At 45.6% G+C, this 72,089-nt stretch overlaps 1 protein-coding gene across 1 annotated transcript; it reads left to right on the forward strand.

Moving 5' to 3' along the window:
• Positions 1-26,547: 26,547 nt before the first annotated feature.
• LOC149355967 (uncharacterized) lies at positions 26,548-54,399 on the forward strand. The gene is made up of 5 exons (XM_089576229.1): positions 26,548-26,554; positions 38,722-38,933; positions 40,523-40,583; positions 40,647-40,812; positions 54,279-54,399. The coding sequence occupies exons 1-5, from the start codon at positions 26,548-26,550 to the stop codon at positions 54,397-54,399; spliced, it is 567 nt and encodes a 188-aa protein (XP_089432355.1).
• The last annotated feature ends 17,690 nt before the right edge of the window (positions 54,400-72,089 follow it).

Below are 72,089 nucleotides of genomic sequence, written 5' to 3' on the forward strand. Positions count from 1 at the left end.
TTTGTGAAAGTTAGCCCTGTTGTAGCATCTTATCTTTTTTAGAACAGTTTTCCTTTCGCTGAACAGATAGTTGATGTGCCCGGTGATAATGTCGTGATCGGAAAGGCCTTCATGATGACTGACATCTCAACAAATATTAGGGTCACTGGCTAAGAAGAGGTCCAGAATGTTTGAAGAATGCACCGATGACCGAGTAGGTTGAGAGATAATTTGAGATAACGAAAAGTCGAGACACGTCTGTATGAAGGCATGGGCTTCTTTGTCACTAGGAGGGGCAGACAACATATCCCACCTGATGTTAGGAAAATTAAAGTCACCGAGTATGAGCAAAATAGAATTCGGGAAACGCGCACACACTTCACCTAATAGGCGATGCAATTCCTCAGCAAAACCGTCACACATGTCAGGAGGACGGTAAAACACTCCAATTATAAGGTTAGCAATGCCGCATTTCAAAAAACAAACACACATTCAATGAAAGAGGTGACTATTACAGGTATAGCTACAATTTCTTTCTTAATTGCAATGAGGACACCGCCCCCTCTCCGGAACTTCCTATCGCAACGAAAAATATTAAAGCAGGATTCAGTCAGCAGAACACTACTGTCTGGGATAACATCGTGCAACCATGTTTCCGTTAAGGCAACAATCGTGGCAAAATTAGAGTCAATGAAGGAAGAGAGAGCAGCGGCTTTAGGAACAACGCTTCTGATGTTAGTGTAAAGAAAAGAAGTGAACTTAACTGAACGCTCGGAACAGGGTGGAAACGAAGATGAAGGACCGCTTAAACGACTTCATGTACGTGTGGAACGGGAGATACGAACTGCACACCTGGTGTTGTGATCCCACTGATATACATCTTTATCGATGTGAAGTTTGTCAAACACAAGCTTAGTTTTGTCCCCCTCTTTCTTTACTTCTTTACAAAAATTCAGCAAGTTCCTGCGCTTTTCGCGAACGGCAGCAGAATAATCACGAGAAACACTAAAGCCCGAATCTTTTAACTTGTGCCCATTGCTGAGAACGTTTTCAATTTCTTTACTGCTGTTAAATTTAGCGATGATGGGCCGCGTCTTATCTGAGGAATGACGCCCTAGGCGATGAGCACGCTGAATTGAACCAACAGTGATTTCGAGTTCGCGACTGCAGAAATCAGTGACGAGCTGTTCAGAAGATTCCCAAGATTCAGATTTATCAGTATCCTTGATGCCATAGAATAGCAAATTAGACCGCCGGGAATTGTTTTCAAGATAATCAATTTTTTGCTCCAATTTCGACAAATTACCATTACCGTCGCTTGGAGGCTGCTGCGAAGAAAGAGACACAACCTTTGCTTCAAGGTCATGAACGCGTTTGCTCAATTGATCTATATCAGTTTTTAGGCTGATATGAATGAGAAGAACCTTATTTACAGCTTCAAGAATATGTTCTTAAAATATGTTCATAAAATATGTTCTTAAAATTTGCCATAAATATCTAACATAAAGCATACCTCGACCACGTTTGATACATGTTTCATATATGTATGTGGTTTTAGCATCATGTCGATGTATTAAAAGTGTATTTTCGTAAATATGAAATTAATTCGTCCGAAGTATACTTCAATCCTAACAAACGGGCAGTCCTTTTTCAGCACACTTCTAGCTACCGTGGAACGGCAATCTAGGGGTCGAAACGACGTTTCAGGGAACAGTGAAAACTCCTTTTCGTTTCACCCTTTCGTTTATGGTAACTTCTAGCAGGAAGGGAATCATCAGTCATTAAGGCGGAAGCCTTTAATGCCTCATCGTTGTAAGCAGCAGTTGTCGACAGAAATGCCACGCTTTTCAATTGGTCGAAATGGTCATGGCGCCCCAGTGCGCATATTTCAAACAGGGCCAATTGTACTTTGGCTAGTAACCATGCAACCAATTTAAGGAATCGTATAGTGATGCTGCAAGCAAGTGGGACTGAGTTTAGTTAATTGCTTAATTACTCGAACAGCCTAATTAACCTTTATAGTCAGGCCGGATAAATAAATAAAACCGAGTAGGAAATTGGACGAGTTGGGGAATCGAACCGGGGTCTCGGGAGTCCGAGACGAGCACGCTAACCAATTCGCCATGCCAGTCCGGTGGTTTGGAATGAACAAATGCGCGTGTAGTGAATGCGATAGCTTCGTTCACTCCCATCTTCCGCCCTTCCCTTACGGAGAGGTTCAGGTGCCCGCCGAGATATTTGAGACAGATACATTTCTTTTCCTCAAAAACCAATTTATCGACGAGCAAGGCGCAGAGCCGAACGGTCGATGGCGTTTGTGGACTCTCTGGCAGCGTTGCAAAACGCTGCGGCGTGCCATTCTTAGAGGCGAAGCTTAACATCTTGACCACACATTAGCGACAGAAGCAGCAACACCGCGCTTAAGGCTTTCGTCTCACCGCACTTTAGGTCAGCAAAGCGCCCCCCTGAATTTTTTTTACATTACTTGTGGAGGAAACAAATAAATAAATAACGCTATCACAAGTATGCTATCCGGCAAAAATAAATATGCTATCCGGCAAAGGCGCCTAGGGTACTTCGGGGCCCGAACATGCCAGCGAAAAGGACCCCGACTGGCAAGGCCGACCGGTTCCCTTAGACGCCCGTGTGTTTGTTGGTTGACAGTTCGACTCCTGACCTATTACTGTCGCAAGTTACGACTAGCAATTCGGTTCTAGATCACCCCCAGGTTCGAACGCGACCAGTACGGCACTTGCGCTACAATTTGCGAGCCCACAGTCTTTGCGCAAAAAAACGCCTCCCCGGGTAAGGTAATGCGTCGTCTCTCGGTGGGTACATGCAAGGCAAGCGAAGTATGGCATTTGTCAGAGCACTTTTTGTTTGCTGCGTCACTCTCTGTCGGCATTTTCTGTGTGCAGACGTCTTTCGTGTTCCATTTCCATCACGTGACCTTGCAATGTCATAGAACTCTTGATTGATGTTACCTACACGTTTTCCCATTGATAGGCTTATCGCTTACAGCCGGGTCAATCATTAGTTCTCCTGTTGCAAACATTAACCAGTCTCATCCGGTGAAGCCGACTAGTGTGCCTTTTTTCGGCCGAAGTGAATATATCTTTAATGAAACAAATGTATACTGTAGACTATTTTGAATGTAATCTAATGTATTTAATGTACATTATTAGTATATTTTAATGGATTATAAATATTCTAAGCGAGCAAAAGTGTATTTTTGGCGTATTAAAGCGATAGCGTTGAGGGCCCCGTGTCGCAGAAAAGCCGGTGTCGTCGTCGGCGGCGTTGGCAGTGAGCGAAAAATCGTTGAATAATTAATAAACAAAAGCCTTTCAGCTCGTAGCTTGAATTAGTCTCCTGGCAGGACGTCCTGTCGTATACAAAACTTATTATGCCGGCTTTCGTCAGTACGGAAATGCGGCTGCCGCGTTCGCCGGGTGCCTCTACAAGTTTCTCAGCATAACGGAGAGGGGGGGGGGGGGGGGGAGCGATGCAAGCCCACATTCGCACAAACTTGACACACTGCTGCTCCAACGAGTCGCTTTCACACACTCGTGCCCCTGCGCCATGATGTAAAGCACGCGTGAGTGCCCTGGTCATGTTTTAACTTCTACTTACCCTTCTCATCTCTTTCCTTGCGACCAAGGCTAGCATTCCACGCTCGCGTGGATACCTCAAAACCCGTATATCTCTTATTCTGGGGTTAAGGTTAAAAAAAAAACAACCAATGACATGACGTTCACCACGTGTCAACGCGATATTCAGTGACAGCTGTTAGTGCGATATGTTGTGGTTGAGAATATTAGGGCAACCTCTTATCTGAGCAGTTCTATTGCGCTCTTTTCAGTATCCCACACATAGTCGTTTACGCACCAGCGAACACAGCTCGTTCGGTCGAAAAGCCGTCGGCGTCGTAGTTGTAGTCGCCGGTACCGCGCGTCGAAAAAAAAAGTCTATTTTGCCAACTGTTTGCCGCAGAATGTTAAGTTAGAGAGCTTGCGGCAGGAAGTCGAACCAGCGACCTGTAATCGGGGCTGCGGGTGTCCAACGAGAATTCTGAGATAGTCACTGCAACTTCCTTTTCTCAAATGTAACATTCGTTTCCTCCATTATGGCACCTCTTTCTCTCTCTGTCTTCTTCCACTCCTACCTACCCCCCCTTTCCTTACGGCGGGATTCTGGTGTCCACCGAAGCGTTCAAAGCTGTTTCCAACGTCCCTGGCAGCGCTGCAACACGCTGTCGCGTTCCACCACTTAAGGCGAAGCTTAAGCGTCTTCCAATTTTTTCTGAGAACGTTCAAGATATTTGTGACAGAACAGCGCAACACGCAGGGGCAAGAGACAAGCGCTTTTTTCTTGTCCCCGTGTTTTGCGTTGTTCCGTCACAATTGAATAACCAAGTCCAAGCTGGTGTCCTGGCTGATTTCAGTTCAAGATATAATTCCTAGAATACTTAGAAAGCATTCGTATGCAGTTTAAGCATAGGCACAAAAATACGAAACAAATATGAAATAAAATACAATATGTTCAAAATCCATTTTTAGGCATCTTTCTTTCGTTAAGGGTGCTAGTAACCAAAAAGCACAGGAGCACCGTTTAGGAGGAATAGTAACAGCGGACCTTAAAAGTTACATTCGTAAACATTGCACGCGCGCTATATTCTGTTAGTCACCTAATTTAGTCAGCTGACCTTGCGGCACTTTCAGAAGCCCTAACTAACTTAGTATGGCAAAAAACATGGCTTCAAAATCAGTATTTATTCTACATTTACAGCTCTATGCATACAACTTCTCAAAAAAAGTAAAGGACGGCCAAAAGTGATGTCCGTAAGCTCAATCGCCAAACATTATTTAAGACCTCAAAACTAATTCCGATTCAAAGTACAGGTCAAGCACCTGGGACGACCGAAGTTGAGCGGGATTAATTCCTTGCGGCGCTGTCTTGATAACCGCATAAGACCGCCGGTGTAGCTGATACGTTGCACTTCTCAAAACAGTGACACGAATAAACAGAGAACCGCAGTGCATATACATGGCGGTAATCTGTCCGAAAAGAGGGAGGTGATGTTTTTCAAGGGCGGCGACATCCAGCACTGCATATGTGGAATTGTTCACAGTGGAGGAAGGAACCTCCCGTATACCGGCACACCGACTGCAAATACCTCGCGCATATAGGGAGCAAAGTCTTGACACTTCACAGGCTTAGGATTTGTTGTTTGGATGCAACTTTCCATATCTAGGCTGGACAGCTCAAAGCTCTGAAGCAACTCTTCTGCTAAATTTCGATTCTGTGGCGCTTTTGCTTTGACATATTGATGTTCTACCTCATACCGCTTGCATCAGCACTGCTTTAACGGGCCTAATTGGTTAAGCAGCCATGGATAGTGCACCATGAAATGGAGGTTGGGAATCATTTTGCGTGTGTACAGGGCAACAAGAGCAGATAAAAAATACCTAATATAGTCTTGCAGATACGCAAGATGGTCGTTTCGAATATCGTCGGCAAATGTCAAGTCTACAACTTTGCGAAGAAGGCATATTTCCCAATGCTCATGGTGCTCTGGGACAATGTCACCAAGCATAAGTCCGAAAAACCTGAACAAACACCACATCTGAGATGCCGTACCGTTGTAAGAGACTTCACCATTCACAAAGCACTTGTCGATGGTTTCGGTTTGTTCTTTCTGTCATGTGGTCCGAAATCAAATGTTGTAGCTCTTTCTAGGTGCGACTAGTTTATCACGGCCGCAGATTTGAGGCCTTGCAGTACCTGTCTGAGGACGTGAGGCATGGATCCTCAAGCAAGTCGTGCATAAGGTGAGGAGGGAGCTTCAGAGCAACGTCAAAGTATTCGATACTTAACAATGACGACTGACATTTGACCCCTTTAAGTGCAGTGCTTAGGGGGCGGTTGACATTTGCACTTACCAAGTGGGTTTGTGCAGACTCGCACTTCTTTTTCGCACATCTTTCACAGCGGAAGACAATGCCAAGGTTTGGGCATGACACGGCAAAAAACGACAAGGGTGCACTCTGTCAAAACAAAAAGTCAGTCCTACTAGCCTGTTCATTGACAGGCTGTCCAGAATGCCATAATAACAGCGCTGACCTTCACAACACCGGCAAGTTTCTGTACAGAAAAAACCAACTGTGCGTAAAGCTGACACTTTAGCCAGTGGTGATTTCAAAATTGAAACATTTCTATGCTTTGCATTCAGCTTTTACTTTGCGATAAACGCTACATGTATAGTCCTAAGCTTAGACCTGTATTTTTCATATATGTTGAGCACGGCAAAATATAATTTGTGGGCGCTGCGTTTTGATCCCAGCGGGTTAACAGTTTCAATTTCGTCAGTGTAGAACACTAAAACCGGAGTGTAGTGATATCTATCTTCCAAAAGTTGGGAGAGTTTTCCCTTGTGTACGAGTCCAGCACAAAAGCTGTGCAAAACTCGGGATTGCTGCGTATTCAGGTACTCGTTATGTAGGTGACTGCAGAAGCTCTAGGACAGCATTAGCTTCCTCAGGACATTGGTTATGGGCCCATACTCGAACGTCTCCCCAACATCCAGCACATGTTCTTCTGGCTGCACGTAAAGCAGATGCTCCTTAGCAAAACTCTCCCTCCGGTACTTGCTGCTTACTTGCTGAAAAATGTCATCTAGAAAGTCACATGCGAGAAGCATCCGAAGATCACGTCCTGCCGATTCAGTGATAATGTTTTGTTCAATCGTGGCTGCGAACAGTCGAAACATGTTGAGGATAGCGAGTTTGAAATTGTGAAAGATGCTCTCGGTAGTAGCATGCGGTAGCCTGTGCACCGCAGCCAAACAGAAGAAAAGCACGCACAACTATTTCTTCAACAGCTGCATCAGGTCCTGTGCTGTGAGCCGCCGCGGTGGCTCAGTGGCTATGGTGCTCGGCTGCTGACCCAAAAGACGCGGGTTCGATCCCGGCCGCGGCGGCTAGAATTTCTTTGGGGGAGAAATTCTAGAGGCCCGTGTACTGTGCGATGTCAGTGCACGTTAAAGAACCCCAGGTGGTCGAAATATCCGGAGCCCTCCACTACGGCGTCTCTCATAGCCTTAGTCGCTTTGGGACGTTAAACCCCACAAAACCAAAACCAACCTGTGCTGTGACAGGACCGCGAAAGCGGGCACATGAAGTATTGTCTTGCTTGCCGCTGGAATCGTTCTGCTGAGACACAGAAGCAAAAGCGATCCAGTGTGACTGGAAATATGGCCCCTCTTAAGAGGGGCCCTCCCCTAAACACCTGGTTTTACCTCACAAAAATTTTTAACGCAGTCTGCGACTTCTCCGGGTGTCTCAAGGTCCAAATAGGTTCTGTGAATTCGGTACAGATGTATCTCATGTGACTCGAATTTCTATAAAGTCTTGGCGCATCCTTTAGCACCGCGCATCAACTAAAAATGGCTCTCGTGACTATGGTCCCTGGTGTGCACAACGACCTTGCAAAATCTCGTCGATGGAAATGAACAACGCGGACAAGTGTGCATCATCTTGACGTATGACACTTGCGGATGCCTGAAGCCCCCTCACACCTTGAGCAAAAATTGATTGGAACAATGTTATGAGGGCGACACCGCTGACAAGGGTGATAAAACGCACGCGAGCGCCGAACCCTGCTTCCTCTTTTTCAGCGCCTGCCGGAAGAAATCCGGCGCCAGCGTCAAAACAAAAACTGGAGGCAGTTACCTATCAGTAAAACAAAATCGATTCAAATCATGGTTATTTTGTATGACAACATGTGTTCGACATCAAAGACGCTCGGTAAATTTTTTTTTTTTTTAGTGACCACCTTTCCTGCGTGTTTTTATTCTCATCGGCTTCTCAGGTTTTTGCTTTTATCTGTTTTAATGCTTTTAATTCCGTCATCTTTCAGCCGTGCCGATTTTTTACATCTTCCGCAGGCTTTTCCTGCACCTTTTATGCTTCAGTCTGTTCAGTTTTTAGTGCCTTTATCTTTGTCACCTTTCATCGTCATTCGTTTAGCCGTGTTGGTTGTTGGCTTGTTCAGGATCTTTTAGATTTTTTAGAATTGTTTCTTAACGCTCCCTGCCTTTGTCTCCCCTGCTTTTCTCGCTTGTTTTTTGCTGCGTTATTGGTTATCAGTGACGATAAGAATACTTGGTCTATGTGTTGGCACTTTCCGTGCTCCCCCTTTCCTGATCTTTGCGCATGCGCTTCACTCCCTCCAGTTCTGTATAAAAGGTGCGGATCGGCTCCCTTCCCAAATAAAAGTTGTTAGTCAGCGCAGTTGTGTGTCCTTCTTGTTCTGGTCCTTTGTCTGTAAGCGCTGTTTGTTCTCAAGATGTTCCCCAACCAACTCGCCCAGCAACACACCTTGCGGAGGTATACGGCCTACCCTGTCCCCTTAAAGAACAAAGGTCGACAGCTTAGCACATTGCTGAGTGAACGCTGAGTAATGGCTAGCGCATTGTCAGATATTAAACATTTAGCACCCCAATCATTTTTATCATAGGCTTGTCTGCCCCAGTTTTACTCAATTATTGTTATTAATTTCGTTAGTGGTGTGATGCCTCCTAAAAGATTCCTTATTCCTTATACCAGGTGTATCAGGGAAGCTTGTCACTTATTTTTAAAGGTAGGCGTTTAAGGCACGATGGAGGCTTCTGTCTCACAATATGACCAATGTTGACGAACATCACAACAAAGGTGTTTAATTTCAGCTGGCTGACTGATTGACTAATTTATGATGAAAAACTTTTGAACTATTAGAGTTACGTACGTGATTGAAGCTAGAGGTCTATAGCCGGTTGTTAGTAACAGCCATATCAGTTTTTAGATATCCGAAAACTCGATTACACTCAGTGCTGTGGCGGAACAAATTTTGGTTATTTCAGTGAGTCACCTGCATGAGGGGTTCCTTTTGATCCAAGGTGTAGGAAGCGCATGTTATTTTGTGATATATCAAAATGTGTAGTACCATAGCGCGAGGGGTAATCGTGTATTCAGATTTCAAAAAACTGGCATGGGTATTACTAACGACTTGCTACACATCTCACTGCAACAGTATGCCTAACTGAAATATTTAGAGTTAATGTATCAATTATTTAATGGGTAGCTAGCTGAAACTATTCACTTGTTTTGGGATGTCTGCCAATACCGCTATTATTGTGCCGTATAAGCTCTCTACATACCTTAAAAACCTCATTTTTTAGAATTAGTGGTGGGCTTCCCTGAAACACCTGATACATGATGTCAGTTTTACTCCTGATTGTCCAACTAGCTTATTGTTCCTGCTCCTTCGAGTGCTTTGACTTGAAGTCGCATACTTTTTCCTATTAATCAAACAATTTTATTTCATCCTCGAGTGGCGAGGGGCGGGCTCTGTAATACGGATCGCCTCCACTGTGACGCCGTCTGCAGTCCCCGTGGGAACCCTGCGCAGTGCCATCTGCTCAGTGAATGGAAGTGACAAAATTTTAGAAATATTAATTCAGTTTTCTTTCAAATGAACTGCATGAAAAAACAGAGTTTTGTTTATGCTTTTCTTGGTCTCAGTTACACTTGGCTTGTTTCACGCGTGTGCCCCAAAAGACCTCTTGTTTTCTACGCATTACCAACTGCTATGTCACAGATTTCCGATTATATACCCAACGAAAGAAAATTTCAAATTATAATACACGCATCCGCCCCTGACAACTTTGGAACTGCACCTGCAGCTTTAGGTGTTGGGTAGATTTCAACAGAACATAAAACTATAGTTCGACATGTGAACATGCCTTTAGTCTTAAATTGGATGTCCATGGATCGCATTCATTGCTCGATCACCCTCTGAGCCAGCTTTTTGCCTAAAACTCAACATAGAAGCCTGGACCATGCCCCCGGATATAATGGTGGAGCATAAAGGTGTAGGAGATCGTGTCCCGTAACTTATTTACAAACATTCGCTTCACCTTACGAGCATACTGTACGCCTGAAGCAAAATTCACAATATGGGAAGCATACGCGTTAACTTCGCCTTCTATAGCACTTGAGTTTCGGGCTGGGCAGTTGCAGACAGAAAGATTCGGAAGCCGTGGCCGGGTACCGCCGCAAATCACCACAGAAGCACTTCCACGCCAGCAGCCAGTCACGGGTTATGCGCTGCTCCCATAAAGCCCCTCTGTATGTCCGATGAGAGCACAGAGAAGGGAACACCACGCTACCCGTGATTAACTAACAAAAAGGCGGCAAGAAGGTATCACTGCTGCTGCAAAACGACACTGTTGTATTTGTAGCCAGAAGAAACAGGCAACAGGTTCCGAAGGTAATGCTAACGCATCGCCGGAGCCCCCAACATAAATGTAACTGTTTCCTAAACTACTGCCCACGTGTTCTCTTGTGTGTTTGTTTTTTCATGTAGCTTGTTTAAAGAAGCCGGAACGCAGCATTTCCACATTGCTTGCCACGCACGAAGCGACATGTATTTATCTGGAACGATTATAGCCACTTTCAGCTGTTTCTGCTGTGCTGGAGATTGTTGTAGGTGATATATGCGCCTTGAGTCGAGGTTTTCTCGCCACATCTAAATTGAACACGGCACACAGCGAAGACCTTTTTCTTTACCCGTCCATAGTAAGACACTGAAGTCCGTAAAACGCCACCAGCAAGACCGGCAGGATTTCTACACCTAATTAACCACTAAAGATACTTTTTTACCTGATTCGCGTGGATCTACGCGAGTCCTTCCCCACCTCGACATGGGCAATAAACAGATGGCGACTGAACAACTCTGCCCGCAAACCGAAAAGAATGCCAGTCTTCCAGGCAGTGGCTCCTATTTCCGGCCAACCTCCTACGACAAGTTGCGAATATCTCGAAGAACGAAGAAGCATGTGACCGCAGGTAAATTCATAAATCTGGTCGCCTGTCACGTGACAAGAACCTTGATAAACAAGCATTGCAATTCTTCGCGGTTCTGCGCAAACGGCTCTACTGATTTACTCGGAGATTCCTGCTTTGCCTCGCCACTGCGCTGCCACAAGTTATTTGAAGTTACTACAGGTGCTAGTAAATTGAGAATCAAAATCTCAAAGCATTCATGCCGCAGACGAGTCCGTGAATAACGAGGACATTTCCTGTCATACGGCCGGCTGTCGAAAAAACTGAAGTGACGGGCATTACTCAGTCAAAATGCGTTTTGCGCCCTGTGACAGCTCGGCCCGTGAGTAGGCCGACTGAACTGTTCTCTCCCGATCATTGTCAATGAATTGCCACAAAGTATATGTGAACAGTGTGCAATCTTCAGCAGCATGAGGTGGGAGAAACCTGAAGCATTATTTTATTGATAAATCCGTAATACGTGAGACAGGTACAGTTCTTCTTCTCTTCTTGGCACATAAGATCCGCAAGTGATTCCAAAGTTTACCGGAGAAATAACTACAAAATATGTAGTTCTGAGCAGAAAGATTTTTCCCTCGCACATTGCTCGTGACTGTGCACTGCTGAAGGCCGTTCACTTCCGCAGTGCGCGTATAATGGTCTCTGAGGCAAACCAAATAAAATGAGTGGGGAAAGCAGTCAATCTAACATCAACAATTTACTTTGGCCTATTCTCCTTTACTACTTCGTGCTTTTTCACAGAGACTGAACCCTTCAAGTCGTGGTTGGGACAAAGCTTTGCATGGTGATGGTACCTCATCGACCTTTTTATTTAACTTTCGTTAAAAACCGGGCATCCATTAGGACAAACAAACGCGTTGATACAGGGACACTGACAACACGTGCACTGACACCTAAGGGAATTCATTGCAAGCGCCCATCACAGGGGGCACCCTGGTACTGCGACTGGGGGCTCCGTGATGATTGAGCCAGCGTGAGCCTTGTCTTGCGTCTTATGCTCATCAGCGCCAAAAAATGAAAACGTTGCGCACTTTACTGCTATCACATGCAAATGAGGATCACCAGTCTGCTAGCGCGTTAAACACCAAAACCCCAAAAATGCCAAAGGAAGCGCGGTGCCCAGATAATGACAGCGGCTGATGGCGGAGCCTGCTCAAGCAGCGGAAGCAACAGGGCAAACCATGCGCACTGCTTGTGTCGAAAAACGGAAGCAGGCGAAGAAGGGAAGGAGGACGTCTACTTGCTTAAGCCCACGGGCTATGCTGTTGTGTGACTACCACAACCTATAAGCTGCCCTAGGATGTGCTGCGTATTGTCTGAAACATATTTATTCTTACACTTGCTGTCGACGACGAATAGACAAGTCGGTTGTTATTTTGTGTTGCGCTCTGTCAACGGGAATGTGTACGGTTTCGCGGAGGTTCGAACACTTCGAATATAAAATTTATACATGTTCGAAATAGCTTCAAGGCACAACGGGCGGCAAAATAAGTGGGGCACGCGAGAGCAGGCCAAAATCAGACGAAACTGCATCGCCGTGCCGCCTGAAGCTCCACCTCTGGTGTAGGAAATTTCGCAGTGTGCGCGTCCTCTCTTGCTCGCAGCAGTGTCTCTTTTCTCGTCTGCAGCGTACGAGCAGATTACATGTAGCGCTGGTCGCTAGGGGCCACTTTCTTTATTCACTACGCCACGCGTGTAGTTTGGCGGGGGCGCAGAGACACGTATGAAATGTCATCTAAACAGGACAAAGCGAGCAGCCCACTCTTCACCCTTGCCTTGCCCGCGCCGAACTGCAGGCATTGCATAATGGGTAAAGAATGTGATCCCTAGCGCCAGGCGCCGGTCGACAATCACCGCGATGCCGCATTTACAAATCGTGCCCGATATACCGTAGTCTAAATGGCCTGTTATGCCCTCGAACGTGCATACTGAAGATGACCGAATGAACACGCAGAAATGCCCGTTAAAGTGTTTGGGGCTAGAAATGTTCTTCGAAATAAAAAAAATATTGCGATTAAAAATGATAAAATACACATCGGAAGAAAGCAACGAAGTGGCTTTAGCCAGCAGCTCTATCACTGCTCCTCAGCACCGATGGCTTCGGCAAAGTCTGCGAAGCCCAGCCCGCGTAGCTACGCTTCTCAGCCAAAATCATGTCATGTGGTCGCACTTCCTAGTGTCGTCTGCTCATGTCTGTCCGGGTATGGTTTAAAAATATGCACACCCTGATGACATTGCCTTTCTAGGTTACTCAGGAGATGAACTACAAACATTGATCAACGACGTAAACAACCAAAGCAGAACGGTGGGTCTAAAAATTAATATGCGGAAGACTAAAGTAACGTTCAAGTCTCGGAAGGGAACAGCAGTTTATGATTGGTAGCGAGATGCTCCAAGTGGTAAGGAAACACGCCCGCTTAGGGCAGGTAGTGACCGCATATGCCGATCATGAGAGGGAAATGACTAGATGAACAAGAATGGTGTTATGCGCATTTGGCAGGTTCTCTCAGATCGTGAATGGCAGTTTACCAATATCCCTCAAGAGAAAAGTCTATAACAGCTGTATAATACCGGTCGTCACCTATGGGCCAGAAACGTTGAGGCTAATGAAAGGAGTTCAACTTAAATTGTGAACAACCAAGCGAGCGTCGGAAAGGGAAATGATTGGTGTAATACTAAGCGAAAGGAAGGGGGCAGAGTGGGTGAGGAAACAAATGCGGGTTAATAACATCTTAGTCAAAATCAAGAGGAAGAATTGGGCTTTGGAAAAGCATGTAATGAGAATGCAAGACAACTGCTGGCCGTTAAGGGTAATGGAGCAAAACGTTCTTTATCCGACCTGAGATAATGATTCGACCAAAATTATTAAGGCGGAAGCCTTTAATGCCTCATCGTTGTAAGCAGGAGTTGTCGACAGAAAATGTCACGCTTTTCAATTGGTCGAAATGCTCGTGACGTCACAGTGCGCGAATTTCAAATGGGGCCAATTGTACTTTGGCTAGTAACCACGCAACCAATCAAAGGGATCGTATAGTGAGGACTGAGTTTAGTTAATTGCTTAATTAATCAATTAGCCTAATTAAGATAGAGGAGAATGAAGAGGTCAGAAGAAAGAGAAAAAGAAAAGAAAGACGCGCGTCGCAGCGACAACAGCGTCCGCGGAAGAAGACGCTGCTGAAAAAACAGATAAGTACGAAGCCGCGTTCGCTCCACCACCACGCACTTCCCCACTCAGTTCGACGTGGCTCGTTTCATATACGTTGTGTCGAACATCCTAGACAGTTCCAACATTTGACAGGTGAATGACAGAACACGATGGATAGAAATGCAATAATATAAATATGAAATAGCCTAATTAACCTTTCTAGTTAGACCGCATAAATCAATAAAACCGAGAACGAAATTGGTCGAGTTGGGGAATCGAACCAAGGTCTCCGGAGTGCGATACGAGCACGCTAGCCACTCCGTAATGCCAGCTGAATGGTTTGGAATGAACAAAGGCGCGTCTAGCTAATACGGCGTCTTCGTTTCACTCCCATCTTCCCCCTTTCCCTTACGGCGAGGTGCAGGTGTCCACCCAGATATGCGAGAGATACATTTCCTTTCCTCAAAAAATAAGTTTACCGTCCAGCAATGCGTACAGCCGAATTGGCGATGGCGTTCTGTGGACTCCCTGGCAGCGTTGCAAGACGCTGTCGCGTTCCACTCTTACAGGCGAAGCTTAACATGTTAACCACACATGAGTAACACACGCAGACAGCCAATGGACGCGTCATTCGCTGGCAGCACTTGAATCGTCATTCACAACCACATTCGTGGCAGAATGCTGTACTCAGGCTTTCGCCTTGCACCACTTTAGTCGCCAAAGTGACTCCTAATTTTCCTCATGCTCTCAGCTTAGCCACGGAAAATTTCCAATTTCAGTGCCAAGGTACACGTTAACCACGTCTATTCTTGGGGGCAGTTCAAGCACTTGCGCTATTCCGACACGACAGCGACGCACCAAAGATTCAAGTGACATCGGTCATTCAGCAGATGAAAAAGCTTTGTGGTGCTTTTTTTTCTTCAGGCAAGAAAATGAACAGAAAAGGGCATCGTCACGGATTCCTAGGTGACGTATTATCTAAGTCCCACAAAAAAGCATACAAATATCTTTTTTTACATCTTCGATTCTCTTCTGCAGAGCCCATCCCTATTCGTCACTTTCTCAGCCGGCCATACTTAACCATCGCAGTTTTGGAGCTCGAACGCTTTAGAAAGGATCTACTTTTCTAAAGAAAGGAAGAAAGAATCTACTTTTCTAAAGAAAGGAAAAAAGGATCTACTTTTCTAAAGCGGCCTGATCGAAAAGTTCCTCGTATTAAGCTGTGGGCTCCCGCCAAATGTACGCACCAGATGGTTCTGCTCAGGCCCAGGTTGGTCCGCGGAAGTTCTGCCTTTTGACTGCTTTCCGCAGTGGCACGAGCGGCGCCCAGTGGGAACTCGTTGAACGGCGCGCTGCTCGGAGGTTCAACCCATTGCGGTGGTGAAGGGGATGGCGGATGCCCCATGTCCTGCTTCTGGCTTTCATCAGACTATCAGCACTGCGTGGAAACAGGAGGATGCACTGTGGGCATGTAAAATGCTGAAGAATGCATTTATTCTGGGCGAATTATCATCCAGAAAATGACGCTTGGGGGTTTAACGTCCCAAAGCGACTCAGGCTATGAGGGACGCCGTAGTGAAGGGCTCCAGAAATTTCGACCACCTGGGGTTTTTAACGTGCACTGATATCGCACAGTACACGGGCCTGCAGAATTTCGCCTCCATCGAAATTCGGCCGCGGCGGCCGGGATCGAACCCGCGTCTTTCGGGTCAGCAGCCGAGCGCCGTAACCACTGAGCCACCGCGGCGGGGCTGGTAGTAATGTAACTCGAAAAACGTGCCTTTATCTAAAATTTACTTTTAAAAATTAGTGTATGGCTTCCCGGAGACACCCGGTATGGGAATAGGCCTCTAATTGCATACATAATGCGCTGCACTAGAAGCATTACACTTACAACGGTAAAACCAAAGGGGATAGCTGTGGCACGTCATTCGTTTAATATGGTGCTCTAGTCCATTCTGCGCACGATACATAGCGGCCTAGTGGCTAGCGCGTCCGCATCCCAGCCAAGCTCTCGAAAATCGTATGTCCTACTTCCGCGCGTATTTTTTGAAGCGATAGCTTCACTACGCCAGCCACTTCACCCCGTCGAACGTGGTCGCACCTCGGCCGTATGCCCGTGGCTGCAGCTGTGCGCCGGAGCAGCCGCATGAGCCTTCAACCGCCGCACCTGCGCTTCGCCGCTCCGCCGCGTCATCTTGTATGACGTCACATAACCGTTGCGCTCGCCATCGGCAAGGGCGTTCAAGGGGTTCGTCAGTAGACGAACCGTTATGGAGGACGATGGGCTGTCTACGGCACATGCGCGCTGGAATGAAACCAAGCGTAGATGGCGTGCCGAGGAGACAGCAGAAGAGCGCATCGAAAGCCTGGAGAAACGCCGTGAAGGGGATGAAGTGGGAGTGAAAGAGGAAAGAGGAAGAGGGGCCGTAATAAAAAAAATGAAAATTGTATTTGAAGAAAAGAAATTACGCCTTAACTATCTGTCATATCTCGGCGGACACCAGTCATCCGTTTGTAGAGGAAGGGAGCAAGTGGGAGTGGAAGAAGAAAGAGAAAGAGGGGCCGTAATGAAGAAAATCAATTTGAGGAAAAGAAACTACGCAGTAACTGTGAATGCACATCCAGGGACGAAGATGAACAAGGAACGCCCAGCGAAACGCAGCGCCGAAAGACTGACTTTGCAATTCGACTCAGCCATTTCCACTCGGCCAGCTGTAGCTATGGCGTCACTCCAGGTTTAACGACAGCTAAACCGCAGCCAATTTTTTTTTCAGTGCTATGTCTCACTGTGTGATTGTCAACAAACAATAGCGCAAAACCTATCATTGCTCACTCATGCAGTTACACCTTGAGATGTGGACACGCTGTGAATACAGTAAACGGTGCGTGCTCATAGCCTCTTCATGCTCAGCGCCGCTATGTGCACCGGTCGCGACAGAGTGCACCTCAGCAGTTAACGCTTGAATATCGCTAACCTTGCTTCGTTGCCAGGCAGGAGAAGCACCAGCGAGAGCACGATGGCGATGGCATCCGTGAAGCGGCGCAGCAGCTGGCTTCTGGCAGCGCTGCGCCTGGCGACTTGGCTGCACTGATGCGTGAGCCGGCCGGAGCGGTGGTGCGGGATCTGGGGGGGAGCGTAGGCCGCTCCGTCGCATGTGCACCTCGCTCCTGTGCACATCAGCGTCCCCTCCGTGCTGTCCGAGCAGCGACGGCCCAGTGGAACTGCGGCCCAGCTGGGGCTTCCAGCCGATTATACAGAGCATGCTTCCGAGGGGCCACCACCTGCCGGTTCTTGAAGGCGATGAGCTGGTCCCGACGGCCACCGTTTTCAGCCTGCCGAAGGGAGACGTTAGACTGCGCCAGCAGACGTAGCGGCGAAAGGCGTTACAGGGCCGTGCCTTGCAAGAGGTCCCCAGCCATATAGGGTCATTATCTTGTTTTTTAGCAATTCACGAGTTTATGGCAGTTGACAATTCGGAGTTTTAACAGGCACCCGTACTGCATGCTAATATTCCTGGATCGGACGTTTTAGTAATTTTTAATGTTAGTTCCAACGCAGGCTGGGTCATGCGAGATAAATTTTGTGCCGTAATTGCCGTCTAACAAACATTTAATAAAATTTCTGAAACAGAAAATTTCTGAGAACAGAATAGCTTGGGTTTACGCATTACTTTTTTTCGTTATTGCGAGGGGCTGCCGCTGTAGTGAACAACAGCAGCGAAGCCATCCGAGACGCGAGTGGCCACCATCAGGCGCAAGCAGCGCCCATTTTTCCGCAGAAAGCAAGATGCTTCCATGCAGTGCCCTAAAAGATCTTTGTTGGATTGGGTTCCCCCATCTACGTTGTACTTTCGAATGGCATGAAAAATGTAAGAATATATAAATGGATCTTGTTTCTTCATCGACAAACAGAAATTTGTTACGCTTTAAGTTTTTCTTTCTGTTCAATACCAGCGACCTTTTCGGTGTTAATGCGGCGTGCAGCACAAAGGCTCCGCAAGCGAAGTGAATGAAAGCAACACAAGAGGAAAAAAACAAAGACTACAAATTCAATGCCCAAATATTTCGCCAAAGCGCGGGGTTGGGATCCTCCCGTAATAATCATTTCTTCCAGTTCAAAGGCATCCGGGGCTGAATTGCTACAGAGTTGAACTGATGATCACGAGGCGGCGGGTGCTAGCTGTTACGCCCGCATATCTCTATCGCAGGACAAAACTTAAAAGAACAGTAGCTGGCAACAACGCCTGATGGCCCGCAGTCATAGAAGCTAACGAAATAAGCGTTTTAATGTCCGAGCGTATAAAACAAGCCAAAGGCGTCCAAGTTCTTGACAATATAATTTCATCCTGTAACAACCTTTCTGTTTAGTTTTCAAAAACTTGAACGGCGAAATATTTCCCTGCCGCAGATAAATTTTTGTTGGTGATTATCATTTTTGGCGTAGCTTGATTGCGAACTTAACTTGTTTTCAGCAACAGAGCAAAAATGAGAGCACGGCTATGTACTGACAAGCGGACTTCGGTGCATCCTATGCATGTAAGATAGTGCTAATTATTCCGGAGCTGTGTTGCGTACTCACAGGTAAAGGCGCAGCATTGGACCTAACATCCGTTCACCAAAGATACTTGTACCCTCAGTTAATCTCAATTCGCTCAAGGTCATGCGTGAACGAGATGACGCGTCCCCACGAATAGAGCCTTCCCAAACAATGAGCTGTGCCAATCCCAATGCTCTCACAGACCAGAGAATGCGGCACACGACGACTGAACGTGCGCTTAGGTATGTTGCTTCAGTCATCGGTACAAGTTGGTCATTTGTTTATGTATTGCTCACTGGAAGGTTTTTAAAGCAGGCGACGGAGGATCTTCCCTCGAAGCATCGTGGACGCTGAGGTGCCTGCGGGGCTCGCCACCTGTTCCGGCATCTTGTTGTCGTTGTTCTCAAAATAATGGAGCGTACCCACTGCGGGGGATTGACCAAGACTTCTTATATTGGCAAGAAAAGAACAATCGGTAGACGCAGATACCTGTGATAGGAAACTTAGGAGCGTGATCACCTGTCCCCTCTCTCTGAACTCCACAAAGATTGATATCCCTAAGCTCATGCTTTTTCAAAAGCAGTCAGAGAACAATTACGGACCGCTGCAGTATTAATGCAACAAAAAAGAAATTACACTATCTCACCGTTAAAGGTGCAATAAAGAGGAATCTTAACTTGTATTTTTACCGCACGAACTCGATGTGCACGTTCCCAGCGTTCTTAGAAACTTCCAATTATTGCTCAGTGTGGCCGATTTCCCTAATTTAAAACCGATAGAAGTCCGGCTCTCGCATATTTTTGTAATTCCACGCAGACGGTGGGAGGAGTCAACCAGCCTTTCAAAGTGTCCCGTGGCGGCTTGCAGCTCTGCCATTGGCGGAGTGATGCGTAGTGATCGTCGAAAGCAAAGAATCCAGGCGTATTTTTCTTTCCGTGGGCCTAATTTGCAGCTATATAGTGTCTGACTAGATATGTTTACGGAAACCTTAAAAAAGGCAAAATAAAAGCTAAAGCAAAGCCGCCACACGACTGCCTGAAAGGCACTGCATTAGTTGGTTGACTCCTCCCATCGTCTCAGGGAATAAAAAAAAAGGCGGGAGTCGGACGGTAATTCGATTTAAAATTGCAAACTCGGCCGCACAGGCCAATAATTCGAATTTTCCGAGAATGCTCGAAACGTGTAGATTGAGTTCGGCCGCAAAATTGAGTTCGGCGTGCAGATTGAGTTCGGCGAAGTTTGGTGGCGGGTTCAGAGTTCAGTTTGGTTTGGTTTGGTTTATGGGGTTGAACGTCCCAAAGCGACTAAGGCCATGAGAGATGCCGTAGTGGGGGGCTCCGGAAATTTCGACCACCTGGGGTTCTTTAACGTGCGCTCAAGTCGCACAGTACACGGGCCTCTAGAATTTCTCCTCCAAAGAAATTTAACCGCCGCGGCCGGGATCGAACCCGCGTCTATCGGGTCAGCGGCCGAGCATCAAAACCACTGAGCCACCGCGGCGGCAGAGTTCAGTTTGTAAGCAACAGCATCTAATGAAGCAACACAAAAATGTACCACACGAGCACCCGAGACTTTCGAACGCTTCATTATTTTGATCGATGAGTTTAGACCATGAAATATCCTGCGTGAATGTAAGGCAGAGACATATGCATTCCACAACTTTTAATTGTGTTTGAAAGTTTATGTTCACAAGTAATTAGCAGAGTGCCAGAAGTATGACATAAAAACAGTTTAGAAGCAATTCACACTCATTTGCCATGTAGCGCATCACTTACAGAAGTTTGAGATATGCTTGTTAAGGTGAAGATCCTGGGGCGATTTAATTGCGTATCATTGTACACAATCGTTAGCACACGGGCGTATGTTTCCTGGTACAGGATGGAGTAGACCACTTATGTATATCGAGAAAAGAATTGGGTCCAGAACGAAATTATGTAGAACTCCTGATGAATGGGCACTGACTGATGATGTAGCAGAACTGAAACGCACGTATTTCGAGCGTTCAAAAAGATAGCTGTCTATCCGGTTAACAGAATAAGGGCTTTTTAATACAAAGTAAGCTATTTCGAGAGTTTTCAGCGAGGAGCAGTGTCAAATACCTTCGATGTGTCTATAAATAATCCGCCCGATCACCCATATCAAGTGAACGAGAGATGTCATGACAAAATTCAGCTAATTATGTGATGCTCAGTCCACGACGAAGGGCATGCTGAAGGTATCATACACAGAAGATAGGCATCATATACAATACAGGCATCAATACAGAATAGCACATCTGATTTCATTGTGGATAAAACAAATGGCGCCGTTGTTTTCTCGCAACTTTGTTACGGGGCATTGGTATGTGGCACAACAAGGAAATCCACTTGCACAAGTTATTAATCATGCAAAAACGCGTTCTCCGTATGTTCGCAAATTATCATTGCCCTTATGCATATTTGAGAACAGCCCGCTTTTTCGACAATATTCCATGTTGCGTGCCGACCAGATTTTCCACACGAAATTTCTTCGAGTCATAAACAAAGAAAAAATATACGTACATCGGGATTATAGAAATGATGCTGCGTATAACTTCAGACATGCCAAACAACTCAGACGTAAAATGAGAGCAAGTTACGGACAACAGCTGTCTGCCTTTTAGTCAGTAGATACATTTAATAATATAGCAGAAGTTTTTAACTACGTCTGTGCTAAGCAGGCGTTCAAAAAACAGGTTAAATAAATACAGCTTAGTTGAAATACTTGCTTCCATAATTAGACTCGTGTGTTTTTTTTTACTTATTTCCGTGTAGTTTAGCTGATGCAACTGCTCTCGGTGGACTAGACTGTTGAGGTATTAGCGGGGTCGCAGCGGAGCACCAGACAGAGACGACCAGCGTGGCAGGATTCTAGTTCCGGACTGCCCGTGCCGGGCGTTCGCTCCGAGCACGAGCTGTCCGACTTTATTTTCTTCTATCGCGGGAACGCCGATCTTAGCGCCTGCGCTTTATAGCGTCGCCGGTCGCTACAGGGCCCCCCGCCTAGACGGAACGTCGGAATGTACGTGCCGACGGGGCAGAGATGGAGTAGCCACGGCAGGCAGCAGGCAGCTAGAGTAACAGTGTCCCCACTGGGTCGCTACAAGGTCCGGTAAGTTCAGGTCAGGGGCCGGGAAGAGCAGTCGGGTGGAGTGCGCCGGCTCAGGTGGACGAGCCTGGCTGCTGCGCAAGGGGCGAAGGATGCAGGGTCCCGAGCTGACAACGGACATGGGAGCAGGGGAGGCCATGGTCGGGCCGTCACCGACTGTAGTGCTGCCCGCGGACACAAGTGTCGGCGGTGTGGGGACGTTGGAGCTGGTGTCGGTGGGAATCTGGCGCGCCGCGTACGTCGTCACAAGCGCTGGAGTGGGCGAAACGGCTCCGTGGACAGATGTGGTCTTTATCGTGGTGTCGTGGCGCTGCTGTAGCGCCAGCTTCAAGTCGTCCAAATAGGTGGAAATAGCTGGCTTACATGGCTCAGGTGCCCCTGATGTAGGGCGCGAGCAGTGCGGTCCGGCCACTAGGGTTGGCACAGGTGTGACCGACGAGACAACGGTGACAGCTTTGGTGATGACGGAGGAAGTTGCTGGGTGCAATTCCAGGTGCTGAGGTAAAGCGGGAATGGCCGTCCGGAGCGACTGGCCAGTGCTGATGCGCGTGTGGGCATGGTCGGGCTTGAGAGCAAGCGCTGACACTGGGTCAGGAACTGTTTCAGGCAAAGTGGGGCTGGAGGCGATCGCCGTGCTTGTTACTGCTGTCATCGGGTTGGCTTTCTCATCCTGCTCCTGATGACGAGTAGTGCTCTGCGGACCTTCTGAGGGGCTGGGAGTGTTACAAGCAGGCTTGGTCGTTGTCGAGGGCTCTTTAGCATCAGCGGGCGACGGCTTCAACCTCACCGAAGAGGCTTGCAGAGCTGATGGCGGTAGTGACGAGTGAGATGGAGATGCCGGAAGCCTCGGCACGGCTGCTGCCGCAGAGTCGTCTTTGGCTGCAGGAGGCTCTGGCGACAACGCCACTGAAGCGCAAAGAGGCAGGGCCAGAGACGCGGGTACGATAGTAGTGGGAGAAGGACGCGAGGCGAAGCTCGTGCGGATCCCACCTGGTGTGGCGTCGAGAGAGACAGCCGGGCTGGAGACGCTGGACGGGAGTGGCGGCGATGCGGCGAGGGGCTGCTGAGGCGGGCCGGGTTCTGATGAAGGCTGCGTGGGCGCGAGCGAGGCCGGTGCAGGGCCAGAGGCTGGCGGCGGCGAAAACGGGTCCGCTGCGTCGTAGAGCGGCGGCGGAACGTAGTAGGCGCCGAAGTACGCCAAGACGGCCGCACGCAGCTCATCGTATGGCCGGCCGCCGAAAGCAGAGTAGGTGAGCCGACGCAGGAGGTCGGCCGGGAGGATGTCACAAAGGACTTCGTGTTTGAACGGCTGGATGGTGATGCCGTTCAGGTACATCGCAGCCTCCAGTTGGGCGAACCACCCGCCGACGCCTGCAGGCCGGAACGCCGGGAGCGGCGGGTCGAAACTTGGGTGCTGCCAGTACGCCATGCTGGAACGCCGCTGGGAAAGAAGGCACGGTTCGCCGGGTCACCACTGTTGAGGTATTAGCGGGGTCGCAGCGGAGCACCAGACAGAGACGACCAGCGTGGCAGGATTCTAGTTCCGGACTGCCCGTGCCGGGCGTTCGCTCCGAGCACGAGCTGTCCGACTTTATTTTCTTCTATCGCGGGAACGCCGATCTTAGCGCCTGCGCTTTATAGCGTCGCCGGTCGCTACAAGACCTTTCACCTCCTTTTGATGTTAGTTTTCTTAGTACTTGTTCTCCTTTATTTACCTCTAATTTACGGACTGTCAACTGTTTTTTTGTTTTATTTTAACAGAAGTATGCTAACTGCTTTCCATATACTAAGTGAATATATTGTCACGTTGGTATTAAGCGGCCGAGGGTCCACAGCGGCGTAGCCCAGGACGTGCGCTTCTAGAACACTTCCACAGCACACACTTCTTCCTATTTTTGATTGGCGCTTTCGTCTGCACGAGTGCTGGCGTAAATATTTCCAATTTTAGTAATATCCCCTTGTTTGTGTAATAATTCTGCTTTGTATAGATCATTAATGATTATGTGGGAGTGCTACCTAAGTTCATTTTTTGTGCATAGGGTTGTTTAACTTTGAATGTGTTAAAGGTGCAGTGCAGGGGAATCTGAAGTCGTCTTTTTTGAGCGGGAACTCGATCTACACGTTCCAAGCATTCCTTGAAGCCTCGACTTATTGCCCTGTGTAGCCAATTTCTGTAATTAAACCGGATTAACGTCCGGCTCCCGCCTTTTTTTTTAATTCTCCCGTACGGTGGGCGGAGTCGACCAATGCGTGGAGTGCCTTTCAGCAGGCTCCGTGGAGGCTTTGCTTTTGCTTTATTTTGCTTTTTAGGTTTCCGTGAATAAATAGTTTTATTCGCAGATAATATAGCCGCAAAATAAGCCTGTAGAAACAAAAATACCCGCGGACAATTAGCTACTACGGATTACTACGACTCCGCCGATGGCAGAGCGGCAAGCCTCCACGGAGCTGGCTGAAAGGCACTCCACGCGTTGGTCGACTTCGCCCACCGTATGGGGAGAATTAAAAAAAAAGGGTGGAGTCGGACGTTAATCCGATTTAATTAGGGAAATCGGCCTTACAGTACAATAAATCGACGTTTCTAAGAATGCTCGGAACGTGCAGATTGAGTTCCCGCGTCAAAAAGTCCAGTTCAGATTCCTCTTCGGTGCACCTTTAATTCTGTAATTTTCTGTGCTTCCTGTTGGTTCAGTACAAGTGGGGGCTGGTACCTCCGTGAGGCATTCAAATGCATTTAGTCCCAGGCTCTCCTCGTAGCTCAATGGTAAAGAAAAAGAAAATCCTGAAATCCTGAAGATTATTCAGGATATTGCTGCACTCGAGGAAAAATATGATATGCTTGCAACTGTTATGTCCCAAACATTTAAAAAGATTGGCTCTCCGTGAAAAAGGCCTATAAGTGGAAAATATCTGTATGTTACGGATTTGTAGAGAAGAAGAACGTTCGCTATATATGTGCCATCACGAATGAATTGTGTCACTTGATATTTTTGAAAAATGGCAGCAAGGTATCCACTAGTGCAAACAACATATTGTACAAGAAAGAATTTGGGTATATCATCAGGTCTAAAGCAATTCTTATTTTCAAACTTATAATCTAATTCAAAACATCTTAATTAGAAAAATGAACATTGTCCATTGAAGAATATGTAATGCAAGTATGGGAAGAGTTTCGAGGTTGCCTTTATTAAAAACTGTCTGAAGGCAGGTATTGAATGCAGATCCAATAGACAAGGGTCCCAGATGGGCATGCGACACGAAAAATGCGGTGTAACCTTCCGGTTAACAGCTTTCGGTGTAAAACAGTGGGCTGCAGTGCGCATAGTCCAGACGACATTACCGTGTTCGTGGCACCTGTCTTGGACTTATAAATAGCGATAGGAAGGAAAAGTATTCCCAGCTCTCAAAAATCTTAGAAGGTGAGGCGGAATTGCATCCTCAACCGTTCATGGCTCTCGATCGCCAGGGGTTATAATTTGCAGTTTCCCTACCCAGCCCATAAGCATAACGGTCATCCCAGAAGTTTAGAAAATGCGATGCATCCTCCCAACGTAGCGACAAATGCGAGTAGATGCGTGCAAGCGCATCTACTTCGGACATTTTCTAAAAAACGAAAGTATTGCTCAGCCTCGTGTTTTATTTTTATTTCTTTTCTGAGCTTGTAAACTCTCTCTGGCTAATTTTGTTAACTGTGATGTCGGTCGCTCGGAGTGTGAGGTTTAACGTCCAAATGGCACATGGGATGAGGGACGCCACAGTAGTGGGCTCCGTAATTAATTAGGCCACCTGGATTTCTTTAACAGCGCTGATATCACACAAAACAAAACAAACTGGTAACCAAATGTGGTCACCCGCGTAGAATTCCACTCCATTTCATCAATAACAGCATCCGAACGCCAAAGCCACTTACCCCCTCCCCCCCCCCCCCCCCCCCGACGGGGAAGTAACCGCGCCGTGACGTTTAGTTTGGTGTCAGGCAATTTTTCAGTCTATGTTCAGTGCAGAAAGCAACAACATTAGCCTTCGAACATACTTTACAGGGGAGTTAAAAATGTTTTCTGGAACTAAACCTCCAACGCTCCCCGCGCAGACTGGCGCAGGCCGGTACTTGGTACTTGGATTCTACGGTAACAGTGTGGTTCGACCCCACTCGTACGAAAGGGATCACTTCAAAGCATCTTAGTGAGTTTTATCTGATTATGAAAATTAAAACCTGCAAAAATTTTTAGTTCTCTTTAAAACACTCTTTCCTATCGTCACTGTAATTTATGTAATAAAGGACGAGACAGAGGAGTGAACTCTAGAAGAAGACCGATACGAGCTGGCTGGTACATGTTGACGGAAATGATGTAACACCGCTGAGACAGAGAAAAGGGAACGCGATAACATATGCAAATAAAAAGCACAAATGTTAGCCTCGTTCCCTTTGAACCGTCTCAGCGCCTTGAGACCACTGCTCGAATCATTAATCCGTGAAAGGTGTTGGAGTGCAGGAGAGAAGAGGGAGAAGATTGACGCGTAGGCGTCGATCCCGAACACCTAAATTTCCGCCACCAATTTTCCGACCAATCCTAAGGGCCACTATGCTGAGAAGGCTAGTGATATGCACGTAGGGATCGACAACAAACAGTCACCGGTCTCCGCCCGAGCAAGCGTCAAGCAAGAGAAACGTTCCTGACGTACAGCTGGCCGGTGCCGCTGCCTGCGGCAGGCTTCGTTCTGGAGTGATAATCGCACCCGCTTCTAAGGGTGGGGACGAAAGTGACAACCGGACCAGTGTCAGCTTTTCTACCCTCTTCCGTCAGCATGAGGAGCGCAGGTATTCGCATGAAATGTTCGACTGGATGACCAGAGCAACGCATAACCGCCCCACGATGGCCGGTACGTGCAACATCGAGAGGTAGTGCTGCTGTGTCATGACAGCGCAACCGAAGAAGCATTGGCAAACTTTCTCCCCTGTCATGATATAATATAGCAATCTTGGGCTGGTGCCGTCGAATAAGTGAACGCGTTAAAAACGATTCGAGATTCAGAATGAATTTTTGAATCAACATACTGAAATCCGAAACGCTTTCGACGACTTCACGTTTTCTTGTGCGAATGCAGATACCCACTCATTAAACGACATGTTTCAAGTGAAACTAACCCCGAAGTTCAGAATTTCGCGGATCTTCTCCATAGCATGCTCCTGGTCGCCGTCGTCGGTTTTCTGGCTGCGAATGAAGGAAATATCCTCGTTTCTCGGTCATTTAAACGTGTATTAGTTACGCCCACACTCTTGTCCTTTGTCATCATGGTGGTATCAGGAAAGAGGACCTAAAAGGGGACAGGAACTAAATTCACAAAACACAGCCAAGAGCCCCCGGATGTAATGAAGGAGCATAAAGGTGTAGGAGATCGTGTCCTGTAACTTATTTACACACATTCGCTTCACCTTCGAGCATACTGTACGCCGGAAGCAAAATTCACAATATGGGAAGCATACGCCGTTGACATCGCCTTCTGCAGCACTTGAGTTTCGGGCTGGGCAGCTGCAGACAGAAAGAAGCGGGAGCCAAGGCCGGGTACCGCCGCAAATCACCACAGAAGCACTTCCACGCCAGCAGCCAGTCACGGGTTATGCGCTGCTCCCATAAAGCCCCTCTGTATGTCCGATGAGAACACAAAGGAGGGAACACCACGCTAGCCGTGATTAACTAACAAAAAGGCGGCAAGAAGGTATAACTGCTGCTGCAAAACGACACTGTTGTATTTGTAGCCAGCAGAAATAGGCAAAAGGTTCCGAGGGTAATGCTAACGCATCGCCGGAGCCGCCAACATAAACCTAACCGTTTGCTGAACTACTGCCCACATGTTCTCTTGTGTTTGTTTATTCATGTAGCTTGTTTAAAGAGGCCGGAACGCGGCATTTCCACATTGCTTGCCACGCACGAAGCGACATGTATTTATGTGGAACGATTATAGCCATTGTTTGATCGAAGCAGCGCAATGCCGAAGGCCAAAGAAGAGAGCAGAGAAAGAAAGAAACGGACAACACAGCCACTTTCATCTGTTTCAGCTGTGCTGGAGATTGTTGTAGGTGATATGTGCGCCTTAAGTCGAGGTTTTCTCGCCACCTCTAAATTGAACACGGCAGACAGCGACAGCCATTTTCTCAACCCGTCCACAGTAGGGTGCTGTTAACTCCGTAAAACGCTGCCAGCAATATCCGTAGAATATCTACAGCTAATTAACCTCCAAAAATACTTATTTAGCGGATTCTTGTGGATCTACACGAGCCCTTCCCCACCTCGACATGGGCATTAAACGGATGGCGACCGCATAACTGTGCCCGCAAAGCGAAACCAATTGCAGTCTTCCAGGCAGTGGCTCCTATTTCCGGCCAACCTCCTACGACAAGTTGCGAATATCTCGAACAACGAAGAAGCATGTGACCGCAGGTAAATTCATAAATCTGGTCGCCTCTCGCGTGACAAGAACCTTGATAAACAAGCATTGCAATTCCTCGCGGTTCTGCGCAAACGCCGCTACTGATTTACTCGGAGATTCCTGCTTTACCTCGCCACTGCGCGGCCACAAGTTATTTGAAGTTACTACTGGTGCTTGTACATTGAGAATCAAAATCTCAAAGCATTCATGCGGCAGACGAGTGCGTGAATAACGAGGACATTTCCTGTCATACGGCGGGCTGTCGAAAAAACTGAAGTGACGGGCATTACTCAGTCAAAATGCGTTTTGCGCCCTGTGACAGCTCGGCCCGTGAATAGGCCGACTGAACTGTTCTCTCCCGATCATTGTCAATGAATTGCCACAAAGTATATGTGAACAGTGTGCAGTCTTCAGCAGCATGAGGTGGGAAAAACCTGGAGCATTATTTTATTGATTAATCCGTAATACGTGAGACAGGTACAGTTCTTCCTCTCTTCTTGGCGCATAATATCCGCAAGTGATTCCAAAGTTTACCGGAGAAATAACTACAAAATATGCAGTTGTGAGCAGAAAATTCTTCCCTCGCACATTGCTCGTGACTGTGCACTGCTGAAGGTCGTTCCCTTCCGCAGTGCGCGTATAATGGTCTCTGAGGCAAACCAAATAAAATGAATGGCAATAGCAGTCAATCTATTATCAACAATTTACTTTGGCCTATTCTCCTTTATTACTTCGTGTTTTTTCACACAGACGGAACCCTTCAAGTCGTGGCTTGAACAAAGCTTTGCATGGTGATGGTACCTCATCGATCTTTTTATTTAACTTTCTTTAAAAACCGGTCAACCATTAGGACAAACGAACGCGTTGATACAGGGACACTGACAACACGCGCACTGAGGCCTAACGGAATTCGTTGCAAGCGCGCATCACAGGGGGCACCCTGGTACTGCGACTGGGGGCTCCGTGATGATTGAGCGAGCGTGAGGCTTCACTACACTGTAAGAAATGTGTGTGAAATGACAAGCATTTTTACGGAAATTTTCTGTTGTCATACAGAGAATATCTGTTTTGCGCCATTAACAGAAACACGTTCACGGAAAAGAAAGTAATTTTCTGTTTTTGGAGCCGCAACACCCCCATTTCACCGAACGTTGGTGACGTGGCACTGCCGTTACACAAAAAAGTGATCCGAAAAACCTTTGCAACCTTTCAAAAATCACATTACATATTTTAAGCGTCAAAAAGTTTCTACGGGAAATATTAGCGCGCAGAATGTGAAGGAGTCGTATTTGCTGCGTTCCTGCATTCATCCATTGACGGCATTACACTGTAACGGCATGGACGTGATGAGCGGTCCCGTGAACTAAGATACCGGCGTGCTGTGTCCGGGATTTTCACCAATAAGACCGTCCGCACACAAGGTGAGTGGTGCACATTTTTACCGTTATAAATGATACGCTTTTTGTCGTCTTTTGTAAGTCTTGTTGCGGGCTTGTACTGCTGTTGAAAAGGGCAGTGAAAATAAATCGTCTGAGGACATTGGAAAATCTTGAGTGGACGGATAGCTTTAATTACCGCAACAGATCTCAAGACTAGCAGTCTCCCCAACTAGTTTTGAGCGTCCTAATGCACTTGAAAAGAATCAAGAGCACGCCTGCGTTTGCGTGGAGAGCGAATGCTACTCTTTCGAAATAGCGTGGCCGCCACAGCCGCTTCACCGCCGATGCGTCACTGCTGCTTTACTGTGTCTCACTAAAGGTGCACAGCGCGCGGAAGAGGGAGAATACAAGCGAGAAACACGTAAGAGTGCTATAGTTTGCGAGAAAATGAAGTGTGCACAAATTTTGCTTTGTCTGCAGATATGCACACTTAAAAGAACCGAGTGAAAAGCGCGGGAAATTTTAGGCCAGGGAAGTACGCGATTGGTTAGCGGAGGAGTGCGTCACAGAGCGCGGGATTTTCAAATTCGTTTCTCGCCCAAGGAAGGATCACAAGTGTTTCTTTTTATTTTTATTGATGTTAATTACTGCAAGTGTAAGTAATGCAATAATTGTGCTTATTTTGCAAGATTTAACATTGTGATATTATTTTTCGGCCGAAATAGCGTTGCACGGCTCAACGCAGTCTTAAAAGTTTCTACTCGGGCGTTTCAAATGCCAAACTTTCGCTGCCACAGGGAAGTTTTTCAACGGCACTGATGTCATTCGAGTCGACATTCGATATTTTTGAGCGCCTTCGACACGCTAGCTCAGTCCGGATCCTCCAATGGCAATCACCATTGCTTCGGACAGCCCGTGGAAGAGGTCAAGGGAGGAGTAACTTTATGAAAAATGGCCAAATTACACAGATTAAAATAAAAAAAAATTAAACAAGGGGGAGGGGTGTGTGGATTCCTAGCTAGTAGGCGCAAGCCACCGCCCGATGCAACCATCCAACCATATCCGCCCGCCCACCACCGTGCGGCGTCTGCTTGGCCTCTGTGGTTGTTGAATATCTGCTGCTTGCGTTTTTCTGAAGATTCTTTACCAAATACTTCGTGTACTCGCTAAATGGGCGCCTCGAGATAACAGTGCAGCATCAACTACGCGAGCGTGAACTTGCCGCAGCAATGCGCCGATCACGACGACTGCGCACCTTAATTTGTGCATTGCTTGCTTGAGATAAAACGCAAGCTGAGCTTTATATCTTTGGCATTGGTTGTACCCTTGCTTGTTTACGCAATGCGATAATTCTTTAGGAAGCGCCGATGTGATCGCCCTGGCAAACACACGATAGCCATGCTGTTGTTGACATCGCTAGTACCAGCGTTTCTCGCTTATTGTCTCTGCTTTCGCCGATGTGACCAACACTTGATTTTAAATCAATTTATCTTGAAGTATGTTCATTGACCGTTCTCATTAATTTGGACGGCTTAATTTATTGCCCTCGAGTGACGCCGGCGACTGTTGCCGGCCGCCTGAAGTATTGCTCGGTGGTATTTGGGTCACATCGGCTCGATGCCATTGATTAAAATTAAATAATTTGGCAATCCTGGTGAGTGTTGGTGAGTGTTGAGGTGTGCACATATGAAATGTAATCGCTTGCTTCTCTTCTTTCTAATACTGATAAAGTAGAGACAAGCGCAGCTACTCGGGCCATCGCCTCAGCGTGAGTTTTGCTGAGCCGCGGATCTGCTGAGGACAGGTCGGGTGACCGTTCGGTGGCCGGATTTGTCCGGATTTGTTGCTTTCGAAAACACACTACAATGATGTGAGGTCGCTGGTCGTGCTGGTGTCGTCGGTCTACGGGACTGACCGGTGTGCTAGCGGCGGTCTTCTGACCACCGACGTCCGCGTCGTACGCGCTGAAAACGAGCGAACGAACACAAGCGAAACTCGACGGCAGCAGCACTATTGTAAAACGGCGAGTGAATGCTGAAGCTTTTAAAGCGAAAGCCTTTAATGCCTCAATACTGCCGTCGGCAGCCATGTCGGCAGATTTGCCCGCGTTTCGGCGTCACTACTTAAAAAGTAACTGCGTCGAGGCTGGGAATCGAACCAGGGCCTTTGGCATTTGGAGCGGAGACGGTACCACTGGCGCATCTATTGAATGCATGGGTTTCATATATAAAATAAAAGAAATAAAAAATAAAAAAATAAAATAATCAATAAAAATAATTAGAACAGGAACAAAACTAAAAATTAAATGAAAAATATGAAAAAATAAAAATACAAAACATCAATGAAAAGAAACAAAAAAAAAATAAAAATGGAAATATAAACTCATAGTTTTTCAACGCAAAGGCACGCGGCCAAAGAAAGGAAGCAGGAAGAGAAGAAGGACGAACACAGCGCTGACTGTCAACTGTTTATTTAGGGACGCACACACAGCTTAAATACACTCAGACCAGCGCAGGCGCACACCGTGCAAGGTAAACAGGAAAAAACTCATTTCACATCTTTATCGCAAAAACTTTGATAGGAACATCTTTTCTGCGGCATACAAAAGAACTGAAGTATCACTGACACATTCTGACCCTGCTCTCTGAATATAATATGTCTCTATCGTTTCACGGGTTGTTTTTGATTTGCTTGTGCTCAGAATCCGTACTCCTGAAAATACCGGTGTACAGTCCTTGCAAGTAGCGCAGTGCTCGACAAGGTTAGCACCTTCCCCATTCCTTAAGTCTCTTGCGTGCTCCCTGAGCCGGTCGTTGACGCAGTGCCCAGTCTGCCCGATGTACGATCTGCCACACGTCAAGGGGATGTCGTACACAACGCCTGTGGCGCATTCCGCAAAGCGGTTGACGTGCCTCTCTTTACACCCAGGTTTTTTGTTTTCACCTGTGATGCGTCGGGCCAACTGGCCAAGCTTCCGAGGGGCTGAGAAGACCAACGGCACGTTGTGCCAGTTTGCCACCTTTTTGAGGCCATGGGAAACTTTGTGCACGTATGGCATCACTTCAGGCCTTACTTTAGCCTGCGGAGGGGTTGCCTCCTTGCCAGGCTTCAACCTCTTCAAGAGCGCTTCTGCAACAGCGACAGCAACCGACCGAGGGAAACCGGCGGCCTCAAGCCTAGCCAATTGTTTCCCGAAACTATCTTGCATATCATACACACATGATTTTCGGAGTGCAGACTCTAAGCACAGTTTAGCGATCCCTCTCTTCACAATTTTAGAATGGGATGAGTTATAAGGAAGAAGCTCTTTTTGTGCTCTAGGCGAGTAATACCAGCAAACATGCTTATTGGTGAACCTAATTCTTAAATCCAAGAACTGCAGGCTGTCTTCATTCGGGAGCTCGTACATGAAAGTGAGCCCCCTGCCATTTTCGAAGTCATGCAGTACACTCATAAGTTTATCCTCATTGGGAATGGCGCAATGTTTGTTCAAAACAATTAAAAAACCGTCCACGTAATGAAACACTTTTGTAACAATTTCACTCTTAAAATGATTAAAATGATCATGCAAATGGTGATCAATGCACGCTAAAAAGATATAACCTTAAACCGTGGCAACGCATGACTCAATACAAATTCCCTTCTTTTGCAGATAAAACTCATTGTCAAAGGTGATAAATGTACTACACAAATAAAATTCTAAAAGCGCTAAAAAGTTATCTACAGTCATCCCCGACGCATTCTGAAACTGAACGGGTCTGTTATCGTCAATACATTCCTTGACAGCAGCAAACAGTTCTTGATGAGGAATGGAATAAAAAAGTTCGTTAACGTCAACCGAAAAGGCATAATTTATATCTTGGTTATCCTTTAGGAACTGAACTACATCCATAGAACTCCTCGCTATAAAAGTGATCATTAATTTTGAGGTCATTCAACACTCTTTGAAGGAATCTGCTGACATTAATTTGCCATGTTCCCCTTTCGCTTACAATTGTACGGAGCGGCGCATCAGGTTTATGGGTCTTCACAGTGAAAAACACCTGTAACCCACGACTTTCACTACTTGTGATAGCTTTAGCAAGTGGCAGTAGCTCTAATCGCTTACAAAAATCCGCGAATTTGCCTTTAATCTGGGTGTCCCGTTTTTTCACTGCCACGAAACTTTTCTTCACTGCTTGCAAAGCTTTCTCATTAAACATTGCTCTAGGCATGGCAACAAAACCAGTGACCTTGTCTGCCTGTAAAAGACAAAGCTCATTATCAGTGAAAAAATTCACGATACCAGTCAAACATTAGGTTCACCAATAAGGATGTTTGCTGGTATTACTCGCCTAGAGCACAAAAAGAGCTTCTTCCTTATAACTCATCCCATTCTAAAATTGTGAAGAGAGGGATCGCTAAACTGTGCTTAGAGTCTGCACTCCGAAAATCATGTGTGCATGATATGCAAGATAGTTTCGGGAAACAATTGGCTAGGCTTGAGGCCGCCGGTTTCCCTCGGTCGGTTGCTGTCGCTGTTGCAGAAGCGCTCTTGAAGAGGTTGAAGCCTGGCAAGGAGGCAACCCCTCCGCAGGCTAAAGTAAGGCCTGAAGTGATGCCATACGTGCACAAAGTTTCCCATGGCCTCAAAAAGGTGGCAAACTGGCACAACGTGCCGTTGGTCTTCTCAGCCCCTCGGAAGCTTGGCCAGTTGGCCCGACGCATCACAGGTGAAAACAAAAAACCTGGGTGTAAAGAGAGGCACGTGAACCGCTTTGCGGAATGCGCCACAGGCGTTGTGTACGACATTCCCTTGACGTGTGGCAGATCGTACAGTCGGGGACAAAAGTCTCCGGACCACGTGTTTCTCAAACGAAGCTTATAGGTCTACTATCAGACAGCGACTGGAGACCGCACTTGTGGAAATGAAAGAACAAAAAATTAACTTGTACCTCCACACGTGCGGTCTCCAGCCGCCGACTAATAGCAGAGCTATCGGCTTCGTTAGAGGAAGACGTGGTCCGGAGACTTTTGTCCCCGACTGTACATCGGGCAGACTGGGCACTGCGTCAACGACCGGCTCAGGGAGCACGCAAGAGACTTAAGGAATGGGGAAGGTGCTAACCTTGTCGAGCACTGCGCTACTTGCAAGGACTGTACACCGGTATTTTCAGGAGTACGGATTCTGAGCACAAGCAAATCAAAAACAACCCGTGAAACGATAGAGACATATTATATTCAGAGAGCAGGGTCAGAATGTGTCAGTGATACTTCAGTTCTTTTGTATGCCGCAGAAAAGATGTTCCTATCAAAGTTTTTGCGATAAAGATGTGAAATGAGTTTTCTTCCTGTTTACCTTGCACAGTGTGCGCCTGCGCTGGTCTGAGTGTATTTAAGCTGTGTGTGCGTCCCTACATAAACAGTTGACAGTCAGCGCTGTGTTCGTCCTTCTTCTCTTCCTGCTTCCTTTCTTTGGCCGCGTGCCTTTGCGCTGAAAAACTATGAGTGTAAATCAAGTACACCAACTAGCCCAAGAACTAACTCTACTGGAAATATAAGATATGAAAAATAAAAAATAAATAAAAAAACAGTGCGCCAGGAAACGCTTTCGCCTTGCAGCACTTTAGGGAGCCAAAGTGCCCCCTGAATTTTTTAAATGCAATTGGAAATTCTCGTGAAGCATCGCAGGAGTCTGTCAAGGCCAAATGCCGACTCAAATGCCATTTCGACACGGGTATAAAACTCTGTGGTAGACAGGACATATGTTAATGAAGTTTTGACAAGCTCCACCAGCGGAGCTATATATGTCTTTTCAAAATTTGTCGTGCTTCATTCGGCATCACCTGTGAACTTCCCTACAGATTTTTGGTGAATCAGTCTAGAAACTCAATAAAGCACTTAGAAAAAACTTACCGTCTAATATTCTGCAGTAAAGAATTATTTTGAACGTACCTGAACATATTTCGAAGTTTGAGTGCACATGAAGACAATGTGGTCTTCATGGGCACCCATTTGAATGAAGCAAGTTAGTAGGACGCACAGTGGCCTGTGGGTGATCAGGTTAGCCACACAGAGAAATTTTGACTGCACATGCTCTAAATCCAGAGCTTAGAATTGGTAGGGAAGGTTTCTCTCATAGGTTAAAGCATGTGAATTCATAAGATGTCATTTAGCGGCCACATCTAAAGAGGATGAGAATAAAGTCTAACAATCAGAACTTCTAAATATACAATGGCTATTAAAAATATGCTCAACTTGTGTCTTGGGAATTTCAGCTATTCATTATTGATGGAATTGCAACATTGTTGTATCACTACATTGCTGGATTTGAAGAGCTACCTAGCTGTTGAAACCCACTTGTATAACTCGGCTGTAGCATTTTTGCTGCCCTGTATTTAAAAACATGCTCAAAGTGAAAGGAATGAGATCAATGAAATGTACCGTAAGGATGATTTCTCTTAAGACTGCACATCATGTAGTATGGTCATTCCCCAATACTGTTTCATTTGAGTAATGCTGTTCATTGCTGTTGTGGTCTTTTCAGATGTATTCCTGTAGCATTTGTGGCTGCGTTAGCTCGACACTTTCTGCATTTCTCAGGCACATCGCTTTACACAAAAATGTGAACAGTTTTAATGTCAAATGCCCCTTTCAAGACAAGACTGCTTCAAAACATTTCGCAAAGTTGGCTCACTCTATAGTCACTTCTGCCGTGAACACAGACGCATTCGACGTGCTGAACAAGAAGGCTGTGTTGCCATCAGTGTACAGCCTTGTGACTTAGTCTGCACAGTGGATAGCTGCATACAAGTTTGTAAAGATTATAAGTCTCTAATTGCCCACCTGAAACTTCACATTGTACAAGGTACAAAAGTAAGATGTCCATTATGTGAGAAAGCATATGAAAAGAAGGCATCTTTTTCGTCCCATCTTTCCCGTTACCACGGGAAGCCCCTTTGCACAGCACCAGATGTGGAAGTTCAAGAGGCTAGGCCTATTCTAGCAATGGTTACTACCCCTCCACATGATGCTGAACAAACTGGGAGCAATCTCTCTGAAGAGGAAGTGCTATGCAGCGCAATGGAGCCATGTCAAGGTAGCATACAAGAAACCTGTAAGAACCATGTTAGCACTGCTTTTGCTCATCTGTACCTGCGACTCTTATCTGAGCTCCATGTGCCATCATCTACTGTTCAAGTTATTGCTGAGGCTGTACATGACATACAGAATGCAAATGCTTCTGCAATGGCTTTCTGTCTCAAAGAAAAGCTCAAGGAAGAGGCTCTTGGCAGTGATGAAATAGATAAACTGATAGATGAAATATTTCAAGGCGATCCTGTTTTGGCACTGCATCGAGCACCAGATGGTGTGTTCAGGACAGAACATAGCCGTTCCTCTTTCTTCAAAAAGCAGTTTCTGTATGTATCGCCTGTTGAAATATTATTGGGGAAAAACAAAAAGAACAAGAATGCCACCTTCCATTATGTACCAATACTAAGTACACTTGAAGCCATGCTGGAGAATGAAGAGGTGATTGCACAGTGTGATAGTATGCTGCCTGAGACTTCTGGTGTCCTGAAAGATTTTACTGATGGAAACATGTTCAAATCTATTCTACTTTACAAGGAGCATCCTGAAGCACTGAAGCTTATACTCTTTCAAGACGCATTTGAGGTCGTGAATCCAATTGGTTCTGCAAAAAAGAAACACAAACTTCTAGCTGTTTATTTAATTCTTGGTAATCTCTATCCATGGAAGAGATACGCAACTCATTCTCTCAAACTGTGCTTGCTCTGCAATAAAAATGATTTTGCACATTTCGGGCAGGCCAAAGTGTTCGCACCCTTGCTCGATGATTTGAAGAAACTGGAAGCTGGCCACTTTATAACTTCGAGAGGAATGCGTTTGTTTGGCACTTTGGTTGCCATCCTTGGAGATAACCTTGGAAGCCACTGAATTGGGGGCTTTGTGGAAAATTTTAGCTCTGCAAGTCACATCTGTAGGTTTTGCGTGGCTGACAGAGCTGACCTATTTTCTCCTAATGCTCTGTCAGGTGTTTCAGAAATCAGAACACCAGCCAATTACAATAGTGCTATATTAGCCCTACAAGCCAGTGGCTCATGTATAGAGAAAGGGGTGAAATTCAATTCCTTATTCAATCAATTGAAGTACTTCCATGTGTGTTCTCCAGGTCTTCCTCCTTGTTTGGCACATGATTTATTCGAGGGCATTGTTTCATTTGACCTCACTTTGTATATTCAGCATTTTGTCACAGTCCTCAAGTGGATCTCTCTACAAGACCTAAATCAGCGCATCAGTTGTTTTCATTTTAAACATGGTGATTTGGCTGACCGACCGTGTGAAGTTCACCTCAAAAAAAACGCTAGGAGGCCATGCTGTTCAAAACTGGAACATGTTGCGCTTTCTTCCGTTGTTCCTGCTTGGTTCAATTCAGTCAACTGGAAATCAGATCTGGCAACAAGTTCTTTTGCTTTCTGAGATTGTCCAGCTTGTTACTGCACATGCAGTCACACTCCCCATGGTTATGAGGCTGCAAGACATTATAGAGGACTACATGACAGGCAGAGCAAATCTCTTCCCTGATGTTGCCATGAAACCTAAGCATCATTACCTGCTTCATTACCCCTTTCTGATTATGCAGTTTGGTCCACTGATAAAAATGTGGACAATGAGATGTGAAACCAAGCACGGCTACTTCCGCAAGTGTGCAAGGAATTGCCAGAATTTCAGAAACCTGACACACACGCTTTCTGAGCGCCATCAGCTTTACCAGGCATATAAGAACACGGGAGAAGGTGTTGATGGCTTAGTCAATGCTTCCTCATTCTCGAGTGAGCTTTGCACACCAGAAATACAAAAAGAAGTACAGGAGGTGATCTCTGACCAAGGAAATATATTATCAGCATGTCAAGCTACTATCCACGGCCTGCTCTACAAACAAGATATGCTTGTCGTTATGAGGCGGGTGGACGGGGCTCCTGTTTTTGGGGAAATCAGGCTTATTCTTGCTAGCAATGACAACCACTTTTTTTTATTAAGGACTGTCCACACAAGATATGAGCCTGCTATGCAGTTCTACAACATTGTCAGCAGTGACGGTCCTTTCAAATGCATGAAGCTTGAAAGCCTCCTTGATTGGACTCCATTAGTGCAGTACAAACTTGCCCGCAACAAGTACTCTGTTGTTGTCTTGAAGCATGCTATATTGGATTTTCCTTGATTTCTTGCTTTTGACAGGTGGAATGGACTTGCAGCAGCATATTTCCAACTGGCTACCGCACCTGGACAATGAAGTGGTGCAACATATTGTACAGAAACTGCTCGACTGTGGCGTTCAGTCAATTGAGCACCTTAAGTATATTGTGGAGGCTGACCTAATCTTCCTGAACGCAGTCACCAGACGCATTCTACTTGAAAAATTCCAGACAGTTGCTTCCCCAGCCGAGCAAGTAAATATTCCACAAGGAAGTGAAGCATCTACAAGCTTGTTATCCCAATCTTTTGATATTCCATGGGATGCATTTTCTCCCGGACTCATAAAAGCTTGTCAAGAGGGCAGGCGCCCACTGAAAAGTGATCTGAATGAAATGGTCAGGATAATAAGTGAAAGGGTGCTTACCTGCTACCAGAAGCCCGGGCGCAAAGAGCTGCGAGCCATTGCGAGTGAAATTGTCAGCAAGTTTCCAAGAACTTTTGAGGACACCCTGAATGGTACCGTCATAGCAACAGGACTGGAAACTCTTCTATGGAAGCTGGAGAATTGTATTAATAACAAAAGAAGGCACAGTTCTCAGAGTACAAAGCGGTGTGTCTCAGAAGCGGAAGAGTTGACCACAAAAAAGCCGCAACTACAAAAGGACTCTTATGGCTGCGTAGCCTGGCAGCCTGACCTTCCTTTGATGGAAACGGCTGAAACTCAAGAGAAAAAAAGAGAAGAGCTGCAAACCGAATTCAGGCTGGCTTCACCAAACAGTTCTCGGGTCGCCCAGCTAATGAACGATACATATCCATCGCAGAGGAAGATGATCAATGGCAGCAGAAGTGTGCTGATTGTGAGAGAAAACTGGCCGTTCCTCTTCAAAGAAACATACTTGTTTTCACATGTCAGTGTATTGCTAGGGTTCAATGCCTCACAAACATTTGATGATCATGTGAAGACTGTTGGCCGACAGGTTTTTAGGTATGCTCACAGTTTAATTAAGAAGCCAACCGTCAGGGCATGCCTAGAGGAGATTGAAAAAGCCAGAAATGAAACGAAATCAATGACCGTAGAGTACGAAGCCACTCCCCTCCTCCTACTTGCCATCTTCGATGAAGACCGGGAGCTATTCTGCAGTGTAGTCGAGGTAACTATTGCAGTCTAAGATATAGATCAAATCCGGAGCTGTCCGCTATGGCATCCCTCATAGCTCAAGTGTCAGTTTGTCGTTTTCAGCCCCACATGCAATACTATATTGCAATATCTCTTTTCTACATTACTGTTATTATCTAAAGGTAGCATCATCTAATACGATTAGATAACCCAACATTATCTAAAGCAGCTACAACTAAAAAATGTAGCGGTAATTGCCTCACAGACTAGCCTGTCAATGACGTGGTTAATCCCCTGTGACATTTGAGGGGGCTGGCAGGTGCAAGGTTATTCACTACCGGTCTGCCGGATTAACTGCAGTGCTAGGACAGTCCCTTGACACCACCTGATGGAGGGCCTCTTTTGCTCTTGAAAGGCATTTACACTGTGTTCTTGGGCTGCATTTGACTAAAATAATGCAGTGTTTATGTATTGTACACAATCCAACACATGTAAATGCCTGTGTAGATTTTTAGGGCTTTAACATGTGGTTGACACTTATTTGTTTACAATCCAAAGCATTTCACCACGCATTGTTGGGAAAAATAAGAGCCTGAGCGCAGAAATGCCTTATTTATACTTATGCTTCGCTACATGCTTATTTGTAACTGGCTTAAAGTTGCAGTTTTCACGTGGTGCTACTTTAGTAGACAATTCTTATACACATTTAACTCTCTCTTACACCAGGAATCTGCCAGTGATGATGACATCGGGGACGTGCGATGTTCTCCTTTCATCATTGCAAAAGGTATAATCCTCTGTGGTGTCACACTCGGCCGAGTATTCCTGATTTAAAACTTGTTTTGTGCAGGAGGCAGTTTCCTTACGGCGAAGAACTTCACTGTATCCATCGACACCTTGCCAGTTATGCATGCAACCAACCCGTGCCAGGCTTTCAAGCTGATGTTTCTGGCACACTTCGCTTTCAATGTTGTGTACCCCAAAGAAACAAGCCTCTGCTTAGAGTTCACACAGCGGTAAGTACTTATCTCACTTGTTAACTGAGTTGTGATAATCTTTCTGGTTTTGGTTTGGCACTTCTCGCATAAGCAGTGATGATCATAGTTATAGGTAAGCAATCTTCAAAAAGTAAGAAAATTTTTGCTGAACCCAGACAACTAATCAGCTATGGAATGAAATTTTGTCGCTGCTGCTGCTGCTTGTTACTGCAGCTGGTAAAATAGCGCTCTAAAGAAATATGTAGAAAGGAAAGACAGATAAAACTATTTTTTCTGGAATTGATCTTCAACCACTTCTTCACAGATTATGGCTGTACTACCTGATTTGCATGGTGCCCAGTTACTAATATGAAAGGCCTGGAGAGGGTGGTACTATATTGCATCTGAGATTTTGTAGCAGTGTATGGCTATTTTGGTGGAAGTTATACACACTGCTTGCTCATAGGGGTCATAGGTATTTGGCCAGGGCAGCACAGGACCTGGGGGAGAGATTTTGCTGAAGAGTGAACATGTGCACGCAATGCCAGTAACCCTTTTGTCGCCATGTAACCATCCATTGTTTATGGATAGATTTGAATGTGTCACCATGTAGATTTGATGAATTTGATAAGTCATAGGTGGTACTTCGCAGAAATTGTCAGCATTCTTTCGCTATTTGTAAGTATGAGGACTTGTGTTCTTGTAAGTGTGAGACAAACTTTCTGATGGTTTGATCGTATTTTCACTACAGCTGCTGGGGCTTCTTTGTTCTTGAGCTCTGGCAGCTGACGTGGTTCTGACATTATTTGGAGAGTATGCTATAGCTACGATTCGGACATTCTGGCTTGTATATATATGGGTGTGTTCAGATAAGAACGGTAATCGAGGCCCCATGACCATTTTTTGTTTTCAATTAAATTTTTACATGTGATGAGCAAATGTGTCCACACAAAGGAATGAACCTTAGTTTTGCAAGAAAATTCATAGCCTTCTTTGGGAAACATCGCATAACACAAGAGGTGGAGAATGTCATCTTTCTCCATTTCGGAAAGTTGCAAGTTTGGGGCCCTTCTGCATGCACCATAATTTTTGTCACGCATGAGTATTTTCTTAGTTAATCCTTAGCACCTTGACTGTACTCTTGCAAACATTAGATAACATTTTGTTTCTTGCCTTCTTCTTCCGGCAAAAAATCATGAACTTTTCTCAAGAACGGCAAAAAAAGGCACTTTTCAGCGCAACCGTTGTGCAAGATGTGTTGAGATATCACTGCTGAATTTTTTTCTCAGTATTCCCCAGTTACTTTTCCTCATTTGAGGTGAATTTCGTAATTCTGGACTGGTAAGTTTTTTCTCTATAGTATGTAAAAATTGACAAAATTTCAAATAGCTAAAAAATCGGCAAGTTTGCTGTGGATTTGAAAAAAAAAACATCTTTGATATTCCTAAAAATTTCCCTGAACACTCCTCTGTACCTCGTAAGCATAACATACTAAAATGGTCTGTAGTATATTGTTTGAAATTGAAAAATAAATACAAAATAGAGTTCATGTTTTCCATGTTTTCAGTCTTTAGTATTGCGTAGTATTCTGTTTTATGAAGCGCAAGCATCAGAACATGGATATAGTACTGAATCTAAGTGGCTAAATTTGAAACGATGCAGTTTCTGAGTTCATAGGTGTAATTTCATAGTGTGTATTTTCCTATAATGAAAGATTTCATGGTCCTACTTGCTTTGCATATTCTTTTAACACAATGACTTATATAGCTCGAGGCATATTATAGCACGTCCTTTTAGGACCAACTTGTTTCATGGCTTTTAACATCCCAAAGCAACTCAGGCCATGGGAGATGTCGTAGTGGAGGGCTCTGGAAATTTCGACCACCTGTGGTTCTTTAATGTGCACTGACATCGCACAGTACATGGGTGCCTTGCATTTCGCTTCCATCGAAACATGGCCGCCGTGGCTGAGATCGAACCCGTATTCCTCGGGCTGAGCAGTCGAGTGCCCTAACCGCTGAGCGACAAAGGCGGGGTTAACTTGTGTTTATTGGGAGTTTACATAAGAATTCAATGCGCCCGTCGCTACTCTAAAGAAGCCTTTATTGAGCTACCTCCGCTACAGAAAACAGCCGCGCTTGGCAGCCGCTCCGAAGCTACATAATGCCTCGCGAAATCCGAAAGTTGATAGCACCACACGTCCTTTCAAGAATGTTCCCAGCTGCTGACAGTGCTACCACGCACCCTCACTGTGCTAGATTTGCAGGTAATCATTCCTCAGGCAACAAGATGTGTTATTCAAAAAGCAAAGAAGTTGGTGTATGAAAAAGGCATGTGGTCAACAGAGGAAAGATTCACGAGATATAAGCAAAAGCATGGTGATATCAACGCGGTTTTAGAGTATTACATTATGGATACACTCGATCGCTCCAGACAAATTCTGAACACTAAATATATGCCATAAGAATGGAGAAGGAAGGTGAGAAGGAATCAGTACTTAAACACTTCATGATCCGGTCCTCGCGAGAAGCTTACCGTCTTTGCAAGCTAGCTCACCCTGCCAGCCATGTCCGCCTCATAAAATTTCATATCCTTGTGAACTAAGTGGCTGAAACGCTCGCTGCAGTGGCACGTGCTATGCTAACTTTGAGGTGTGCCTTGAGGGACTGCAGGACGCGTCCAGAAGGTCCCTTTCTCCTGAAGATGTGCAGTCTCTGTGCATGCCAAGAACCTACTCCTTGTTTCCTCAGGAATTCTTGGCGCTGCAAACAAGATGGAGTTTTACTTGCAAAATACCTGAAATGAGCAGTGACGACGAGGGGCTCACTGCCACATTGGAATCCGATTAGCTATATAGTTAAAAAAAAAACTGACACCTTTACCATTTATGACAGAATTTGAAAGAATGACCATTGGATGGATTACCTACGTCTATGAGATGTGTACAAGGAAGGGCTATACATGAAGAAAAGCACAGCTGGAAGACTGTGCTGTTCTGCATTTTGATTTCGCCAAAAACAGGAGAGTATTGCTTCCAGACGCAGTAAAAGCATACCTTTGGCAAAAAGTCAGCTTCTTTACCTTCATTGTCGTGGCAAGAATATTGGCGGGGATCTGTGCTGCTATTTTCGACAATGTGTATCATGCCTCAGCTCTTGCATGCTTGGCTCTGTCAGAAATAAAGGCCACCTCAAGGACAATGCGCCTATCTGCACAAAGGTAATTTATGTAAGTGACGAGGCTCCCGTTCACTTAAAGAATAAATTCGTCTCATGAGATACAACGCACATTGTCAAGAGGCAAAATGGATGTTTTATGCTACTGGGCACTGTAAAATTACTTCTACCGCTTTGGTGGCTTAGTAAAACAATGAGCAGCACACCACAACCTGCGAGCGCCTTCAAGTCAGGCCATACAAATAGCCAGCGGCTTTGTAGGCACGATTCAAGAAACACTCAAGGATATTATCGTTCTGGAGCTTCTGCCAATCAAGCTTACAGCCTCCCAAGAGAAAAAGAAGGAAGAGTGGAAAGCGGCAAGGAATGTGCATAGAGTTAGATGCTCCATATCTAGAAGTGCATTCAGTCAAATGAAGGCAGCGCTTGCTACGTGGATTCGACCACTGTTAGGAGTGGAAGAGAGGTTTTGGCTTCGTGCTGCACAATATACTGCGCAAATGTCGCACAAACTGCTGCCTTTATTTTTTTTCCCACAAAGTCCTACAGTGCTGCCTTATTACACGAGCACACGGAAAGGCACGATAGGGCGGGTGCTCACTCCATGTTTAATTGATTGCGTCCTGTCATGTATTTCTGTCTGCTTGTCTAAAAAGTAGCACTGATTGACATGCCAGAAAAAGAAACGCATCAGCAACTGGCCCCACCATGTCTTTTCTTAAAGGGGTAGAGACACCAAATTTTTGTGTTGTATCTCTGGGTTGTAAATAATGCGTAGCGATTCAGTGAGCATGGAACACCATCTTAGAAGCATGAACTCGCATTATATAATTAATAATCGTATTATTTGTACCCAGCAGTTTCGGTTTCGGTTCGTAGTTGCCAGGTTTTGCCAGGCTCTTTCATGACGTCAAAAACCAGACAATGCGTTGTCACGTGGGTTCGGAAAGCCGTGACGTCGTGTAGGCATGTCGTCTGCTTGACACGCACGTGGTGCGCGTAACACGGAGAGCCGGGCGGAGGGCAAGTCGTACAGCTCCGAGTCGGCAAGAAGAGTTTTATTTCGGCGAAGACACCGATTATGAGGAATCGCGGGAAGACGCAGACCAAGAAGACGACGCCGCGGTTCGAACCCCGACAACCACTTCGTTTTGATCCGCTGGCCAGCGATTCCGAAGAGGAGGCAGGCGTCAGGCCCGACGCAGCTCAGATTGTGCCAGCGAACGCCGAGCGTGTAGGCAACGTCAAATGGTAAAGGCGCGTTCACACTACGCTGACGATCGGCCGATTTCAGTCTGGCGATGGTCGGCGGCAGCGATTTTCGTGCTGTCGGCGCGTCTGTCACACTGCGCAGACGCCGACCGAGCACCGGTCGTCGCCTGACGAGCGCATCGCCGTCGCGTCGCCGAGATAGAAGCCGTCGGCCGACCCGTGTGTCACACTCTGCCGACAACAGCGCCGACCTCACGCCGACGTTGTCCCATCCCGACAGCTCGACGCTGCTTCTTCGTGCGCGCTGCTCGTCTGCTAGCTCCGTTGATGAAGGCGTCGTGGAAATCGAACTTATCTTCTATTATGGTACGAGTTCGCACTAAAGCGATGTGAATAGTAGGCCTTTTATTATAGCACAGTCGACTTCCAAAGCGCCGTCAACTGCGGAAGCGAGACCACCTAGGCCTAGCGACGACTAGGGCAGCCTGGGACCAGCGCGCAGTTCAGGCGCGTTCACACTAGGCCGACGGGACCCCGAGGTCGACGCGACAGCGACGCCGACGGTCGCGTCGGACAACCTGGTCGTTCCCCGACTAGCCAGTCACACTGCACCGACGACGACGACGACGCCCCAACGACCAAGCGTCGTCCTAGTGTGACAACGCCGCCGACCAAAACGGGACCCGTTGGCCGACGTGCCTTGGGCATATCGGTGGCCGAGCGAAAACATTCGCCGACCGAAAACAAGTAGCGAGCTCAAAGCGCGAAGTGCAATCATTATTTAGACCACGCGCAGCAACATTCATCAAGCCATATGGCCACTTGGCCGACGCGCCGCACTGATCGTCGCTTGCGAACTGCCGCCCCACTGCAAGCAGGGACACGGAGCGGTGAGCATCGCTGCGCCGCTCTACCCAAGCTCCGCCTGCAACCGGTGTCGCACTTCGCCGCCGTACAGCAGTCCCAGAAAGACTGCTCGAGCAGCGACAAAGCATGCCTGCTTATGTTTCGAGCTTTCGGCAACGGCATCGCTCGCGGGCGCTCCGGGCGACGAGCTCTTCTGCTGCCTGGTTGCCGTGGTCGTCGCTAGGCCTATAGCCTCTTCCGCATCGAAGTCGCTGCGGCCGGCGCTTCGGAAGTCGCCTGCGCTATAATAGAAGGCCTACTCTACACATCGCTTTACTGTCAACAGCATCATCTCACAATAAAATAATAGTATGGTAAATCTCCAAGACGTCTTCAGCAGCGAAGCGAGCGGGCGCCAGGCGAGCTGGACCGCAACGTCGGGCCAGCGACAGCTGCGAGGCGCTTGTGGCAAAAAGTTTGCTCGTATCACAGTCGTTACCTTTGCCAGCAGCTCAGTATTCGTCAGCGATCCTCAAAAATGACAAATTTTTCACATTTCTTATCCCAGGGTTTATTATTTTCGTCAAGAACACACTTTAGCTCCTTTTTATGACGCCGGCATACGGGATCCAGGCTGGCCGGCCGGCCGGCATGCTCGGCGTACTTCACGTTCGCACAAGAAAATACATAACATCCATGATACTAGAGAATGCTTCCTACATTAGAGCACGGGCAATATGCCTCTGCAAAAGTGGATCTTTCGGCATCGGCATCGCCTGCGGCAACGCCGGGCGTAAAGCACCATCGCACTCGCGAGCGTGCAGAAAAAAAAAAGACTCGTGAGCACTCGTAACCAAGGTTGCTAGGCCGCGAAACCGCAAAACTTTGTCCCGTACGTCAGAAAACTGTGCAATGACGTAGGAAATACTTGCTTGTGTTTTCTTCTCTGTTCCTACGTCACATTGATGCACTAGCGATGGCTCAGACTTCAAGAGTGAGCATTTTCACAAACTTTAAAATGAAATTAAAATATGTTCTAGACCTCCCTTAAATTTAATACTTCGCTCTTATGGTCCTCACATACAAAGGAAACGTATGGCAGTCTTTTGTACAACCTTGGAATTTGATGTCTCTACCCCTTTAATGGAACCTTTATTTCTTGTTTACGCTTTTCTTTACTTACAACCTGTACATAAAGCGGCACCATATTTAGAATTGCGTTCCGACTTATACTTGTCCTGAATAGGAACTGAAAATAAAATGGTACCCACAGAAGAAAAGACATTTTGTCTCCAGTGCACCTTAAAGGGACACTGAGGAGAGCACTATTAATATTTTTTTTATAGTAAAATCCGATAGTTCGGCATGTCATGGCTTTGTTGCCACTTGGCCGGCAGCGAAAGATGCATTTATTTCTAAGAAATTTGGATTCGAAGTTGAAAAAGTTTTTCCCGCCGCTCTGATTCAAACTTGGGATTCGTCTATGACGACAGAGGACTAAGAGACTTGGAACATGACGTGCACATGACGTAACGCAGACTCCGTGATTTCTGGCTGCCAGCAGTGCGGCCTAGCAGCAGCCGAAAAGAAAGCTACCGCAGGCCGCACGTTGAAGGCATCTATCGGCTATTGCGGCCGTCGCTACAGTCGCTTCGATTACGTTTGCACTGGCGTTTTGCCAGCGTTACGATGGATCTCGTTCTCGAAGTCGTCAACGAAGTTCTCGCAAATAGACACCTTTAGCATACCGTGTACCTTGTTACCGCTAGCGGAATACCGGGAGCCCGCCTACCGCCGGAAAACAGGCGCTGATTTGTCCCGATGCTTCAGGAGCGCGCGTAGCAGCCGGGCACGTGGCGCCATCTGGCGACGTCAAGGAGATTTGCGCATGCATTGGCTGCGCCTCAGTGATGCATGGTTTCTCGGTTCCTGGTGTTGCTAGAACCATTCGTTCTAGCAACACTGTTTTGTTCTATGATCTCATCACGCTTGTACTTGCGAGTTTGGCCTGTGGCGGCGATACCTGTACTTTGGTTCTTGCTCTTTTCTACGTTACAAGAGCTTTGTTGTCAGTATGAGTGGCGTTTTTGTAATCAGGAGCTGGTATTCTGTCGATACAAGCCAACTTCAATTTCTCCTCAGTGTCCCTTTAAGAATAATTTAACCCCGAGGTGTTAGATGTAGATTTCTTCCAAAACCACTAGAATTTTCATTTTTATATGAAGTAACGAAGAGTCTAGTATCAATAGAACATTAATTCTATACCAAAGCACCCGACAATGTAGAAAATATGGAGTACGCCAAATGTTCGGCCAACATTGGGTAATTCCCGAGAAATTCCTCAAAATAGTGAATTTACGTATTACGATTGCAAAAACAAGCTGCAAAAAATTTAAAATGATTTTGATATTAAACGAGGTAAATTGTTACCTCATTTGGTCTGTGTCCAGTTTAATATCTGATGGATACGCTTTGTAAGAGAGAATACTACGCAATACTAAAGAATGCGAACATGCCCTCAGTTATGTATTTACTTTCACAATTAAAACAATATGCTAGAAGGCATTCTTAGTATGTTATACTTACGAGGTACTGAGGAGTGCTTAGAGAATGCTAAAGAAAATCGAAAATGATGTTTTTTTTAATCCGCTGCAAACCTGCCGCTTTTTTGGCATTTCTGAATTTTTGCCAATTTTGAGGCGCTATAGAGAAAACACTTACTGGTCCAGAATTAAGAAATTCACCTCAAATGAGGACAATCAACTGGGGAATACTGAGAAAAAGATTCAGCGGGGATATCTCAATACATTTTGTTGTAAATTGTTGTCTAATGTTTGCAAAAGTACAGTCAAGGTGCTAAAGATTAACTAAGGAAGTACTTATGCGTGACAAAAACTATGGTGCATGCCGGAGGGCCCCAAACTTGCAACTTTCCGAGATGGAGAAAGATGACATTCTCCACCTCTTGTAACATGTGATATTTTCCCAAGAAAACTACAGTGTTTGTTGCAAAACCAAGGTTCATTTCTTTGTAAAGACATATCCATCACATAAAAAAATTTAATTGAAAACAAAAAACGGTCATGGGACCTCGATTACCATTCTATCTGAACGCACCCATATATATATATTTTCATAATTCAATCTTTTCTCGTGTTTTTTTTTTCAGAAGGCAGCTTTTGTTTTTATTGGTAAACATTATTTCATATGGACTGCTAGTTTTTTCAGCAAAATCTTGTGTAACTTGTGTGAAGTAAAAAGTCACTTAGAGTATGTCTTGACGTTTTTGTCAGTATGAGCAGTCAGTTTAGTACCAGTTAAAGCACCTATGCCTGTATATTTAGAGCTGAGCTTGTAGAAGGAAGGGCTGCCACCACAAAAGAAAATGAGCTGGATGCTGAATGCTGAAGCAGTCAGACTAAAATGCTAGTGGAAGTCTACTAAAATTTGCGTAGTCACATTATCAGTTGATTGAAAAAATGGGAGGTGCATCATGTCTGCATATTGAATGGAGTGGCAGAACTTCCACTGAAGCATCGTTGAAAGAAAAAACTGGTAATGGCGCAAGAAACGGGGACACAGAAGGCACACAAAACACAGGACTGACGCCAACTCAGACTTGAGTATCTTGCAGACGCACCTGACGTGCCCCCAAGTTGGCTGCAGAACACAGAATAGTGACTGAACCTCCAAGGGAACTATTTTTTGGTTCAAGCAGTACGAGACCACTCGAGACTGGCACGTTGCGACGGCAATCAGGTTGAGACACGTAATGCAAGGTTCGGTGCGGAAGCTTCGAAAGAGGAAAGGGCCCATTGTGGGAGAAATATGGTCAAGTAAAACTCTAGTTTTTTCTTTCAACATGAACCAACTCGCCCAAACTAGAGTTTTACTTGACCATATTTCTCCCACAATGGGCCATTTCCTCTTTCGAAGCTTCCGCACCGAACCTGCCATTACATGTCTCAACCTGATTGCCATCTCAATGTGCCAGTCTCAAGTGGTCTCGTACTGCTTGAACCAAAAAATAGTTCCCTTGGAGGTTCAGTCACTATTCTGTGTTCTGCAGCCAACTTGGGGGCACGTCAGGTGCGTCTGCAAGATACTCAAGTCTGAGTTGGCGTCAATCCTGTCTTTTGTGTGCCTTCTGTGTCCCCGTTTCTTGCGCCATCACCAGTTTTTTTCTTTCAACACGAACCAACTCTCCCAAACTTGAGTTTTACTTGAAGCATCGTGGTAGCCAGAACGTGACCCCTTTTCTTCACGCTCATGCATGGCTTCAGGTCACTTTCCTTGCTCTTACTTCAGCGAGTATCAATGAGGAATCTTGAAAAATGAGGAAAAACACAATGACACCAGCAAAAAAAGGTGAACCATAGTGGTAGCACTTTCACTACAGCGCATTATGGAGCCCATGCACCTTGCATAGGGTGGTGACAAATTTTTCTTGTTGCATTTCAGCATTTGTGCTGTCGTCAGTATTATGACCTAAAGACGATACTGGCTTTCCCATGGCATTCCCACTTCTTTTGAAACCGTTATTTAACTCATGAAGATGATGCTTTAGTCTTCCATGCTCCGCTCTTAATAGTGCCTACAGAAAAGACAGCATAGCAAAATTTTGAAGGCGTTAAAATGGGTGACAGTGGAATTGAAACCTTTTTCCGGTTGGTAATATAGAAGATTATACCAGCATTATATTTATCATCACGGATTGAATTTCTTTGGAGGAGAAATTCTAGAGGCCTGTGTACTGTGCGATGTCAGTGCACGTTAAAGAACCCCAGGTGGTCGAAATTTCCGGAGCCCTCCACTACGGCGTCTCTCATAGCCTCAGTCGCTTAGGGACGTTAAACCCCATAAACCAAACCATCACGGATTCCTTCTGTACCGAAGTATTACAGTGCCTTGGCTGAAAACTGGCGTGAAGGTCTGGCATACCACTTTTCTTCGTACACATGGGCAAAAGTTGAGTGGGGCGAAACAGCTATTGTCAGCATGAACTGAACTTGCTCAGCTTAAACAGCAGGCTGTGCGAAGTTAGCCTGGCTAGATCAGGTTAGTTTTAACCTTACTATGATAATTAATTTTTTTCCTGTACATTAAAAAGGGCTCTTTCCATCTTTTCTGTTTTCTTTGAAAACTGTCACAACGCACCAGCAATTCTAGCACTTCGGCTTTCTTTTTCTTTCATAAATTGTCTTGCTTAGAACTGCGCGCAAGGCAAGGCAAGACAGCTTGTTTGGAGAGTTCGTTAGCACAGTCCATGACTACAATGCAAGAGGCAGGACAGGAGACTGGGGGAAGCAAATGAATTTCAAAATAAAAACAAACACTGCCGACATAATGCCAGGCACAGGAAATTAAATCTGTTTCTAAGTTGCCAGAACACTGCACAAAATTATTGTCTAGATTTATGCACATAGCAACAATGGTAGCACTACAACCATTCTCTACAAAATCATTCCAATTTTCTGTGCCCATTTTGTTTTGCCATTCAGAATTGAAAACATTTGTTTTGTCCACAACAAGTTTTTCTTATGACGAGTAAATATGGGCTCACAGTCCAAAATCCTGTGCTTCAAAAGGTGATGATTAGCACAATGCCTAGTCTACATTTAGGTTTGTAATTAATGCCTAAAATCAAGCAGTACCACTTTGCAGTGGCAACCACTGGGTGCCTAAAAGAAGCACTAGTTATAATGAAAATCTCACAGAGCAGAGTATGCACAAGGGAGAAATGGTGCACACATTATTTCCTACCACCATTAACGGCAATACAGCTTGACACAGTCAGATGTGTTCCAATTCAGATAATACAAAGGGCGTCCTGAAGGCAGTTTTAAGTTCGATAGAACAAACCAGCACAACTGAGACGGGACAAGGGCTAAGCCGTGAACTGACAAAGCTCTGTAAGCACAACTGTCCTCCCCTACCCCTTTCCCTTCTGCCGCAGCAAAGCTTATGGGTGGAATGAATGTCATTTAGATGGTCCTGCCTGCAACAAACGACGCCTGAAACTATGCCACGTCTGTAAGCACATGCACTCTTTGCAACCCTCTGTAGCAGCGAGTTATACAATTATTTTGGCGAGCTTCAGGCATACATATTGTCTCTCTCATTTTGAAGAGCACTGGAAATGTCTGTTCTGAAGGTCAAGGGACAGAGGGAGGGTGGGTAGAGGATGGGAGGGTGTAGGATGACACCCACAGGGCAACTCAACATCCCCATCTTGGTGACGTCTTGTGCAATTGCACCAGTCACCCTCCCCTAAGGCTGGCATGGCTCCCACCTGTCGGAGAAAGGTTCACTGCTAATGGAAAGTTTGGGTTTTTTCTCTTGCGTATTTTGATTTGCATTCATTTCAGCATGAATTGTTAGGCACTGTGACTATAGCTGGATACAGCTGAAGAATGCACCGGCAAATGCCCCTAAAAAACCAATGGTGTCGACTGATTCTCATGACTTCATGGTTAATTCCCATGCACTTGCTAATCCTTCACACCAGCTGGCAAAGGGAAAGGATTAACCACAAATTAGCCAAAATAACCACGACATCATAATGGTTGGTTGGTGCCATCAGCTGGAAGACTCCCTTTCAGCGGTATCTGAGCCTACAGTCTTGAGCTGTATACTATACAGGATAACCTATGCATCCAGCATTGTATATTGTGGTGGCACACGCATCGCTATGTGCTGTCTGAATAAATTGGCTCCTCAGTTAATTACGTGAGGATTGCTGATGAGAGATACAGCATTGTTATTGCTGCATTTGACATGAAGCTTTCTTTATGGATGCGCTGTAAGCCACACATAGTTCTTCCAAAGTGCATCTGTAGGGGGAAGTACATGTGGAAGGAGTGAGGAGCCCAGGATGCTGTACAGACACGCTCAGCTGTGTTGACTAGCCTCGAGGACAGCTAAGCATGATAGTGAAAGTACCTTTTCCTTGCAGCCCAGTTCAAACTGAGTGTAAGCCAGGATACTGAAAAAGGCTGCTAATACTTGCATTCTTGAGGCCTGCATGTTAACCGTACTAATGGCGTCTGGAGATAATGCTACAGCACTGAAAATGTGCGACTTCCAATGCTCAACCAGAAGTTTTATTTGAAGCTATTGCTTAATTTTGTTTTGATTCTGCCTACAGAGAATATTTTGTATGCAGCAGGCACTTTATTCTGGGACAGTGGAAGCTGTGTGCAGATGTGAGAGGGTAATGTCACATTCCCTTAACAGCGTGCTCTGCAGCACTAGACATCATTTTAGACTCACATATCACTAGTGGGGCATTAGTAATAACAATCCTCTGCTCAGTTCTGCTAATTCCAGCTTCACTAAAATGTGCATATCCCTTGTCACGCATCTAGATCTTTGTAAAAACAGAGAACGTAAATATGTACTGCAAACTTATTACCTGTCAAAAAATATTTTTGCTCATGGCTGTACTTTTGGGTGACACAAAATAGGCATGCTGATGATTCGGCCTGTGTATTTGTAGACATTGCTGCCCTGGTGTCAGAGAGCGCTTTGAAGGAACATTGAATGCAAACTTAAGTTGACCTTTGTCAACAGGTTACTGTGGTCTTATTGCAAAGAGACTGAAGCGGTGCTTTTATAAGCTACTTAAAATGAAGAAACAAAGTACAGGTGTTGTCATAGTTGCCTCATTTTCTAAGAGTAGACTGCAGTCTATTGATAAGTCAGATTTCTGAGTGCGGATCACAAGGCCCTAAGGAGCCCCGCAACTAACTTCAAAATGTGGTCATGAAGTTCTTTTCGGCGCACATGCCACAATTTGAATTGAGTGACCGGAAAATTTTTCAGTTTAGTTTTCTCAGCAATAAATGCATTTTTTTGCTGCTACCCAGACATCAACAAATTGGGAAAGTGCAGACAAAGTGGATTTTTCCCGAGAACAACAGGTTGCATGGCGTTGTTTTTGCAACCCTTTAAAACCTAGTGATGGAGTTCAGTGAGCAGCTTTCACGCAAGTAACAAAGCAGTAACAAAGCACTATGATCATTAAAAACCTTATTAAAGTGAACATTCAGGAAAGGTTCATTTTGGCTTGAAGTCTTGTTTTGTACTGAATACTAAAGATTACTGAATACATTCACTAGTGCACATGATGAAACTGAAATGTGGGCTTCAAAGGATTAATTTTTTGGGGGGAGGAAGGGTGCAGTCTTCTCGCAATGTTTATTATTTCTTTGAAGACAATATAGATATTCTCACTGTCCAAAGAGTAACAATGCTCTGCCCTTGCTTCAGGACCATTGCCGCTGTGAACCCTGTCCGGGGAACCAAGGCAGAGCGCTCAAAGAAGAAGCAACACTGCCTCTCTCCAAAGGTTGCTTCCCTCATCACATCACTGCAAGACTTTGACTTTTGATTTTCCTGATATTCGACAGTTTTTTAAATCAATATTTTATGTTTACGCGGTGTGATAAAGCTTTGACTTTTGATTTTCCTGAAATTCGAGTTTTTTAAATCAATATTTTATGTTTACGCGGTGTGATAAAGCAAACAGCCTGTGGCATGCTTTATCATGCAGTACTAGCTTCAAGCAAGCCACAATTTGCCCAAGGAGCCTTGCTTATACGTATACTTGCTGTTAGTTAAGTGACTGGCTGTATTACTTGAAGTGTTCATTCTATTGTGCCATATTACTGTTTTCATTTTTAAAGTTGTTGCAGTCACAAGATTGAATGCTTACAGTTACACTGTGATAATGCAAACAGCCCATGGCATGCCTTATGTCCTGCTGCTTGCATCTTGCTGCTTAATGCAGTACTAGTCTCAGGCGCAAGCCACAGTTTACCTAAGACACTTTTTTTATGTACATTTTTATTACATTGTAGTGACTGATTGTATTCAATGTAAAACTACTTTCTGCATTGTATTGATTGTAATCTATTACTATTTTCATTTTTATATTGTAGTCACAAGAGTGTATGTACTATGTATCGCGTGTTGTGGAAATAAACACGCCCTGTAAAATGCTTCTTTCAGCTAAACGGGCGCATTGTTCGACCTCAAATTTCGCATAGAAATGGCATTTGGTCGGCAGAATTGTTTAATACCACGTTTGCTTGGGGTACTTACCTGATTCGAACAGAATAAGTCAGATATTCACATTGTCTGCGGCGACGACGAAGGAAATTAAGCTGCTCTGTCAGCTATCGCAACCTGTGGCACCATCTCGTTTGTTGGTCGTGAAGAATCAGCAAAGGAGGGGGATTCGGGGGGTTTGAAGTCGCTCTTTCAACTGGTTTTTTAATGCTCACAAAAAATTTAACTTGCTGAAAACTTATTTTTGCCAAGCTAAGTTTTCAGCAAGTTAAATTTTTTGTGAGCATTAAAAAACTAGTTGAAAGAGCGACTTCAAACCCCCCGAATCCCCCTCCTTTGCTGATTCTTCATGACGAACAAACGAGATGGCACAACCGGTGCAATAGCTGACAGAGAGCAGCTTAATTTCCTTCGTCGTCGCCGCAGACGATGTGAATATCCGACTTATTCTGTTCGAATCAGGTAAGTACCCCAAGCAAACGTGGTATTAAACAATTCTGCCGACCAAATGCCATTTCTATGCGAAATTTGAGGTCGAACAATGAGCCCGTTTAGCTGAAAGAAGCATTTTACGGGGCGCGTTTATTTCTGCAACACGCGATATGGGGAACCAATGTTTTATGGTTACACTGATAAGTCAAACAGCTTGTGGCATGCCTTATGTCCTGTTGCTTCTATCTCCCTGCTTCATGCCGTACTAGTGTCAGCCAAGACTCAATTTCCCCAAGATACCTTATTTATGCGTATACTTGCTGTTACACTTTAGTGGCTGGTTGTATGAATTTCAACACTATCTATATTGTATGTGTTACTATTTTCATTTTAAATTTATTGTACTCTCAAGATTGGACGTACTAAGTAGAGTAAAAAATGTTTTGCAGTTACAGTGTGATAAAGCAAACAGCCCGTGGCATGCCTTATGTCCTGTTGCTGGCATCTTGCTGCTTAATGCAGCACTAGTCGTGAGCAAAGCATATTTTTCGAATACACTCTCCTTTTGCCTATGTTTGCCATTACTTTAGTGATTGGTTGTGTTCATTGTTCAGGTATTATTACTTTGCGTCGTATTCATTGTATTGTATTTGCTATTTTAGAGTGATTCATGCCATTCTGTATGACAGGAAGGCACAGGTTTCGTTTCTACTTTACTTGCCATTGCTGCATATTTTGCATGCTTTTACTGTATGCCTGCAGGCAGGGCAATGTAATTTTCTTTTTTTCCTTGCCCACCCACCTACCGTTTACCTCAATTCAGTGATGCTGAAAGGCATTACGGTATAGTAAAATACCAGCCGTGATCGCGTTGTTTAACACTGCATATTTTCCAATATTCTTGAATGCGACCTTCCCATTGCTTGTGATTGTTTAAAAGCAGTGAAATATTTTATTCTGTTTAAATGTGGCAGCACTCCTAATGTTCTGTATCTGTTTTTATGTCAGTCATTAAAAGATGATCTGAAAGAAATGAAGTGTGTGAAATGACAGAACATGGAGCTCCACAGAAAATTTCTGCGAGTCATGAAAAAAAAGCTGTTAAATGACAGAAAATATGGTAAGAGAAAATGGAACATCACAGAATTTTTCTGGTAGCAGCAAACCGAAAAAACCCGTGAAATGACAGAAAAAAGTAAAAACAGAAAATTTCTGTCATCCTCACAGACATTTTCTGTTAATTGCAAACAAAAAACCCTGTGAAATGACAGAAAAAGTAAAAACAGAAAACATACCATAACAGAAAATTTCTATCGTCTTAACAGAAATTCTCTGTTAGTCGAAAACAGAAAAGATCTGTAAAATGAAAGAAAAAGTAAAAAACCGAAAACATAGCATAACAGAAAATTTCTGGCAGGCCAGCTGCCAGAAAATTTCTGTTTTTTTCAATAAATATTTTTTACAGTGTAGCGTCCTATGCTCACGAACGCCAAAAAATGAAAACGTTGCGCACTTTACTGCTATCATCTGAAAATGAGGATCACCAGTCTGCTGGCGCGTTAAACACCAAAACCCCTCAAAGTGCCAAACGAAGCGCGGTGCCCAGCTCATGACAGCGGCTGATGGCGGAGCCTGCTCAAGCAGCGGAAGCAACAAGGGAGACCATACGCCCTGCTAATGTTGAAGAACCGCGGCAGGCGAAGAAAGGAAGGAGGAAGTCCAGTCACCTAAGCCCACGGGCAATGCCGTTGTGTGACTACCACAAGCTATAAGCTGTCCTAGGATGTGCTGCGTATTTTCTGCAACATATTTATTCTTACACTTGCTGTCGACGACGAATAGACAAGTCAGTCTTTATTTTGTGTTGCACTCTGTCAACGGGACTTTGTACGGTTTCGCGGAGGTTCGAACACTTTGAATATGAAATTAATACATGTTCGAAGTAGCTTCAAGGCACAACGGGCGGCAAAATAAGTGGGGCACGCGAGAGCAGGCCAAAATCAGACGAAACTGCATCGCCGCGCCGCCTGAAGCTCCACTTCTGGTGTCGAAATATCGCAGTGTGCGCATGCGCGTCCTCTCATGCTCGCAGCCGTGTCTTTTTTCTGGCCTGCAGCGTACGATAAAATTACATGCAGCGCTGGTCGCTAGGGGTCACTTTCTTTATTCACTGCGCCACGCGTGTAGTTTGGCGGGGGCGCCGAGACACGTATGAAATGTCTTCTAATCAGGACAAAGCGAGCAGCCCACGCTTCACCCTTGCCTTGCCCGCGCCGAACTGCAGGCATGGCGTAGTGGATAAAGAATGTCATCCCTAGCGCCAAGCGCCGGTCGCCAATCACCGCGATGGCGCATTTACAAATCGTGCCCCATATACCGTAGACTACATGGCCCGCTAGGCCCTCAAACGTGCATAATGAAGATGACCCCATGAACACGCAGAAATGCCCGTTAAAGAGTTCGGGGCTAGAAATCTTCTTCCGAAATAAAAAAAAATAAAATTGCGATTAAAAACTGAAAAAATACATATCGGAGGAAAGACACGAAGTGGCTTTAGCTAGCAGCTCTACCACTGCTCCTCAGCCCCGATGGCTTCGGCAAAGTCTGCCAAGCCCAGCCCGCGTAGCTACGCTGCTCAGCCAAAATCATGTCATGTGGTCGCACTTCTAAGTGTCGTCTGCTCATGTCTGTCCGGGTATGGTTTAAAAATATTCACACCCTGATGGCATTGTCTTTCTAAGTCACTCAGGAGATGAACTACAAACATTGATCAACGACGTAAACAGCCAAAGCAGAACGGTGGGTCTAAAAATTAATATGCAGAAGACTAAAGTAACGTTCAAGTCTCGGAAGGGAACAGCAGTTTATGATTAGTAGCGAGGTGCTCCAAGTGGTAAGGGAACACGCCCGCTTAAGGCAGGTAGTGACCGCAGATGCGGATCTTGAGAGGGAAATCACTAGAAGAACAAGAATGGTGTTATGCGCATTTGGCAGGTTCTCCCAGATCGTGAATGGCAGTTTACCAATATTCCTCAAGAGAAAAGTATATAAGAGCTGTATAATACCGGTGGTCACCTATGGTCCAGAAACGTGGAGGCTAATGAAAGGAGTTCAACTTAAATTGTGAACAACCAAGCGAGCGTCGAAAAGGGAAATGATTGGTGTAATACTAAGCGAAAGGAAGAGCGCAGAGTGGGTGAGGAAAGAAATGCGGGTTAATGTCATCTTAGTCAAAATCAAGAGGAAGAATTGGGCTTTGGAAAAGCATGTAATGAGAATGCAAGACAACTGCTGGTCGTTAAGGGTAATGGAGCAAAACGTGCTTTATCTAACCTGAGATAATGATTCGACCATAATTATTCCTCATGCTCTCATCTTAGCCACAGAAAATTTCCAATTTCAGTGCCAAGGTACACGTTAACCACGTTTATTCTTGGCGGCAGTTCAAACAATTGCGCTATTCCGACACGACAGCGACGCACCAAAGATTCAAGTGGCATCGGTCATTGAGCAGATGAAAAAGCTTTGTGGCGCTTTATTTTCTTCAGGCGAGAAAGTGAACAGAAGAGGGCATCTTCACGTGTTGCTAGGTTACGTATCATCTAAGTCCAACAAAAAAGCACACAAATATCTTTTTTTACATCTTCGATTCTCTTCTGCAGAGCCCATCCCTATTCGTCACTTTCTCAGCCGGCCATACTTAACCATCGCAGTTTTGGAGCTCGAACGCTTTAGAAAGGATCTACTTTTCTAAAGAAAGGAAGAAAGAATCTACTTTTCTAAAGAAAGGAAAAAAGGATCTACTTTTCTAAAGCGGCCTGATCGAAAAGTTCCTCGTATTAAGCTGTGGGCTCCCGCCAAATGTACGCACCAGATGGTTCTGCTCAGGCCCAGGTTGGTCCGAGAAAGTTCTGCCATTTGAGTGTTTTCCGAAGTGGCACGAGCGGCGCCCAGTGGGAACTCGTTGAACGGCGCTACTTGGAGGTTCAACCCATTGCTGTGGTGAAGGGGATGGCGCATGCCCCATATCCTGCATCCGGTTTTCATCTGACTATCAACATCCGTTCAGCAAAGATACTTGTACCCTCTGTTAATCTCAATTCCCTCAAGGTCATGCGTGAACGAGATGACGCGTCCCCACGAATTGAGCCTTCCCAAACGCTGAGCCGTGTAAATCCCAATGCTCTCACAGACCACAGAATGCGGCACACGACGACTGAACGTGCGCTTAGGTATGTTGCCTCAGTCATCGGTACAAGTTGGTCATTTGTTTATGTATTGCTCACCGGAAGGATTTTAAAGCAGGAGACGGAGGATCTTCCCTCGAAGCATCGTGGAAAGTTGAGGTGCCTGCAGGGCTCGCCACCTGTTCCGCCATCTTGTTCTCGTTGTCCTCAAAATAATGGAGCGTACCCACTGCGGGGGAATGACCAAGACTTCTTATATTGGCAAGAAAGGAACAATCGGTAGACGCGCAGGTACCTGTGATAGGAAACTTAGAAGCGTGATCAACTATCTCCTCTCTCTGAACTCCACAAAGATTAATATCACTAAGCTCATGCTTTTTTAAAAGCAGTCAGAGAACACTTACGGACCGCTGCAGTATTAATGCAAAAAAAATTCCTCTATCTCGCCGTTAAAGGTGCCATAAATAGGAATCTTAACTTCATACTTTCAACTGCGCAAAAAAGCACGGACACAAGGTAGAAGGCACGACACGAGCGCAGACTATCAACTAAATTTTTATTTGGGGAATCAGGTGCTTATAAACGCTCAAAAATAACCCAGGGCACAGACGCATAAAAACAAAGGCAACACAATCACGAACATTGGCGCTTGCACTGCAAATTAATTCAACAAAACAAAATCCAGAAACAAGAAAAAAACCAACAGGTGGCAGCCGGTCAGGCCAACGTTCCGTACTTCCTACTCTTGCAAAGATAATTGCGTTTTTGGTTTTTCCCGCTTTTTTGGTTTTCCTACTCCTAGGGTGGTTCCGGACGTCGTCAAAATTTTCAGGGAAAGGGGCGACGGCTTGAAGTTCACCTTTGAACTACCAAGCCTGAGTACTCTTCAGTTCCTAGACCTGAGTATAGAGTGCCTTGAAAAAGGAGTATGTTGGAAGTACCACCCTCGGACGACAAAGCCACTCCTGAACTATGGTTCTGGGCACTCGAAACTGATTAAGGCTTGCATAGGGACCTCATGTCTGAAAGCTTCCCTGGAAAAATCCTGTGAGCATAGGGTTCAGGACAGCTTCCAAGCACAAATAAAGAGGTTGAAGGAAGCCGGCTATCCTGAGCTTTTTCCCGGCCAGATCACTGAAAGGATCTTAGCCGAGACAAGGAGGGCGGTTGGTGTTCAAAAAGAGAACATGAAAGGACGAATTGTAGGGATTCCATACGTTCACGGAATTTCGCACAGGATAAAAAAAGTGGGGTCTAGATACGGAGCAACCGTCATTTTCACCGCAAGGAATAGGCTGGCGCGGATCTGCAGCGCTGTACGCAACGAGCTTGAGCCAGAGGGACACAGAGAAAAGGGTGGATGCACGATAGCGCACAGCAAGAAAAACAGATTCACGGATTGTGACACGGGGATGGTTTATGAAGTCCCCCTCAAGTGTGGTAGATCATACATCGGCCGGACGGGTCGGTGTATTAATGAGCGGATGGCGGAGCACCGCTGTTCTTTGAAAGGTGCGGTCTCGTTTAACCTTGCTTTGCACTGCAGAAATTGCCATAGATGCTTTCAACATCTGAATAAGACCACAATCTTATTTAGACACCGAGACCAGATATGCAGGGAGATAGTGGAAGCATATCTCATCAAGAAAAAAACAGATACATGCGTCGCTTCGCCTTCCGTCGGCCTGCTGGATGAGGAGATACCTTTCCTACGCAATTATCTTTGCACGAGTAGGAAGTACGGAACGTTGGCCTGACCGGATGCCACCTGTTGGTTTTTTTCCTTGTTTTTGGGTTTTGTTTTGTTGAATTAATTGACAGTGCACGCGCCAAAGTTTGTGATTGTGTTGCGTTTGTTTCTAAGCGTCTGTGCCCTGGGTTATTCCCTGATTCCCGAAATAAAAATTTAGTTGATAGTCTGCGCTCGTGTCGTGCCTTCTACCTTGTGTCCGCGTTTTTTTTTTTTTTTGCGCAGTTGAAAGTATGAATCCCCACCAACTTGACCAGTTTTCCGTCCATCTTAACTTCTATTTTTACCGCTCGAACTCGATGTGCACGTTCCCAGCGTTCTTAGAAACTTCGAATTATTGCTCTGTGTGGCCGATTTTCCTAATTTAAAACCGATTGAAGTCCGACTCCCACCTTTTTTTTTAATTCCACGCAAACGGTGGGAGGAGTCAACCAACCTTTCAAACTGTCCCGTGGCGGCTTGCCGCTCTGCCATTGGTGAAGTGATGCGTAGTGATCGGCGAAAGCAAAGAGTCCAGGCGTCAAAAGGATGGAAATTTGGGCTGGTTGGTGCATGATCTGAGGCTAAAAACAGCGCTAACGGGGACGAAGCAGAGAGAGCGTCGTGTCCCTCTGTCTGCTTCGTCCCCATTAGTGCTGTTTTTAGCTTCAGTCCAGGCGTATTTTTATTTCCGTGGGCCTAATTTGCAGCTATATAGTCTCTGACTAGATCTGTTTACTAACGGAAACCATAAAGAAAGAAAATAAAAGCAAAGCCGCCACACGACTGCCTGAAAGGCATTCCATTCGTTGGTTGACTCCTCCCATCGTCTCAGGGAGCTAAAAAAAAGGCGGGAGCCGGACGTTAATTCGATTTAAAATACGAAAATCGACGGACAGGCCAATAATTCGAAGTCTCTAAGAATGCTCGGAACGTGTAGATTGAGTTCGGCGTGTACATTGAGTTCGGCGGAGTTCGGCGGCAGGTTGAGAGTTCAGTTTGTAAGCAACAGCATCTAATGAAGCAACACAAAAATCTACCACACGAGCACCCGAGACTTTGCAACGCTTCATGATTTTTATTGATAAGTTTAGACCATGAAATATCCTGCGTGAATGTAAGGCAGAGACATATGCATTCCACAACTCTTCACAATTCATGCTCATTTGCCATGTAGCGCATCACCAAGTTTGAGATATGCTTCTTAAGGTGAAGGTCCTGAGGGGATTTAATTTCACATCATTGTACACGATCGTTAGCATACAGGCGTATGTTTGCCGGTACAGGATGGAGTAGATCACTTATGTATATCGAGAAAAGAAGTGGGTCCAGAACGAAATTATGTTTAACTCCTGATGAACGGTCACTGACTGATGATGTTGCAGAACTGAAATGCACGTATTTCGAGCGTTGAAAAAGATACCTAGCCATCCGGTTAACAGGATTAGGGCTTTTTAATACAAAGTTAAGCTATTTCGAGAGTTTTCAGTGAGGAGCAGTGTCAAATACCTTCGATGTGTCAATGAATAATCCGCCCGATCACCCATATCAAGTGAACGAGAGATGTCATGACAAAATTCAGCTAAATATGTGATGCTCAGTCCACGACGAAGGGCATGCTGAAGGTATCGTACACAGAAGATACGCATCATATACAATACAGGCATCAATACAAAATAGCACATCTGATTTCATTGCGGATAAAACAAATGGGGCCGTTGTTTTCTCGCAACTTTGTTACGGGGCATTGGTATGTGGCACAAGGAAATCCACTTGCACAAGTTATTAATCATGCAAAAACGCGTTCTCCGTATGTTCGGAAATTATCATTGCCCTTATGCATATTTGAGAACAGCCCGCTTTTTCGACAATATTTCATGTTGCGTGCCGACCAGAATTTCCACATGAAATTTCTTCGAGTCATAAACAAAGAAAAAATATACGTACATCAGGATTATAGAAATGATGCTGCGTATAACTTCAGACATGCCAAACAACTCAGACGTAAAATGAGAGCAAATTACGGAAAACAGCTGTCTGCCTTTTAGTCAGTAGATACATTTAATAAAATAGCAGAAGTTTTTAACTACGTCTGTGCTAAGCAGGCGTTCAAAAAACAGGTTAAAGAAATGCAGCTTAGTTGAAATACTTGCTTCCATAATTAGACTCGTGTGTTTTTTTTACTTATTTTCGTGTAGTTTATCTGATGCAACTGCTCTCGCTGTACTAGACCTTTCACTTCCTTTAGATGTTAGTTTTCTTAGTACTTGCTCTCCTTTATTTACCTCTCATTTACGAACTGTCAACTATTTTTTGTTTCATTTTAGAAGAAGTATGCTAACTGCTTTCCATATACTAAGTGAATACATTGTCACGTTGGTATTAAACGGCCGAGGGTCCACAGCGGCGTAGCCCAGGACGTGTGCCTAAAGAACACTTCCACAGCACACACTTCTTCCTATTCTTGATTGTCGCTTTCGTCTGCACGAGTGCTGGCGTCAATGTTTCCAATTTTAGTAATATCCGCTTATTTTGTGTAATAATTGTGCTTTGTATAGATGTTTATTGATTTTGTGGGAGTGCTACCTAAGTTCATTTTTTGTGCACAAGGTTGTTTAACTTTGAAAGTGTTAAAGGTGCAGTGAAGGGGGTCTGAAATCGTCTTTTTGCCGCGGGAAATCAATCTACACGTTCCAAGCATTCTTAGAAGCTTCGACTTATTCCTCTGTGTGGCCGATTTCCCTAATTAAATGGGATTACCGTCCGGCTCCCGCCTTTTTTTTTTAATTCTCCCGTAAGGTGAACGGAGTCGACCAATGCGTGGAGTGCATTTCAGCCGGCTCCGTGGAGGCTTTGCTTTCGTTTTATTTTGTTTCTTAGGTTTCCGTAAATAAATTGTTTCATTCGCAGATAATATAGCCGCAAAATAAGTCTGCAGAAACAAAAATACGCGCGGACTATTTGCTACTACGATTACTACGTATTACTCCGTCGTTGGCAGAGCGGCAAGCCTCCACGGAGCTGGCTAAAAGGCACTCCACGCGTTGGCCGACTCCGCCCACTGTACTGGGAGAATTAAAAAGGAAGGATGGAGCCCGACGTTAATCCGATTTAATTAGGGAAATCGGCCTTATAGGGCAATAAATCGACGTTTCTAAGAATGCTCGGAACGTGTAGATTGAGTTCCCGTGGCAAAAAGACGAGTTCAGATTCCTCTTCAGTGCACCTTTAATTCTGTAATTTTCTGCGCTTGCTGTTGGTTCAGTACAAGAGGGGGCTGGGACCTCCGTGAGGCATTCAAATGCATTTAGTCCCAGGCTCTCCTCGTAGCTCAGCGGTAAAGAAAAAAGAAAATCCTGAAATCCTGAAGGTTATTCAGGATATTGCTGCACTAGAGGAAAAATATGATATGCTAGCAACTGTTATATCCCAACAATTTACAAGGAATGGCCCTCCTTCAAAAAGGCCTATAAGTGGAAAATATCTGCATGTTACGGATTTGTAGAGAAGAAGAACGTTCGCTATATATGTGCCATGACGAATGAATTGTGTCACTTAATATTTTCGAAAAATAGCAGCAAGGTATCCACTAGTGCAAACATATTATACAAGAAAGAATTCGGGTATCTCATAGGGTCCAATGCAATTCTTATTTTCAAACTTATAATCTAATTCAAAACATCTTAATTAGAAACATTTACATTGTCCATTGAAGAATATGTAATGCAAGTATGGGAAGAGTTTCGAGGTTGTCTTTAGTAAAAACTGTCTGAAGGAAGGTATTGAATGCAGATCCAATAGAAAAGGGTCACAGATGGGCATGCGGCACGAAAACTGCGGTGTAATCTTCCGGTTAACAGCTTTTGGTGTAAAACAGTGGGCTGCGGTGCGCATAGTCCAGACGACATTACTGTGTTCGTGGCACCTGTCTTGGACTTATAAATAGCGATAGGAAGGAAAAGTATTCCCAGCTCTCAAAAATCTTAGAAGGTGAGGCGGAATTGCATCCTCAGTCGCTCATGGCTCTCAACTGCCAGGGTTTATAATTTTCAGTTTCCCTACACGGTCCATAAGCATAACGGTGATCCCGGAAGTTTAGGAAATGCAAGGCATCCTCCCATCGTAGCGACAAATGGGAGCAGACGCGTGCAAGCGCATCTAGTTCAAAAATATGCTAAAAAACGAAAATATTGCCAAGCCCCGTATTTCATTTTTATTTCTTTTTTTGAGCTTGTAAACTCTCTCTGGGTAATTTTGTTAACTGTGATGTCGGTCGGTCGGAGTGTGAGGTTTAACGTCCAAATGGCACATGGGATGAGGGACGCCGTAGTAGATGGCTCCGTAATTAATTAGGTCAACTGGATTTCTTTAACAGCGCTGATATCACACAAAACAAAACAAACGGGTAACCAAATGCGGTCACCCACGTAGGATTCCACTCCATTTCATCAATAACAGCATCCGAACGCCAAAGCCACTTTGCCCCTCGACGGGTAAGTAACCGCGCAGTGACGTTTCAGTTTGGTGTCTAGCAATTTTTCAGTCTTTGTTCAGTGGAGAAAGCAACAACTTTAGCCTTCGCAAATACTTAGCAGGGGAATTAAAAAATGTTTTGTGGAACTAAACCTCCAACTCTCCCCACGCAGACTGCCGCAGGCTGCTACTTGGTACTTGGATTCTACGGTAACAGTGTGGTTCGACCCCACTCGTACAAAAGGTATCACCTCAAAGCATCTTAGTGAGTTTTATCTGATTGTGAAAATTAAATCCTGCCAAAATTATTAGTTCTCTTCAAAACACTCTTTCCAACTGTCATTGTAATTTATGTAATAAATGACGAGACAGAGGAGTGAACTCTAGAAGAGGACCGATACGAGCTGGCTGGTACATGTTGACGGAAATGTTGTAACACCGCTGAGACAGAGAAAAGGGACCGCGACAAACATATGCAAATAAAAAGCACAAATGTTGGCCTCGTCCCTTTGAACCGTCTCAGCGCCTTGAGACCTCCGCTCGAATCATTAATCCTTGAAAGGTGTTGGATTGCAGCAGAGAAGAGAGAGAAGACTGACGCGTAGGCGTCGATCCCGAACACATAAATCGCAGCCACCAATTTTCCGACCAATCCTAAGGGCCACTGTGCTGAGAGGGCTAGTGATATGCACGTAGGGATCGGTAACAAACAGTCACCGGTCTCCAAGAGAAACGTTGCTGCCGTACAGCTGGCCGGTGCCGCTGCATGCGGCAGGCTTCGTTCTGGAGTGATATTCGCATCCGCTTCCAAGGGTGGGGACGAGAGTGACAACCGGACCAGTGTCAGCTTTTCTACCCTCTTTCGTCAGCATGAGGAGCGCAGGTATTCGCATGAAATGTTCGACAGGATCACCATAGCAACGCATCACCGCCCAACGATGGCCGGTACGTGCAACATCCAGAGGTAGTGCTGCTGAGTCATGACAGCGCAACCGAAGAAGCATTGGCAAACTTTCTCCCCTGTCATGATATACTGTAGCAATCCTGGGCTGGTGCCGTCGAATAAGTGAAGGCGTTAAAAGCGATTCGAGATTTTGAATGAATTTTTGAATGGACATACTGAAATCCGAAACGCTTTCGACGACTTCACGTCTTCTTGTGCCAATGCAGATACCCACTGTTTAAACAACATGCTTTATGTGAAACTAGCCCCGAAATCCAGAATTTCGCGGATCTTCTCCATAGCATGCTCCTCGCCGCCGTTTTCGGTTTTCTGGCTGCGAATGAAGGAAATATCCTCGTTTCTCGGCCATTTAAACGTGTACTACTTACGCCCACACTCTTCTCCTTTGTCACCATGGTGGTATCAGGAAAAAGGACCTAATTGGGGACAGGAACTAAATTCACAAAACTCAACCAAGAGATGCTCCATTCCGTTTCTGGCTGATATGAGCTGCAGCAATGCATTGCATACTGAAGTGCGTTTTTGTGCGTCTTTATTACTTAGGGTGCATTCAACAGCGTCAAGTACGTGGCAGTAAGATTTCATGTTTTCAACAAGAACCACTTTTGGAACAACTTCGGCCAAACGCGTCCCCTAGCTAGGGGTTATGGTGGAGAGGTGCCTGGTGGGTAAGGCTTCTTGAGAGTAGAGGTTCCAATCACCGAGGCTTCCCACAGACAACACCACCAGCATTTCATCAAGTTCCACTGGTACTGGTATCTGAGTGAAACGCCTAGCAGTCATGTGCAACTAGGTTAAGAAAGCGGATGGTCCGGTGGACTCAGTTCTAAGGACAGAGTGGAAATCTTCCTCTGATGAAGAGGTTCCACATCTCACTCAAGCGATAATGAAAGATATTGTAAGGACTAGAAGACGCCAAAGTGAGCAGTGGCGCGGTACGGAGCACTTCGCTTTGTTTCTAGATAAATATCGGCCTCTGTTCAAAAGTCCTCAATTTGGGTTTACAATGCAGCTGTTGTCTAGAATTGCAGTCTCGTATAGGTGTGTTTAGCAATGTGCAGGCTGCAGTAGCGCTTTGCTTCGACCATACGGTACCGCTATATGAAAAGCACTTATCTGCCAACGTGCTAAATGGTCTCCTGGAGGAATATCTGTTCCGATATTCGAGCCATGCAGTTATTTTCACAGATGCCTCTCAACAAGGCGAAAAACCAGCAGTAGGGTTTATTACCACAAAATAGACTGGTGTTACTAACGCGAAAGCATTACTAGGCTATGTCGGCGGTTTCGCGTCCGCAAAACGTGTCGCCAGCAGTTGCGGGGAACTATAAAGCGGTGCCGTCTAAAAAGTGGTTGTAATGGAAAGGGGGTTATGTGAGGATGCAGGGCGAAAAATTTCGTTACAATCGGATCATTCTTTAATTAATTATAGCCGAAAAAGCGACCAAAAGTGGGCGTGCTCGCGGCGCGAGTGACGCGAAATTTGAACCGGCAGAGGTGTCGTACCACGTGATTGGCCCACGTTCGCGGAAAAGTGGGCGGAGCCAAAGCATGGCGTGAAATTGGAATGTTCGAAATGAATACTGACGAGAAACGATAGGGGCTTTGGAGTAAATCGAAATATAATCAGTAATAACAAACTACAGAAACGCAGTAGTAAATGAAGATGAATTAACGTACATTAGAGTGAGTTAAGGAAATTCATTATAAACTGAAGTGGATTAATGCTGGTATAATGTGAATTATTGATAAATTTGAATGAATTAAAGGCAAATTAGTGTAAATCACTTCAGGTTGAATTTTGAACTAAGTGCGAAATAAATTATTAAATTCATAAGTAAAAGATTTAAGTGTGAAATAAATGGATTCAATGGACATTAATTGCGTTAAATTGTGAATTAAGTAAAACGGTGTGAATGAAAAGAATCAATTGTGAATTATTGCGAATAAATTATAGAGTAAAGTGCATTAAGTTTGATTATGGTGAATTTTGTGATTCGGTTGTCATACACGACGTCACAATTCACATAGAGGCAAAGAGGAGCAATTACAGGCGGCGAGGAGGCGTCAATGCTAGCGCCTTACTCCGATGTGGTTTCCGCATTGCCCTCTCACGTTTTTCTATCCGGGTCCCTGATTATACAGCAATTTTCGCTGCTGAATTTCTTACTATTTGTTTGGCCCTTCAAAAACATCCCCGCAATATTTTTCAAGTAATCATTGTATCGGACTGTCTCTCAGTCCGGGCAGCGTTTGAAAGCTAGGCAGCTAGTCTCTTGCACCGATGCCTAATGTACGTTGTGCCATTTCATGTGCAAGAAGCGTGTTTTCAGTGCATCCCAGGGCGCTGTGGCATTACTTGAAATTCGATGGCCGATTTCTTAGCAAAATAACACTTTAATGGGCCTGTTGGCAATATCGTTCCGAAACTCACCGGCTGACCGCGAGCGGTTATGAACGTTACCAAATGCACCAGTAATTGAACCATGAACCCGTCCATGGTCCACCGGATTGCGAACATTTAACATTCTCATTGAACATACGTTCTTGCGCATCGAGGGAATGCTAGGTTTCCATGACGCTATCTTTATGCCGGTGTGGCTTCACGCCGTCGAGTCTATGTGCGTCATGCGGGGACGTTGAAACGATAGATCATTTTATTCTCTACTGCCGGCGAACTGCAGGGCAGAGAATTTATGTTTTGCAAAATCGTCTCGCCCAATCAGGGCTGCCATTCACTCTTTCCATCCTCTTCCTCTTCGAAGCAATCGTCAAAGGGCATGCACTTTAGCATGGGCGTCAGCTTCTTCACAGGTATATTACGGAAGCCTGGAGATTTTTGTGTTAATTTCTGGATGCCTTTACTATTCTCTAAAAATTATTTTATTTCTTATTATTGCGTTATAATTTAATTATTCAACCCACACCGCTTCATTTCCTTGATTTTCATTCCGATTTTCTCAAGATCGCTCAAAATTCGTGATATTTTTTTACAGATTCCTCTATTTATATTTAAGAGCAGCTTGAGATAATTCGATGGGGGGTTTCAGGCTACAGCCTCCACCCCACCCCCCTCCCCGCCCGTCGACGGTTTCGAGTCGGTGTAGTTTCGGCTACTAGAATCTGTTCTGGTGCAACGCCAGCGGTGGGATGGGTATGGCCGGGTCCCATCCTCTGAGGATGCGAACCCCTTGGGAGTGAGTTGCGCTCGGGTGATCCGATTCCTGAGCGGAGGCAGGCCTGGGCTTATAGTCAGGTTGAACACACGGAATCCGGCATGGAAGGCATGTGCAAAGATTGAAAAGTTTTCAAATACATGCTACCTCCCTCCGCATGCGGGGGCGTGCACGTCTGGCAATCGACGCGCCGGTTTCTGGTTCCGAAGAAACCAGGTCCTCGTGGGGGTCTCTAGTAGCCGGGTCTGAACGACGCCTCGGGGAAGCGGTCGTAGACTAACTGCAGAGCCGTAAAGGTCGTTGCGGGATGCGGAGGAGGGAGGATGTAGTACGACCACACACAAAAACTGTCGATGCTGTGGACTACCGGCGGAGTAGGCCCGAGTCAGCTCGCCCAAAGCCCAGTTCTTGATATGTGGCCCGGTCAGCCCTGCCTTGAACACTCCATTCATGGTAGGTGCGGAGCAAACTAGGGGAGGAAATAAGTGCGCGGTTGGTTGGTTTGAAGCACGGGTGGAATCCTTTGGAGGTGTTAGATCATTGTGCCGAGGGCCGGAGGGCCGAGAGGCTGACGATCTAAACCTCTGCTGGCAGGATCACACCATAAATACTTCCGTTGTCTGTAAAACCGCGAAAAGCACTCGACGCTTAGTAGCTAGTAGGTTCGGAACACCGCTTGAGTCGTGGAAGGGCCCCAGGTAGCTGACCCCGTGTTAGCTTCTCCTGTCTTCGGCGGTCGGAGCCTGTTGCGTTTGTGGGTGGTCGGGCAACCCGTGAGTGGAGCCCACCATTGGGAAATCTTGACGCCCTCCCTGTTCTGGCCAGGCCGGCCAGTAATGGACTCAAGACAAGTTGAAGGATCAGAGCAAGAAACTCGCTGTCGCCATTCCCGTCCAAATTCCCATAACACATTTCCTGACATCCTAGCATCCCATCCTTAGAGCCCATCCTTACCGCTACTTCCAGAGGAGATCAGGGGAGTTTCCGCGTGCTCGCTCCCCCGGCAGTTGGTCGCTATAGTAGCCCCCCCCCCCCCCCCTGGTTTTATTTTATTTTTTCACCTTCGGGTGGCCAAACATAAAATTGCCCTAGGGCTTCCTCCTGTAATTTATAAATGGTTTAAGCCTGTTTTACATACGTGGGGCAGTCAAGGACTGTTATTTTTCATTCTTTTTGGCTGCCCCAACCTACTGAATGACACCTGCCATGGTGGACAGCTTGCCCACAATTCGGTGGGCATGTTGCGATTACGAGAGCTAGGTGGACCACTTGAGATTCTTCTCAAGAGATTTTTGCTGACGCCACCGACGACGACAAAGATGACGACGATGGAGGCGCAGTACAGTCTTTGTCAAAAGTTTAGAGCCCAGGGGGTTTGCTTCTAAGCCTCGCAGTGGGACTCCTGTAACATGCGTGACAGTCCTACTCATTGTAGGAGGCAGGATCAAAAATCTTCTTACCTTCAGCAAATTTGTAGCGCTGGAGATGCATTACGAACCAGACAGTGTGGCTCAGAAGCAAACCCCCTGGGCTCCAAACTTTTGACAAAGGCTGTACATCCGCGTTTTCTTAGAAATAAAAATGGCGGCGGCTCTGCTCACCTAACCCCAGTTATGCAAGCGAAAGTCACGCTAGCATAACTGCCGTGAAGTCACGCTGTGGCCTATTGCTGCAGTGCCGCGTGTCTGCCACAATGTTCCCAGTGCAAACGCATGCAGCACACATCTCTCTCTCTCTCTCTCTCTCACCACCGCCACGTACCTCAAAACGCGATTGAAGCGTCCATTGATCCAGGTGGCCAGATATGCGCCCTTCCTTTCCTCAAAATCATCGGAGTCTAGAATGTTGTCAACGCAAAGTCAATGAGCACAGCGAACATCGACGGCCTATAGCTTCAGTGCAGCGTTTCAGCCACAATGCTTCAATGCCAACACATGCAGCACACATCTGTCGCCACCGCCACGTAGCTTAAAGCGCGTCTGAGGTGTCCACTGTCCCAGGGGGGAAAGTTATGCGCCTTTCCTTGGCTTTCGAAGCTCCCGATCTTTA

Source organism: Amblyomma mixtum, chromosome 3, assembly GCF_055824585.1.
Source record: "Amblyomma mixtum isolate Tamu chromosome 3, ASM5582458v1, whole genome shotgun sequence".
NCBI classification, from domain to species: Eukaryota; Metazoa; Arthropoda; class Arachnida; order Ixodida; family Ixodidae; genus Amblyomma; species Amblyomma mixtum.

Coding starts and splice junctions, on each gene's coding strand:
- LOC149355967 (XM_089576229.1), top strand. Junction 38,934..40,522: donor TTGCTTCCCCAGCCGAGCAA/GTAAATATTCCA, acceptor CTCTTACACCAG/GAATCTGCCAGTGATGATGA. Junction 40,584..40,646: donor TCCTTTCATCATTGCAAAAG/GTATAATCCTCT, acceptor TGTTTTGTGCAG/GAGGCAGTTTCCTTACGGCG.